This window comes from Scyliorhinus torazame, chromosome 4 (assembly GCF_047496885.1).
Source record: "Scyliorhinus torazame isolate Kashiwa2021f chromosome 4, sScyTor2.1, whole genome shotgun sequence".
Lineage (NCBI taxonomy): Eukaryota > Metazoa > Chordata > Chondrichthyes > Carcharhiniformes > Scyliorhinidae > Scyliorhinus > Scyliorhinus torazame.
Genome location: NC_092710.1, coordinates 191,583,002 through 191,653,501, shown reverse-complemented (window position 1 = coordinate 191,653,501; position 70,500 = coordinate 191,583,002). Strand labels below are relative to the sequence as shown.

General features: G+C 54.7%; 2 protein-coding genes, 1 non-coding gene and 1 pseudogene across 3 annotated transcripts; 1 reads left to right on the top strand and 3 right to left on the bottom strand.

Annotated features, from left to right (window-relative positions):
* Nucleotides 1-207: 207 nt before the first annotated feature.
* trnaa-agc (transfer RNA alanine (anticodon AGC)) lies at nucleotides 208-280 on the bottom strand. The gene has a single exon. It is a non-coding gene; the product is annotated as a tRNA-Ala (tRNA).
* A 38,725-nt stretch (nucleotides 281-39,005) lies between these two features.
* LOC140411687 (zona pellucida sperm-binding protein 3-like) lies at nucleotides 39,006-41,971 on the bottom strand. Its single transcript, XM_072500706.1, has 9 exons — nucleotides 41,651-41,971; nucleotides 40,518-40,633; nucleotides 40,333-40,436; nucleotides 40,066-40,243; nucleotides 39,840-39,966; nucleotides 39,674-39,762; nucleotides 39,443-39,561; nucleotides 39,242-39,370; nucleotides 39,006-39,163 (listed from the first exon to the last, which is right to left on the bottom strand). The coding sequence occupies exons 1-9, from the start codon at nucleotides 41,834-41,836 to the stop codon at nucleotides 39,033-39,035; spliced, it is 1,179 nt and encodes a 392-aa protein (XP_072356807.1). The 5' UTR covers nucleotides 41,837-41,971; the 3' UTR covers nucleotides 39,006-39,032.
* Nucleotides 41,972-43,748: 1,777 nt separating this feature from the next.
* On the top strand, nucleotides 43,749-46,437 carry LOC140411445 (uncharacterized; annotated as a pseudogene).
* A 17,613-nt stretch (nucleotides 46,438-64,050) lies between these two features.
* LOC140411686 (zona pellucida sperm-binding protein 3-like) lies at nucleotides 64,051-67,086 on the bottom strand. Its single transcript, XM_072500705.1, has 9 exons — nucleotides 66,833-67,086; nucleotides 65,723-65,838; nucleotides 65,342-65,445; nucleotides 65,075-65,252; nucleotides 64,860-64,986; nucleotides 64,699-64,787; nucleotides 64,494-64,612; nucleotides 64,292-64,420; nucleotides 64,051-64,215 (listed from the first exon to the last, which is right to left on the bottom strand). The coding sequence occupies exons 1-9, from the start codon at nucleotides 67,016-67,018 to the stop codon at nucleotides 64,085-64,087; spliced, it is 1,179 nt and encodes a 392-aa protein (XP_072356806.1). The 5' UTR covers nucleotides 67,019-67,086; the 3' UTR covers nucleotides 64,051-64,084.
* Between the last annotated feature and the right edge of the window lie 3,414 nt (nucleotides 67,087-70,500).

Here is a 70,500-nt window from a genome sequence, read left to right as displayed (position 1 = left end):
GTAATTTTAATCTGCGGTGTGACCAACTCACTGAATGTGCTATCCACAACTTCCTCAGCATCGCGGATGCTCCAAAGTGAGTCCATCCGCAGCTCCAGAGCCATCAAGCGGCCTAACAGGAGCTGCAGTTGGACACACCTCTTGCAGATGAAGGAGTCAGGGACACCAGAAGGGTCCCTGACTTGCCACATCTCACAAGAAAAAAGCTGGAGGATGCGGGCGTCGATCCCGCTACCTCTCGCATGCTAAGCGAGCGCTCTACCATTTGAGCTAATCCCCCGAATGAAGCTCCAGAAGAGCCGCTCCCGGAGTCCACGCCTGTGCCCGCACCGGACCCACTTCTGCTGCCAGCACGGATGAGCCCGACACCCGGACCAGCAGCAACACCAGTGCTTCGGCGATCACAGCGCACCCTCTGAACCTATGAGCCCATCACCCCCGCCGGACTTCATTTTTTAACAGGGGGTGAATGTGGTGAATGTATAGTGCTAATAATTCACCAGTGCATTTGTATCATGTTCCGCTGTTGTGTTATGTTGTTGACTTTGCGGTCTCCACCTATGGGCCATTGTGTGGCTTCACCCACAGGGGGATATGTTGGGGTATGTACGGGTGCCACCCATGGCTCCTCCCCTTAAGAGGAAGTATAAAGAGCAGCTGACCTGCAGGCAGTTCCCAGCATTGTACCAGTCGCAGGCAGGCACTGTTCTAAGCTGATTAAAACCACGGTTGACTTCTCCTCGTGTCTTTGAGTGAATTGATGGTCACATCCACCACTGACCCTTTTATCATTTGTCACTTCTGCCTTCTAACCTATCAGAGACTTTGTTCTGTTCTCCCCTCCTCTCCCCACCACCTTAAAACTTGTTATATTCCTAACGTCTTCCAATTCCCAACAAAAGGTTACCAACCTGAAACATCTACTACGGGAGCAATTCTCCCAAAACATTTCTCAGTGTGGTCTCTGGTGGGAACCCAGGTCAATTCCTGCCGGATGATTTGGTGCAATGCAGATCGCGATCTCCCGACACTTAGAATTTTGTTTGGAGCTGCATCCTGATTGGGGGGCGCAGGGCTGAACAAGCCGGCAGGTCCGTCTCCTCCGAGATCGGGGCACCATTCTTAAAGGAAGATCTGGGGTGAGATTCTCCGACCCCCCGCCGGGTCAGAGAATCGCCGGGGGCTGGCGTGAATCCCGCCCCCGCCGGTTGCCGAAGTCTCCGGCACCGGATAGTCGTCGGCGGCGGGAATCGCGGCGCGCCAGTTGGCGGGCCCCCCCCGCTCGATTCTCCGGGCCGGATGGGCCGAAGTCCCGCCGCTAAAATGCCTGTCCCGCCGGCGTAAATTAAACCACCTACCTTACCGGCGGGACAAGGCGGCGCGGGCGGGCTCCGGGGTCCTGGGGGGGGGGCCCACACGGTGGCCTGGCCCGCGATCGGGGCCCACCGATTCGCGGGCGGAGGCAGAAGAGACTCCCTCCAATGCGCATGCACGGGAATGCCGTCAGCGGCATGTCATTTCCGCGCCAGCTGACGGGGCACCAAAGGCCTTTCCCGCCAGCTGGCGGGGTGGAAATTCGTCCGGCGCCGACCTAGCCCCTCAAGGTTGGGGCTCGGCCCCCAATGATGCGGAGGATTCCGCACCTTTGGGGCGGCGCGATGCCCGTCTGATTTGCGCCGTTTTGTGCGCCAGTCGGCGGACATCGTGCCATTTCCGGAGAATTTCGTCCCTGATCTCAGGCAAATGCTCAGCCCCCACCCCGCCCCATTGCCAGTACCAGCACCCCCAGGTGTACGACAGCTCGCTGTGGGGATGGCCAAATGGTCCGCTCCATGTTAGAAGTGCCAATGTACCAGGACACTGCACTGCCATGTTTCCGACCACCTGAGGGCTATAATGGTCTCTGAACCCACCCCATCTGCCTGGCCATCACTTTTATAAAAATTACTTTTTCTGAGTTATAAAGCGAGGGCTCAGAGTGTGGACAGGGGAGAACTCCTAATCCAGCTCCTTGCCTGCTCCAAAAACCAATTCAAATTTAAATTGAATCCAATTCATGGTCCCCACAAAAGAGACAAACCAGATCTGAGCCAAAAGGCAGAGCAGATACTACACTTGATCTTGGCCAAAAGGCTTCTGGGCGTCATTCTCCGACCCCCCGCCGGGTCGGAGAATGGCCGTTGGCCGCCGTGAATCCCGCCCCCGCCCCCGCCGAAGTCTCTGAAGGGAGAAACGTCGGCGGGGCGTTAATGGCGCCGCTGCCGCGGAGAATGTCACGGGTCTGCGCAAGGCAGCCGATTTTCGGCCTTCCGATATTCTCCCTTCCGGATGGGCCGAAGTCCCAGGTGAATCAAACCACCTTTTCACCGGCGTGACCCGGTGCTCCAGGGTCACGCCGACCAGCGAGGAGGTGAGTGACGGCCTGGGGGGTTGGCTCTGGGCAGGAAATGTCGTGGCAGCAGACTGATTGCGTGAGGAGAGGTGTGTCTCGGCTTGTGTCTGTGTGTGTGCGGCGGGGGGCGGGGGTTAGAGTAGGCTGGGCTCCGGGGGAGTGCCGGGAGGGGGTCCGTGCTGGGGTGGAGGTTGGGGAGGGGGTCCGTGCCGGGGTGGAGGTTGGGGGTTGGGGGGGGTCCGTGCTGGGGTGGAGGTTGGGGAGGGGGTCCGTGCCGGGGTGGAGGTTGGGGGTTGGGGGGGGTCCGTGCTGGGGTGGAGGTTGGGGAGGGGGTCCGTGCCGGGGTGGAGGTTGGGGGTTGGTGGGGGTCCGTGCTGGAGTGGAGGTTGGGGGTTGGGGAGGGGGTCCGTGCCGGGCTGGAGGTTGGGGGGGGGTCCGTGCTGGGGTGGAGGTTGGGGGTTGGGGGGGGGTCCGTGCTGGGGTGGAGGTTGGGGAGGGGGTCCGTGCCGGGGTGGAGGTTGGGGGTTGGGGGGGGTCCGTGCTGGGGTGGAGGTTGGGGAGGGGGTCCGTGCCGGGGTGGAGGTTGGGGGTTGGGGGGGGGTCCGTGCTGGGGTGGAGGTTCGGGGTTGGGGGGGGGTCCGTGCTGGGGTGGAGGTTGGGGAGGGGGTCCGTGCTGGGGTGGAGGTGGGGGGTTGGGGGGGGTCCGTGCTGGGGTGGAGGTTGGGGGTTGGGGAGGGGGTCCGTGCCGGGGTGGGTGATGGGAGGGCAAATGAGTTGGTCCACCTGGCCAGGTGCCAGCCTCCAACAGTTGGACCCATGCGCTCCATGCCACCAGGCTGGGGGGAGGAGGGGATATGGGCAATGATGACATGTCGTCGTTCCCCTCCCCCCCACCAGGCCGTCATGTTTTCAGACCATCCAGCGATGTTGGCCGCCATGGTGGCAGCCGCTCATGTCTATGTTGCCCTGGATGAGGAGGAGGAGGAGGAGGAGGAGCGTGCCAGAGAGGCGGCGCAGGCTGCCGTAGAGGGGCAGGCGGGAGCCGCCCAGGCTGGAGGGACACCTGACCGACAGGACGAGGAGGGGGAGGAGGACGTCGCGGCCCCACGGCAACGGAGGCACCCGAGGGCGCCCCGTGTGTACCGGCCCCGGCAGTCATACCAGGACCTCACGGACCGGGAATGCAGGAGGAGACTCCGGATGAGACCGGAAACCGTGGCACACATCTGCCACCTGCTGGCACACCTGTCCTGTCACCGCGTGGCACTGGCGGGGGACACCCTCTCCCCGTGTCCGTCAAGGTTACGGTGGCCCTGAACTTTTATGCAACGGGGTCATTCCAGGCACCGAGTGGGGACCTGTCCGGCATATCGCAGACATCGATGCATCGGTGCATCTGGGCAGTGACAGATGCCCTTTATGCCATGGCGCACCGCTACATCCGCTTCCCCGTGGACCGGGCCAGCCAAGATGCCCGGGCCGTGGGCTTCTCTGCCGTTGCCGGGTTCCCCATGGTCCAGGGCGCGATCGATGGGATGCACGTCGCCGTGCGGCCACCTGCAGATAACAGGGCCGTGTTCACTAATAGGAAGGGGACCTATTCGATGAACGTACAGGTGGTCTGCGACCACCGCATGATGATCCTGCACGTCTGCGCCCGTCACCCAGGCAGTGTACACGACTCATTCGTGTTGTCGCGGTCATCCATCCCCGGCATGTAAGAGGGACGCCATCCCCGGCTGAGGGGCTGGTTGCTGGGCGACAGGGGCTACCCATTGCGATCGTGGCTGATGACGCCTATACGGAGGCCACGCAATGAGGCGGAGAACCGCTACAATGATGCCCATGTAGCGACTAGGGGAGTGATCGAGAGGTGCTTTGGCGTGCTGAAGATGCGTTTCAGGTGCCTGGACCTCTCTGGGGGCGCCCTCCAGTATCGGTCAGATAGGGTTGGCCGCATCATTGTGGTGTGCTGCGTCCTGCACAACATAGCCCAGCAGAGGGGCGATGTGCCGCAGGCAGAGGAGGGTGGAGTGGAGGAGCAGCAGGAAGAGGCGCAGTCCTCCCCAGATGAGGGGGATGGGGGCAATGGTCAGGGCAGACGGGGTAGACACAGGCGAGTGGCTGTCCACCGTTACCGGCTGGCCCAGCGGGCACGGGACAGACTGATAGACGCCCGCTTCACTGACTAGATGGGCGTGGGAATCGGGTAGTATGGCCACAGACCGCACACCATGGCAACAGCCGACCACCCACACCCCCCACCCACCCACCCACCCAGCACCCTCATCCCCTCCCCAACCCCACGCACCCCACCCACATGCACACCAACCCCCCCCCTCCCAATTGCCGATCCACCGGCGGCACAACGGGCCGGGCTCACCCAGTTGCGGGTGGACGCGTGTCTATCGCAGGCCATGGAGGATGATGACAACCCGCCCTCCGATGAGCTCCTGGCTCTACATCGTTGGACTATGTCTGACCCATGGCCACAGTACCACCATCCACCCGGACCATCCCTGCATGCGGCTGTGACACTGCAGCGCACGGTCCCGTCCTCTGCCCAGGGGATGTTGATGGCGGCCCAGGGGGAAGGGGGCAGACTCACCTGGGGCTGAGGTAAGACCACCCGTCACACACACACTTGCGCTCAACGTACATGACACGCCCGCACACTTTGGACAGAGCACAAAGGCAGCTTCGGTAGGTGTAACATTGACTTTAATAACCAAAGGAGTTCATGCACGTGCCCTAGCCCCTAAAACTCATCTGTGCCCTGCACCCGTGCCAACTTACTCAGTGTCTAATTGTTTGGCCTTACGGGCCCTTTGACTACGTCTATGTGGTTCCCCAGACGGTACAGCAGAACTGGAGGTGGACTCCTGTGATTCCTGCCCTCTGACACTGGATCCCTTTGGCGGCCGTTTCCTGGGGCGTCCTGGCCTAGATGGGCCAGGCTGCGGCCCGGGCGACTGGGATGGCGAGCTGCCAGCCTGTCCTGCCCGTTGCCCACCCGATGCACCTGGGACGGAAGGGGGGGAGTCCGAGGTGTCGCGGTGTACCGGGACCTCCCCTACAGAGGGAGCCGGGACGGACCACACCACCTCCTGCTCCCTCGGGGTGCCCGATGGCCCCCAGGCCTCTACATGGGTGGGGGATGCGAATGGACTGGCCATCCGACGCGCCCCCGACATCTGGCGCTGCCAGTCCTGGAGGCCCGTGCTGGTATCGACAGGGGTCTGCAGGTTTGCAGCCATGGAGCCCAGGGGGTTGTCAAACCCTGTCTGTGACAGTGCGACGCCGGTTCGCACATGGCCACTGGCGCCGATGCCCTCAGCGATGGCCTGCTGAGACTGGGCCATGGCCTGCAGAGACTGGGCCATGGCCTGCAGAGACTGGGCTATGGCCTGCTGAGACTGGGCTATGGCGTTGAGCGCCTCTGCCATCTGGCGCTGGCACTGGCTCATGGCCTCCTGTGAGAGGGCAGCCATTTCCTGGGCCACAGACGCCGCCTGCACGGAAGGCCCCTGGCCTCGCAAACCGTTCCCCATGTCTGACACCGTCGCACCCATTGCCTCCACCGCGGACGCCACCCGTGCGGTGTCAGCCTGGGTGGCACGCATGACCGGGACCACTCCCAGCTCCTGGACGCGGGTGGACTCCTCCACCTGTGACCGCAGCCGCCGCAAGCCACCCGTCACCCTATTCGCTCGTCTCCGTGTCGGTGGTTGCATCGGATCTATGTGTGGGTGTGGTAACTGCAGGAACCCGGGATCCATCTGGGCGGCAGATGTTCGCTTGGCCTGGGCTGCCCTCCGACCGCCCGGTCCCTCTGCTGCTCCTACCTCCACCTGCTGTACCGGGACGGCTGTGTTGTGCGCACCAGTGAGTGTACCAGACGCCTCATCACTAAAGTGCCCAACCGTGGTGAGTGTTTCTGCGATGGTGGAGGGTGTTGGTGACAGCAGTGGCGTTGTGTCGTGCTCTTCGTCCCACTCTGACTCCATGGCACTTTGGGGTGGGGGTTCGTCTCCACCCATCCACTCTGAGTCACTGTCCGGTATTTCGTCTTCCCGGGTAGGGGTGTCCTGGGTAGTGCTGTCCAGGGTAGTGCTGTCCCGGGTAAAGGTGTCCTGGGTAGTGGTGTCCCGGGTAGGGGTGTCCTGGGTAGTGGTGTCCCGGGTAGGGGTGTCCTGGATAGTGGTGTCCTGGGTAGTGGTGTCCTGGCTCGGATGTGACGGGGGCCTGTGGCTGCCCCCCTCATCGCTGAGTGGTCGCTCCCGCACGTGACGGGGGTGTCGTCTCCCTGTTGCTCGAGGTCTCCCGTGGTGTGCGAGGGGCATCCTGCGGGCGTCGCATGCTGGAGGGTCCGGGTCTCTCCGTCTCCCGTGGTCTCCGAGGGGCATCCTGCGGGCGTCGCATGCTGGAGGGTCCGGGTCTCTCTGTCTCCCGTGGTCTCCGAGGGGCATCCTGCGGGTGTCGCATGCTGGAGGGTGCGGGTCTCTCTATCTCCTGTGGTCTCCGAGGGGCATCCTGCGGGCGGTGTGCATCTGCGGGGATGGGTGCCTGGACGTTTGGTCCTGCGATACACAATGAAGCATGCATGGTTAGACATCAGGCAGTGATCAGGTGATACGGGGGAGGGGGATATAGGGGAGGGGGGGATATGGGGACAGGCTGTTGGTGGCTCACTTGCTCGTGGGCCCCCGACCTCTGCATCAGCAACCTCCCGGTCCTCAGGTCCGCCAGCCAGTTCCAGGGCCCTTTCCTCGTGTACGGTCAGTGGCCTCTCATCAGCGGGCCCTCTTCCAGTCCTCACATGCTCCCTATTGTTGTGTGCGCGCTTCTCCTGTGGGGGGGGGGGCTGGTGGCAGGGGTAAATGGCAACACTGTTAGGCAGGTATATGAATGCACGCCATCGGTTGCGCGTGCATTGCAGAGGTTAAGGTTTGGGCTGGATTCACTTGGGGATATGGGGGATATGGGGGAGGGGGGGATATGGGGGAGGGGGGATATGGGGGAGGGGGGATATGGGGGAGGGGGGATATGGGGGAGGGGGATATGGGGAGGGGGGATATGGGGGAGGGAGGATATGGGGGAGGGGGGATATGGGGGATATGGGGGAGGGGGGATATGGGGGAGGGGGGATATGGGGGAGGGGGGATATGGGGGATATGGGGGAGGGGGGATATGGGGGAGGGGGGATATGGGGGAGGGGGGATATGGGGAGGGGGGATATGGGGAGGGGTGATATGGGGGAGGGGGGATATGGGGAGGGGGGATATGGGGAGGGGGGATATGGGGGAGGGGGGAAATGGGGGAGGGGGGATATGGGGGAGGGAGGATATGGGGGAGGGGGGATATGGGAGGATATGGGGGAGGGGGGATATGGGGGAGGGGGGATATGGGGGAGGGGGAATATGGGGGATATGGGGGAGGAGGATATGGGGGAGGGGGATATGGGGGAGGGGGGATATGGGGGAGGGGGGATATGGGGGGGATATGGGGGAGGGGGGATATGGGGGAGGGGGGATATGGGGGAGGGGGGGATATGGGGATATGGGGGATATGGGGGAGGGGGGGATATGGGGGGGATATGGGGGAGGGGGGATATGGGGGAGGGGGATATGGGGGATATGGGGGAGGGGGGATATGGGGATATGGGGGAGGGGGGATATGTGGGAGGGGGATATGGGGGAGGGGGGATATGGGGGATATGGGGGGAGGGGGGATATGGGGGATATGGGGAGGGGATATGGGGGATATGGGGAGGTGGGATATGGGGGATATGGGGGATGGGGTATATGGGGGATATGGGGGAGGGGGGATATGGGGGATATGGGGGAGGGGGATATGGGGGATATGGGGGAGGGGGATATGGGGGATATGGGGGAGGGGGGATATGGGGGATATGGGGGAGGGGGGATATGGGGGATATGGGGGAGGGGGATATGGGGGATATGGGGGAATGGGGCATATGGGGGTATGGGGGAGGGGGGATATGGGGGATATGGGGGAGGGGAGATATGGGGGATATGGGGGATATGGGGGATATGGGGAGGGGGATATGGGGGATATGGGGGATATGTGGGAGGGGGGATATGGGGAGGCTCACCCTGCCTGCTCTGACGAGGTCGTTCACCTTCTTGTGGCACTGGGTGCCTGTCCGTGGTGTCAGGAGCGCCTCCACATCGCGTGACTCGAACCTCGGGGCTGAGCGACGGCCAGCCATCCAGTCGGGTGTTACGTCGGGTGTTCCGGTCGGGTGGGGGGGAGCTGCGCAGCCTTATGAGCCGTCAGCTCATATGGGATATGGGGGAGGGGGGATATGGGGGAGGGGGGGATATGGGGGATATGGGGGAGGGGGATATGGGGGAGGGGGGATATGGGGGATGGGGGATATGGGGGAGGGGGGATATGGGGGAGGTGGGATATGGGGGAGGGGGGATATGGGTGAGGGGGGATATGGGGGAGGGGGGGATATGGGGGATATGGGGGAGGGGGGATATGGGGGAGGGGGGATATGGGGGGGATATGGGGGAGGGGGGATATGGGGGAGGGGGATATGGGGGATATGGGGGAGGGGGGATATGGGGGATATGGGGGAGGGGGGGATATGTGGGAGGGGGGATATGGGGGATATGGGGGAGGGGGGATATGGGGGATATGGGGGGAGGAGGGATATGGGGGATATGGGGAGTGGGATATGGGGGATATGGGGGATATGGGGAGGTGGGATATGGGGGATATGGGGGATGGGGTATATGGGGGATATGGGGGAGGGGGGATATGGGGGATATGGGGGAGGGGGATATGGGGGATATGGGGGAGGGGGATATGGGGGATATGGGGGAGGGGGGATATGGGGGATATGGGGGAGGGGGGATATGGGGGATATGGGGGAGGGGGATATGGGGGATAAGGGGGAATGGGGGATATGGGGGAGGAGGGATATGGGGGAGGGGGGATATGGGGGAGGGGGGATATGGGGGATAGGGGGAGGGGGGATATGGGGTATATGGGGGATATGGGGGATATGTGGGAGGGGGGATATGGGGAGGCTCACCCTGCCTGCTCTGACGAGGTCGTTCACCTTCTTGTGGCACTGGGTGCCTGTCCGTGGTGTCAGGGCCACAGCGGTGACGGCCTCTGCCACTTGCCTCCACAGACGCCGGCTGTGGCGTGGGGCAACTCTGCGGCCGTGCCCGGGATACAGGGCGTCCCTCCTCTGCTCCACCGCGTCCAGGAGCGCCTCCACATCGCGTGACTCGAACCTCGGGGCTGAGCGACGGCCAGCCATCCAGTCGGGTGTTACGTCGGGTGTTCGGTCGGGTGGGGGGGAGCTGCGCGGCCTTATGAGCCGTCACGCCGTGCAGCGCGTATGACGCTGCACGGCGTGAACCACTGCGCAAGCGCGGATCCCGTTACGTCGCTGCTAGCCCATTTCGGGCCGGAGACTATCGGCCCATTTTTATGACGTGACGCAAGTGGGATTTGTGCCGTTTTCTGCGCCGATCGGCGGAGTTTCCGCCAATAACGGAGAATTTCGCCCCCGATCTCCATCACTCTGGCTTCACACTGCGCCGGCGGGTGGGAGAATTCCAGGAGCCAGGAGAATCCGGATTAAAACAGAACCTGCAGATTTAAATGAGGGTGTTGGGCACGAACCTGGAGCGGGATTCTCCGACCCCCCTGCCAGGTGGGAGAATCACCGCGGCGCCGCTCGAATCACGCCACGCTGCCCCGACACCGGGACGCCATTCTTCCACCCCAGTGAAAACGGCCGCGCACGAATGGTGCCGGGCCGCACGGAGAATCGCCGCAAACAGCCGTAGCGGCGATTCTCCGGTGGGCCAGCGATTCTCCGGGCCGGATGGGCCACAGTCCCGCCGGCGTCATTCCAACATGCTATAAAACAGCATCAGCCAGTTGTGCTGGCTGACGCTGCGGGAGGAGGTGGGTGACGGCATGGGGAGGCTCCCCCAGGGGGGGCGGGTGGTGCGCGACGGCGTTGGGGGTGGAGGGCCCGGGATGGGGAGCGGGACGGCCGTGTGTGCGTGCGGTGTGGGGGAGGCCCGGGGCGGGGGTAGGCCCACACATTCGCTGCCGATGGTGGGGGTGGGGGTAGGCCCACACATTCGCTGCCGGGGGTGGGGGTTGGGGTGGGGGTGTGGGTGAGGGGAGGTTGGTGTAGCGGTGAGGGCGGTGGTGGCGTGGAAGGTTGCGGGGGTGCCCACGGCCCACCATGACGGCGGACACGCGGTGGTCCACCCAGCCCGTCCGCCATCATGGCCCACGGGGCCCGGCCGTCCTGACATGTGCCAGACACCCCCCCACCCCCCCACCAGACCGGCAGCACCGATCAGCGGGTGGCTCCAGAGCGGCACACACGGCAGCCCCCCTGTGAGGGCAGTGCCAGCGGACGGTGGCCTTGGCAGGGGGGACGGCCGACAGGTGCCAGGGCACCAAAGAGTTCCAGTGGGAGCTGGAGCACGGGCGTGAGAGGGAGGTGCTGGAGCCAGCAGTACAGCAGTGGGCCGCAGTGGGGCACGTGCAAGGCGCGAGGGGCGCAGGAGGGGCACCACGCATTGCGGGAGCCACAGCACGGGGATGCTGAGAGGAAGGAGGAAGAGGAGGAGGAGCGTGTGCCATGGCCACGGAGGCGTCCCATGCAATACCGTGTACCGGCCCCGCATGTCCTTCGAGGACCTCCCGGACAGGGCGTGCAAGAGGAGACTACGGATGAGCCGCGAGACCATCGCCCACACCTGCCACCTGACATGCCATCCCGGTGGCCGTCAAGGTGAAGGTCGCCCTCAACTTCTTTGCGACGGGGTCGTTCCAGTCACCGAGTGGGGACATTTCTGGCATCTCCCAGCCATCGGTGCACAGGTGCATCCGGGCCGTCACCGACGCCCTGTACGACATCGCGGACCGGTACATTCAGTTCCCTGCGGACCGCGCCCACCAGGATGCCCGCGCAGCAGGGTTCGTCGCTGTTGCCCAGGTTCCCATGGTGCAGGGGACGATCGATGGAATGCACATCGCCAAAATTCCCACCTCGGAGGAAAGGACCATGTGCCTGAACAGGAAGGGTACACATTCAATGAACGTGCAGGTGGTCTGCGACCACAGGATGACGATCCTGCACGTCTGCGCCAGGTACCCTGGCAGTGTGCATGACTCCTTTATACTGGCCCAATCGTTCACCCCTGCCATGTTCGAGGGGACCCCCCCCCCCCCCACCCGGCTTAGGGGCCGGTTGCTGGGCAACAGGGGTTACCCGTTGCGGTGGTGCAGATGACGCCATGGAGCCCAGGGGGTTGTCAAACCCTGTCTGTGACAGTGCGACGCCAGCTCGCACATGGCCACTGGCGCCGATGCCCTCAGCGATGGCCTGCTGAGACTGGGCCATGGCCTGCAGAGACTGGGCCATGGCCTGCAGAGACTGGGCTATGGCCTGCTGAGACTGGGCTATGGCGTTGAGCGCCTCTGCCATCTGGCGCTGGCACTGGCTCATGGCCTCCTGTGAGAGGGCAGCCATTTCCTGGGCCACAGACGCCGCCTGCACGGAAAGCCCCAGGCCTCGCAAACCGTTCCCCATGTCTGACACCGTCGCACCCATTGCCTCCACCGCGGACGCCACCCGTGCGGTGTCAGCCTGGGTGGCACGCATGACCGGGACCACTCCCAGCTCCTGGACGCGGGTGGACTCCTCCACCTGCGACCGCAGCCGCCGCAAGCCACCCATCACCCTATTCGCTTGTCTCCGTGTCGGTGGTTGCATCGGATCTATGTGTGGGTGTGGTAACTGCAGGAACCCGGGATCCATCTGGGCGGCAGATGTTCGCTTGGCCTGGGCTGCCCTCCGACCGCCCGGTCCCTCTGCTGCTCCTACCTCCACCTGCTGTACACGGACGGCTGTGTTGTGCGCACCAGTGAGTGTACCAGACGCCTCATCACTAAAGTGCCCAACCGAGTTGAGTGTTTCTGCGATGGTGGAGGGTGTTGGTGACAGCAGTGGCGTTGTGTCGTGCTCTTCGTCCCACTCTGACTCCATGGCACTTTGGGGTGGGGGTTCGTCTCCACCCATCCACTCTGAGTCACTGTCCGGTATTTCGTCTTCCTGGGTAGGGGTGTCCTGGGTAGTGCTGTCCCGGGTAGTGCTGTCCCGGGTAGTGCTGTCCCGGGTAGGGGTGTCCTGCGTAGTGGTGTCCCGGGTAGTGCTGTCCCGGGTAGGGGTGTCCTGGGTAGTGGTGTCCCGGGTAGGGGTGTCCTGGGTAGTGGTGTCCCGGGTAGGGGTGTCCTGGATAGTGGTGTCCTGGGTAGTGGTGTCCTGGCTCGGATGTGACGGGGGCCTGTGGCTGCCCCCCTCATCGCTGGGTGGTCGCTCCCGCACGTGACGGGGGTGTCGTTTCCCTGTTGCTCCAGGTCTCTCCGTCTCCCGTGGTGTGCGAGGGGCATCCTGCGGGCGTCGCATGCTGAAGGATCCGGGTCTCTCCGTCTCCCGTGGTCTCCGAGGGGCATCCTGCGGGCGTCGCATGCTGGAGGGTCCGGGTCTCTCCATCTCCCGTGGTCTCCGAGGGGCATCCTGCGGGCGGTGTGCATCTGCGGGGATGGGTGCCTGGACGTTTGGTCCTGCGATACACAATGAAGCATGCATGGTTAGACATCAGGCAGTGATCAGGTGATACGGGGGAGGGGGATATAGGGGAGGGGGGATATGGGGACGGGCTGTTGGTGGCTCACTTGCTCGTGGGCCCCCGACCTCTGCATCAGCAACCTCCCGGTCCTCAGGTCCGCCAGCCAGTTCCAGGGCCCTTTCCTCGTGTACGGTCAGTGGCCTCTCATCAGCGGGCCCTCCTCCAGTCCTCACATGCTCCCTATTGTTGTGTGCGCGCTTCTCCTGTGGGGGAGGGGGGATATGGGGGAGGGGGGATATGGGGGATATGGGGGAGGGGGGATATGGGGGATATGGGGAGGGGGGATATGTGGGAGGGGGGATTTGGGGGATATGTGGGATATGGGGGGAGGGGGGATATGGGGGATATGGGGAGGGGGATATGGGGGATATGGGGGAGGGGTGATATGGGGGATATGGGGGATGGGGCTCTGGGGGTGGGGGAATATGGGGGATATGGGGGAGGGGGGATATGGGGGAGGGGGGATATGGGGGATATGGGGGAGGGGGGATATGGGGGATATGGGGGATATGGGGGAGGGGGGATATGGGGACTATGGGGAGGGGGGATATGGGGGATATGGGGAGGGGGGATATGGGGGATGTGGGGGAGGGGGGATATGGGGGAGGGGGGATATGGGGGATATGGGGGAGGGGGGATATGGGGGATATGGGGGATGGGGGATATGGGGGATATGGGGAGGGGGGATATGGGGGATATGGGGGATATGGGGGAGGGGGGGATATGGGTGAGGGGGGATATGTGGGAGGGGGGATATGGGGAGGCTCACCCTGCCTGCTCTGACGAGGTCGTTCACCTTCTTGTGGCACTGGGTGCCTGTAGTGGTGTCAGGGGCACAGCGGTGACGGCCTCTGCCACTTGCCTCCACAGACGCCGGTTGTGGCGTGGGGCAACTCTGCGGCCGTGCCCGGGATACAGGGCATCCCTCCTCTGCTCCACCGCGTCCAGGACCACCTCCACATCCCGTGACTCGAACCTCGGGGCTGAGCGACGGCCAGCCATCCAGTCGGGTGTTACGTCGGGTGTTCCGGTCGGGTGGGGGGGAGCTGCGCGGCCTTATGAGCCGTTACGCCGTGCAGCGCGTATGACGCTGCACGGCGTGAACCACTGCGCAAGCGCGGATCCCGTTACGTCGCTGCTAGCCCATTTCGGGCCGGAGACTATTGGCCCATTTTTATGACGTGACGCAAGTGGGATTTGCGCCGTTTTTTGCGCCGATCGGCGGACTTTCCGCCAATAACGGAGAATTTCGCCCCCGATCTCCATCACTCTGGCTTCACACTGCGCCGGCGGGTGGGAGAATTCCAGGAGCCAGGAGAATCCGGATTAAAACAGAACCTGCAGATTTAAATGAGGGTGTTGGGCACGAACCTGGAGCGGGATTCTCCGACACCCCCGCCAGGTGGGAAAATCACCGCGGCGCCGCTCGAATCACGCCACGCTGCCCCGACACCGGGACGCGATTCTTCCACCCCAGTAAAAACGGCCGCGCACGAATGGTGCCGGGCCGCACGGAGAATCGCCGTTTGTGGAGCCAGCGATTCTCCGGGCCGGATGGGCCACAGTCCCGCCGGCGTCATTCCAACATGCTATAAAACAGCATCAGCCAGTTGTGCTGGCTGACGCTGCGGGAGGAGGTGGGTGACGGCATGGGGAGGCTCCCCCAGGGGGGGCGGGTGGTGCGCGACGGCGTTGGGGGTGGAGGGCCCGGGATGGGGAGCGGGACGGCCGTGTGTGCGTGCGGTGTGGGGGAGGCCCGGGGCGGGGGTAGGCCCACACATTCGCTGCCGGTGGTGGGGGTGGGGGTAGGCCCACACATTCGCTGCCGGGGGTGGGGGTTGGGGTGGGGGTGTGGGTGAGGGGAGGTTGGTGTAGCGGTGAGGGCGGTGGTGGCGTGGAAGGTTGCGGGGGTGCCCACGGCCCACCATGACGGCGGACACGCGGTGGTCCACCCAGCCCGTCCGCCATCATGGCCCACGGGGCCCGGCCGTCCTGACATGTGCCAGACACCCCCCCACTCCCCCACCAGACCGGCAGCACCGATCAGCGGGTGGCTCCAGAGCGGCACACACGGCAGCCCCCCTGTGAGGGCAGTGCCAGCGGACGGTGGCCTTGGCAGGGGGGACGGCCGACAGGTGCCAGGGCACCAAAGAGTTCCAGTGGGAGCTGGAGCACGGGCGTGAGAGGGAGGTGCTGGAGCCAGCAGTACAGCAGTGGGCCGCAGTGGGGCACGTGCAAGGCGCGAGGGGCGCAGGAGGGGCACCACGCATTGCGGGAGCCACAGCACGGGGATGCTGAGAGGGAGGAGGAAGAGGAGGAGGAGCGTGTGCCATGGCCACGGAGGCGTCCCATGCAATACCGTGTACCGGCCCCGCATGTCCTTCGAGGACCTCCCGGACAGGGCGTGCAAGAGGAGACTACGGATGAGCCGCGAGACCATCGCCCACACCTGCCACCTGACATGCCATCCCGGTGGCCGTCAAGGTGAAGGTCGCCCTCAACTTCTTTGCGACGGGGTCGTTCCAGTCACCGAGTGGGGACATTTCTGGCATCTCCCAGCCATCGGTGCACAGGTGCATCCGGGCCGTCACCGACGCCCTGTACGACATCGCGGACCGGTACATTCAGTTCCCTGCGGACCGCGCCCACCAGGATGCCCGCGCAGCAGGGTTCGTCGCTGTTGCCCAGGTTCCCATGGTGCAGGGGACGATCGATGGAATGCACATCGCCAAAATTCCCACCTCGGAGGAAAGGACCATGTGCCTGAACAGGAAGGGTACACATTCAATGAACGTGCAGGTGGTCTGCGACCACAGGATGACGATCACGTCTGCGCCAGGTACCCTGGCAGTGTGCATGACTCCTTTATACTGGCCCAATCGTTCACCCCTGCCATGTTCGAGGGGACCCCCCCCCCCCCGCACCCGGCTTAGGGGCCGGTTGCTGGGCAACAGGGGTTACCCGTTGCGGTGGTGCAGATGACGCCATGGAGCCCAGGGGGTTGTCAAACCCTGTCTGTGACAGTGCGACGCCAGCTCGCACATGGCCACTGGCGCCGATGCCCTCAGCGATGGCCTGCTGAGACTGGGCCATGGCCTGCAGAGACTGGGCCATGGCCTGCAGAGACTGGGCTATGGCCTGCTGAGACTGGGCTATGGCGTTGAGCGCCTCTGCCATCTGGCGCTGGCACTGGCTCATGGCCTCCTGTGAGAGGGCAGCCATTTCCTGGGCCACAGACGCCGCCTGCACGGAAAGCCCCAGGCCTCGCAAACCGTTCCCCATGTCTGACACCGTCGCACCCATTGCCTCCACCGCGGACGCCACCCGTGCGGTGTCAGCCTGGGTGGCACGCATGACCGGGACCACTCCCAGCTCCTGGACGCGGGTGGACTCCTCCACCTGCGACCGCAGCCGCCGCAAGCCACCCATCACCCTATTCGCTTGTCTCCGTGTCGGTGGTTGCATCGGATCTATGTGTGGGTGTGGTAACTGCAGGAACCCGGGATCCATCTGGGCGGCAGATGTTCGCTTGGCCTGGGCTGCCCTCCGACCGCCCGGTCCCTCTGCTGCTCCTACCTCCACCTGCTGTACACGGACGGCTGTGTTGTGCGCACCAGTGAGTGTACCAGACGCCTCATCACTAAAGTGCCCAACCGTGGTGAGTGTTTCTGCGATGGTGGAGGGTGTTGGTGACAGCAGTGGCGTTGTGTCGTGCTCTTCGTCCCACTCTGACTCCATGGCACTTTGGGGTGGGGGTTCGTCTCCACCCATCCACTCTGAGTCACTGTCCGGTATTTCGTCTTCCTGGGTAGGGGTGTCCTGGGTAGTGCTGTCCCGGGTAGTGCTGTCCCGGGTAGTGCTGTCCCGGGTAGGGGTGTCCTGCGTAGTGGTGTCCCGGGTAGTGCTGTCCCGGGTAGGGGTGTCCTGGGTAGTGGTGTCCCGGGTAGGGGTGTCCTGGGTAGTGGTGTCCCGGGTAGGGGTGTCCTGGATAGTGGTGTCCTGGGTAGTGGTGTCCTGGCTCGGATGTGACGGGGGCCTGTGGCTGCCCCCCTCATCGCTGGGTGGTCGCTCCCGCACGTGACGGGGGTGTCGTTTCCCTGTTGCTCCAGGTCTCTCCGTCTCCCGTGGTGTGCGAGGGGCATCCTGCGGGCGTCGCATGCTGAAGGATCCGGGTCTCTCCGTCTCCCGTGGTCTCCGAGGGGCATCCTGCGGGCGTCGCATGCTGGAGGGTCCGGGTCTCTCCATCTCCCGTGGTCTCCGAGGGGCATCCTGCGGGCGGTGTGCATCTGCGGGGATGGGTGCCTGGACGTTTGGTCCTGCGATACACAATGAAGCATGCATGGTTAGACATCAGGCAGTGATCAGGTGATACGGGGGAGGGGGATATAGGGGAGGGGGGATATGGGGACGGGCTGTTGGTGGCTCACTTGCTCGTGGGCCCCCGACCTCTGCATCAGCAACCTCCCGGTCCTCAGGTCCGCCAGCCAGTTCCAGGGCCCTTTCCTCGTGTACGGTCAGTGGCCTCTCATCAGCGGGCCCTCCTCCAGTCCTCACATGCTCCCTATTGTTGTGTGCGCGCTTCTCCTGTGGGGGAGGGGGGATATGGGGGAGGGGGGATATGGGGGATATGGGGGAGGGGGGATATGGGGGATATGGGGGAGGGGGGATATGTGGGAGGGGGGATTTGGGGGATATGGGGGATATGGGGGGAGGGGGGATATGGGGGATATGGGGAGGGGGATATGGGGGATATGGGGGAGGGGTGATATGGGGGATATGGGGGATGGGGCTCTGGGGGAGGGGGGATATGGGGGATATGGGGGAGGGGGGATATGGGGGAGGGGGGATATGGGGGATATGGGGGAGGGGGGATATGGGGGATATGGGGGATATGGGGGAGGGGGGATATGGGGACTATGGGGAGGGGGGATATGGGGAGGGGGGATATGGGGGATGTGGGGGAGGGGGGATATGGGGGAGGGGGGATATGGGGGATATGGGGGAGGGGGGATATGGGGGATATGGGGGATGGGGGATATGGGGGATATGGGGAGGGGGGATATGGGGGATATGGGGGATATGGGGGAGGGGGGGATATGGGTGAGGGGGGGATATGTGGGAGGGGGGATATGGGGAGGCTCACCCTGCCTGCTCTGACGAGGTCGTTCACCTTCTTGTGGCACTGGGTGCCTGTAGTGGTGTCAGGGGCACAGCGGTGACGGCCTCTGCCACTTGCCTCCACAGACGCCGGTTGTGGCGTGGGGCAACTCTGCGGCCGTGCCCGGGATACAGGGCATCCCTCCTCTGCTCCACCGCGTCCAGGACCACCTCCACATCCCGTGACTCGAACCTCGGGGCTGAGCGACGGCCAGCCATCCAGTCGGGTGTTACGTCGGGTGTTCCGGTCGGGTGGGGGGGAGCTGCGCGGCCTTATGAGCCGTCACGCCGTGCAGCGCGTATGACGCTGCACGGCGTGAACCACTGCGCAAGCGCGGATCCCGTTACGTCGCTGCTAGCCCATTTCGGGCCGGAGACTATTGGCCCATTTTTATGACGTGACGCAAGTGGGATTTGCGCCGTTTTTTGCGCCGATCGGCGGACTTTCCGCCAATAACGGAGAATTTCGCCCCCGATCTCCATCACTCTGGCTTCACACTGCGCCGGCGGGTGGGAGAATTCCAGGAGCCAGGAGAATCCGGATTAAAACAGAACCTGCAGTTTTAAATGAGGGTGTTGGGCACGAACCTGGAGCGGGATTCTCCGACACCCCCGCCAGGTGGGAAAATCACCGCGGCGCCGCTCGAATCACGACACGCTGCCCCGACACCGGGACGCGATTCTTCCACCCCAGTAAAAACGGCCGCGCACGAATGGTGCCGGGCCGCACGGAGAATCGCCGCAAACAGCCGTAGCGGCGATTCTCCGGTGGGCCAGCGATTCTCTGGGCCGGATGGGCCACAGTCCCGCCGGCGTCATTCCAACATGCTATAAAACAGCATCAGCCAGTTGTGCTGGCTGACGCTGCGGGAGGAGGTGGGTGACGGCATGGGGAGGCTCCCCCCGGGGGGGCGGGTGGTGCGCGACGGCGTTGGGGGTGGAGGGCCCGGGATGGGGAGCGGGACGGCCGTGTGTGCGTGCGGTGTGGGGGAGGCCCGGGGCGGGGGTAGGCCCACACATTCGCTGCCGGTGGTGGGGGTGGGGGTAGGCCCACACATTCGCTGCCGGGGGTGGGGGTTGGGGTGGGGGTGTGGGTGAGGGGAGGTTGGTGTAGCGGTGAGGGCGGTGGTGGCGTGGAAGGTTGCGGGGGTGCCCACGGCCCACCATGACGGCGGACACGCGGTGGTCCACCCAGCCCGTCCGCCATCATGGCCCACGGGGCCCGGCCGTCCTGACATGTGCCAGACACCCCCCCACTCCCCCACCAGACCGGCAGCACCGATCAGCGGGTGGCTCCAGAGCGGCACACACGGCAGCCCCCCTGTGAGGGCAGTGCCAGCGGACGGTGGCCTTGGCAGGGGGGACGGCCGACAGGTGCCAGGGCACCAAAGAGTTCCAGTGGGAGCTGGAGCACGGGCGTGAGAGGGAGGTGCTGGAGCCAGCAGTACAGCAGTGGGCCGCAGTGGGGCACGTGCAAGGCGCGAGGGGCGCAGGAGGGGCACCACGCATTGCGGGAGCCACAGCACGGGGATGCTGAGAGGGAGGAGGAAGAGGAGGAGGAGCGTGTGCCATGGCCACGGAGGCGTCCCATGCAATACCGTGTACCGGCCCCGCATGTCCTTCGAGGACCTCCCGGACAGGGCGTGCAAGAGGAGACTACGGATGAGCCGCGAGACCATCGCCCACACCTGCCACCTGACATGCCATCCCGGTGGCCGTCAAGGTGAAGGTCGCCCTCAACTTCTTTGCGACGGGGTCGTTCCAGCCACCGAGTGGGGACATTTCTGGCATCTCCCAGCCATCGGTGCACAGGTGCATCCGGGCCGTCACCGACGCCCTGTACGACATCGCGGACCGGTACATTCAGTTCCCTGCGGACCGCGCCCACCAGGATGCCCGCGCAGCAGGGTTCGTCGCTGTTGCCCAGGTTCCCATGGTGCAGGGGACGATCGATGGAATGCACATCGCCAAAATTCCCACCTCGGAGGAAAGGACCATGTGCCTGAACAGGAAGGGTACACATTCAATGAACGTGCAGGTGGTCTGCGACCACAGGATGACGATCCTGCACGTCTGCGCCAGGTACCCTGGCAGTGTGCATGACTCCTTTATACTGGCCCAATCGTTCACCCCTGCCATGTTCGAGGGGACCCCCCCCCCCCCCCCCACCCGGCTTAGGGGCCGGTTGCTGGGCAACAGGGGTTACCCGTTGCGGTGGTGCAGATGACGCCATGGAGCCCAGGGGGTTGTCAAACCCTGTCTGTGACAGTGCGACGCCAGCTCGCACATGGCCACTGGCGCCGATGCCCTCAGCGATGGCCTGCTGAGACTGGGTCATGGCCTGCAGAGACTGGGCCATGGCCTGCAGAGACTGGGCTATGGCCTGCTGAGACTGGGCTATGGCGTTGAGCGCCTCTGCCATCTGGCGCTGGCACTGGCTCATGGCCTCCTGTGAGAGGGCAGCCATTTCCTGGGCCACAGACGCCGCCTGCACGGAAAGCCCCAGGCCTCGCAAACCGTTCCCCATGTCTGACACCGTCGCACCCATTGCCTCCACCGCGGACGCCACCCGTGCGGTGTCAGCCTGGGTGGCACGCATGACCGGGACCACTCCCAGCTCCTGGACGCGGGTGGACTCCTCCACCTGCGACCGCAGCCGCCGCAAGCCACCCATCACCCTATTCGCTTGTCTCCGTGTCGGTGGTTGCATCGGATCTATGTGTGGGTGTGGTAACTGCAGGAACCCGGGATCCATCTGGGCGGCAGATGTTCGCTTGGCCTGGGCTGCCCTCCGACCGCCCGGTCCCTCTGCTGCTCCTACCTCCACCTGCTGTACACGGACGGCTGTGTTGTGCGCACCAGTGAGTGTACCAGACGCCTCATCACTAAAGTGCCCAACCGTGGTGAGTGTTTCTGCGATGGTGGAGGGTGTTGGTGACAGCAGTGGCGTTGTGTCGTGCTCTTCGTCCCACTCTGACTCCATGGCACTTTGGGGTGGGGGTTCGTCTCCACCCATCCACTCTGAGTCACTGTCCGGTATTTCGTCTTCCTGGGTAGGGGTGTCCTGGGTAGTGCTGTCCCGGGTAGTGCTGTCCCGGGTAGTGCTGTCCCGGGTAGGGGTGTCCTGCGTAGTGGTGTCCCGGGTAGTGCTGTCCCGGGTAGGGGTGTCCTGGGTAGTGGTGTCCCGGGTAGGGGTGTCCTGGGTAGTGGTGTCCCGGGTAGGGGTGTCCTGGATAGTGGTGTCCTGGATAGTGGTGTCCTGGCTCGGATGTGACGGGGGCCTGTGGCTGCCCCCCTCATCGCTGGGTGGTCGCTCCCGCACGTGACGGGGGTGTCGTTTCCCTGTTGCTCCAGGTCTCTCCGTCTCCCGTGGTGTGCGAGGGGCATCCTGCGGGCGTCGCATGCTGAAGGATCCGGGTCTCTCCGTCTCCCGTGGTCTCCGAGGGGCATCCTGCGGGCGTCGCATGCTGGAGGGTCCGGGTCTCTCCATCTCCCGTGGTCTCCGAGGGGCATCCTGCGGGCGGTGTGCATCTGCGGGGATGGGTGCCTGGACGTTTGGTCCTGCGATACACAATGAAGCATGCATGGTTAGACATCAGGCAGTGATCAGGTGATACGGGGGAGGGGGATATAGGGGAGGGGGGATATGGGGACGGGCTGTTGGTGGCTCACTTGCTCGTGGGCCCCCGACCTCTGCATCAGCAACCTCCCGGTCCTCAGGTCCGCCAGCCAGTTCCAGGGCCCTTTCCTCGTGTACGGTCAGTGGCCTCTCATCAGCGGGCCCTCCTCCAGTCCTCACATGCTCCCTATTGTTGTGTGCGCGCTTCTCCTGTGGGGGAGGGGGGATATGGGGGAGGGGGGATATGGGGGATATGGGGGAGGGGGGATATGGGGGATATGGGGGAGGGGGGATATGTGGGAGGGGGGATTTGGGGGATATGGGGGGAGGGGGGATATGGGGGATATGGGGAGGGGGATATGGGGGATATGGGGGAGGGGTGATATGGGGGATATGGGGGATGGGGTTATGGGGAGGGGGGATATGGGGGATATGGGGGAGGTGGGATATGGGGGAGGGGGGATATGGGGGATATGGGGGAGGGGGGATATGGGGGATATGGGGGATATGGGGGAGGGGGGATATGGGGACTATGGGGAGGGGGGATATGGGGGATATGGGGAGGGGGGATATGGGGGATGTGGGGGAGGGGGATTATGGGGGAGGGGGGATATGGGGGATATGGGGGAGGGGGGATATGGGGGATATGGGGGATGGGGGATATGGGGGATATGGGGAGGGGGGATATGGGGGATATGGGGGATATGGGGGAGGGGGGGATATGGGTGAGGGGGGATATGTGGGAGGGGGGATATGGGGAGGCTCACCCTGCCTGCTCTGACGAGGTCGTTCACCTTCTTGTGGCACTGGGTGCCTGTCCGTGGTGTCAGGGCCACAGCGGTGACGGCCTCTGCCACTTGCCTCCACAGACGCCGGCTGTGGCGTGGGGCAACTCTGCGGCCGTGCCCGGGATACAGGGCATCCCTCCTCTGCTCCACCGCGTCCAGGAGCACCTCCACATCCCGTGACTCGAACCTCGGGGCTGAGCGACGGCCAGCCATCCAGTCGGGTGTTACGTCGGGTGTTCCGGTCGGGTGGGGGGGAGCTGCGCGGCCTTATGAGCCGTCACGCCGTGCAGCGCGTATGACGCTGCACGGCGTGAACCACTGCGCAAGCGCGGATCCCGTTACGTCGCTGCTAGCCCATTTCGGGCCGGAGACTATTGGCCCATTTTTATGACGTGACGCAAGTGGGATTTGCGCCGTTTTTTGCGCCGATCGGCGGACTTTCCGCCGATAACGGAGAATTTCGCCCCCGATCTCCATCACTCTGGCTTCACACTGCGCCGGCGGGTGGGAGAATTCCAGGAGCCAGGAGAATCCGGATTAAAACAGAACCTGCAGATTTAAATGAGGGTGTTGGGCACGAACCTGGAGCGGGATTCTCCGACACCCCCGCCAGGTGGGAAAATCACCGCGGCGCCGCTCGAATCACGCCACGCTGCCCCGACACCGGGACGCCATTCTTCCACCCCAGTGAAAACGGTCGCGCACGAATGGTGCCGGGCCGCACGGAGAATCGCCGTTTGTGGAGCCAGCGATTCTCCGGGCCGGATGGGCCACAATCCCGCCGGCGTCATTCCAACATGCTATAAAACAGCATCAGCCAGTTGTGCTGGCTGACGCTGCGGGAGGAGGTGGGTGACGGCGTGGGGAGGCTCCCCCAGGGGGGGCGGGTGGTGCGCGACGGCGTTGGGGGTGGAGGGCCCGGGATGGGGAGCGGGACGGCCGTGTGTGCGTGCGGTGTGGAGGAGGCCCGGGGCGGGGGGTGGCCCCACACATTCGCTGCCGGTGGTGGGGGTGGGGGTAGGCCCACACATTCGCTGCCGGGGGTGGGGGTTGGGGTGGGGGTGTGGGTGAGGGGAGGTTGGTGTAGCGGTGAGGGCGGTGGTGGCGTGGAAGGTTGCGTGGGGGCCCACGGCCCACCATGACGGCGGACACGCGGTGGTCCACCCAGCCCGTCCGCCGTCGTGGCCCACGGGGCCCGGCCGTCCTGACATGTGCCAGACACCCCCCCACCCCCCCACCAGATCGGCAGCACCGATCAGCGGGTGGCTCCAGAGCGGCACACACGGCAGCCCCCCTGTGAGGGCAGTGCCAGCGGACGGTGGCCTTGGCAGGGGGGACGGCCGACAGGTGCCAGGGCACCAAAGAGTTCCAGTGGGAGCTGGAGCACGGGCGTGAGAGGGAGGTGCTGGAGCCAGCAGTACAGCAGTGGGCCGCAGTGGGGCACGTGCAAGGCGCGAGGGGCGCAGGAGGGGCACCACGCATTGCGGGAGCCACAGCACGGGGATGCTGAGAGGGAGGAGGAAGAGGAGGAGGAGCGTGTGCCATGGCCACGGAGGCGTCCCATGCAATACCATGTACCGGCCCCGCATGTCCTTCGAGGACCTCCCGGACAGGGCGTGCAGGAGGAGACTACGGATGAGCCGCGAGACCATCGCCCACACCTGCCACCTGACGGCACACCTGGCACCACGCGGGACCGGGGGTGGACATGCCATCCCGGTGGCCGTCAAGGTGAAGGTCGCCCTCAACTTCTTTGCGATGGGGTCGTTCCAGTCACCGAGTGGGGACCTTTCTGGCATCTCCCAGCCATCGGTGCACAGGTGCATCTGGGCCGTCACCGACGCCCTGTACGACATCACGGACCGGTACATTCAGTTCCCTGCGGACCGCGCCCACCAGGATGCCTGCGCAGCAGGGTTCGTCGCTGTTGCCCAGGTTCCCATGGTGCAGGGGGCGATCGATGGAATGCACATCGCCAAAATTCCCACCTCGGAGGAAAGGACCATGTGCCTGAACAGGAAGGGTACACATTCAATGAACGTGCAGGTGGTCTGCGACCACAGGATGACGATCCTGCACGTCTGCGCCAGGTACCCTGGCAGTGTGCATGACTCCTTTATACTGGCCCAATCGTTCACCCCTGCCATGTTCGAGGGGACCCCCCACCCGGCTTAGGGGCAACAGGGGTTACCCGTTGCGGTGGTGCAGATGACGCCTATACGGAATCGACAGACCGACGCGGAGCAATGCTACAACGATGCCCATGCAGCGACCAGGGGTGTGGTCGAGAGGTACTTTGGGCTGCTCAGGATGCGCTTCAGATGCTTGGACCGCTCTGGAGGGACCCTCCAGTCCCCATCGGAGAGGTTTGGCTGCATCGTCGTGGTCTGCTGCGTCCTGCACAACAAAACACAGCATGCTCTGCGATGGGCTCTGAGCCATACATCATTCGACAATGTCTGACTCATGGCCTCATCATGACCCGCCACCTGGGTGGACTCTGCACGCAGCCCTGACACTGCATCTCATGGCCCTGTCGTATGGCCGGGCTGGCGTTCGGGAACCGTGGGGGGGTAGGCTGCAGATGGCCGCAGGTCACACGCAACGGAGCCCAACCTCTATCGCAGCACCCCTCACACACACTGGCACACAGTCTCCGTCCCACCTCGGCACGCACGGACAGAGTACAGAGGCAGCTCACATAGGTGTGGAATGTGTTTAATAACACACAGCCTGTACATGTGCTCTAGCCCATCTAACTAATCTGTGCCCTGCACACGTGACAACTCACTGATCTGTGTCTACCTTTCTGGCCTTACAGGTCCTATGACTACATCTAGGTGTTCCCTCAGACGGTGCAGCAGAATTGGAGGTGGACTCCTGTGATTCCTGCCCTGGGACTGGGGTCCCCGTCGGCGGCCGCTTCCTGGGGCAGCCCGGCCTGGATGGGCCAGGCTGCACCTCGGGCAATTGGGTTGGCATGGCGCCACCCTGTTCTGCCCGCTGCCCACCAGGTGCACCAGGTACGGTACAGGGGGGGGGATGGAAGTGGCGCGGGGTTCTGGGACCCCCGCTGCAGGGGGACCCGGGACGGGCCCCAGCACTTCTTCCCCCCCCTGGGGTGCCCGGTGGCCCCCGGGGCTCTCCATGGGATGGGGGTACGGGCGGTTCCAGCACCAGGGGCACCGGCATCACCTGGCGCTGCCAGTCCCGGAGACCCGCGCTGGTATCATAGATTTCATAGAATTTACAGTGCAGAAGGAGGTCATTTGGCCCATCGTGTCTGCACCGGCTCTTGGAAAGAGCACCCTACCCAAGGTCCACACCTCCACCCTATCCCCATAACCCAGCAACCCCACCCAACACTATGGGCAATTTTGGACACTAAGGGCAATTTAGCATGGCCAATCCACCTAACCTGCACATCTTTGGACTGTGGGAGGAAACCGGAGCACCCGGAGGAAACCCACGCACACACGGGGAGGATGTGCAGACTCAGCACAGACAGTGACCCAAGCCGGAATCGAACCTGGGACCCTGGAGCTGTGAAGCAATTGTGCTATCCACAATGCTACCATGCTGCCCCAATCGATCAGGGTCTGGACATTCACGGCCATGGAGCTCAGGGAGTGCGCCATCGAGTCTGGCTCTGTCCAACGCCGTCCATCGCCCGGCCAATGGCGCTGATGCTGTCACCGATGGCTGCAGAGACTGGGCCATGGCCTGCTGGGACTGGGCCGTGGCCTGCTGGGACTGGGCCGTGGCCTGCTGGGACAGAGCAAGGTTGTTGAGCGCCTCTGCGATGTTCAGCTGGCTCTGCCCCATGGCTTACTGTGCGACGGCAGCCCTGTCCTGGGCCACGGATGCCGCGTGCCCGGATAGCCCCAGGCCTTGCAGGCTCAGACCCATGCCCGACACCGTCGCCACCATTGTCTCCACCGCGGACGCCATCCGTGCGCTGTTGGCCTGTCCGGCACCATTTCCTGCTCCTGGATGCGGATGCACTCCTGTTCTTGCGTCTGCAGGTGCTGGAAGCCGGCCGTCACCTTCTCACGCCCTTGGGTCCCCGACTGTATCGGGCCTATGGGTGGGTGAGGGAACTCCAGGGACCCGGGACCCATCCGGGAGACAGGTGTTTGCCGGGGCTGACCTGCCCTCCCACCGTCCGGCCCTTCAGCTGCTCCTACCTCCGCCTGCTGTACCGGAGCGGCTGTGTGGTGCGCACCAGTTAGTGTCCCAGAAGCCTCACCACTAACATGGCCAACCGAGGTGAGTGTCTCTGCGATGGCGGGGGCTGGAGGAGATAGCTGTGATGCAACCTTAGTGTCTTCATCGGACCTGCACGTCGGGGGTCCCCTGGGGTGCCGTGTCCTGTCTGTCTGTCCCCTCCGTGTTGGTGTTGTGTTGTGTCCTTTCATGTCCATCTGTCCCCTGTGTGCTGGTGTCCTGTGTGGTCGTGTCGTGTCCGTCTGTCCCCTGTGTGCTAGTGTCCTGTGTCGTTGTGTCATGTCCGTCTGTCCCCTGTGTGCTGGTGTCCTGTGTGGAAGTGTCATGTCCGCCTGTCCCCTGTGTGCTAGTCTCATGTGTCGTCGTGTCATGTGTCATCGGGTCGTGTCTGTCTTGTGGTAAACCACTGTTGCACCTCTATTAGGTGATGTATGGTAAGACCTGTACTACAGGTATGTTGGTAGTCGCAGCCTGCTGGCTCCGCCCAGTAGGCGGAGTATAAATATGTGTGTCCTCCATGCTGCAGCCATTTCACCAGCTGCTGTGGGAGGCCACACATCTTCGGGCAATAAAGCCTCAGTTGTACCAACTCAAGTCTTTGTGCAATTGATCGTGCATCAATTTATCGCTCTAAGATTTACAAAAGATGGACCTCTGTAACAAACCAGATCGCCTGCAGCTGGATCCGCATTCAAGCGACGCCAAAAAGGACTTTCAACACTGGCTAGCTATTGTAGCACCATCGATCACACACGAGGCGAGACGAAGAGAACTTCAATCGAGGCTTTATTGAGCAGACTTGTTCCCCAGCAGCTCAGTTACAGAATGCAGCTGCTGGGAGAAACCGGGTTCTTATACCCCGCCTATCTGGGTGGAGCCCAGTAGGCGGCAGATCCAATCAGGACCCAGCATCTGTCCTCCAATAGCTCCTCGGCATCATGGTGTACCGTATTACCCCTAATACATACCACCACATTCACCCCTTGTTAAAAAAGAACCCGGCGGGGTGGTGGGTGGTATGGTGGTAGGGGTTTACAGGGTTGGTGCCTTAACCATTTAACTATATACAACAATGCCGCTTTTACTGGGCCACTGAATTATTTACATCTTAAGCCGATTCGATGAGTTGAGATGGTACCCTGGTCGCCCTTTCCGATCGTCTCAGCCCGGGTGGTGGTGCTGGCTCTGTTCCGGTCGACTCTGGGAGCATCGCGCTGTCCGTCCCTGTTTCCTTACTCCTGGGCGGGCCTGGGAGGAGAACCGATCTCCCCGGGAAGGGGGTGGCTGTGGGGTGCACCGGCGGGAGTGAGGGGTTGGTGATTGATGTTGGGGGGGGGGGTGTGGGGAGCTCCAGGTCCCGCAGAGAGACTGTGCCCTGTCGGCCATCTGGGTACGCCACGCAGGCGTACTGCGGGTTTGCGTGGAGGAGATGTACCTTTTCCACCAGTGGGTCTGATTTATGCGCCCGCACATGTTTCCGGAGCAGGATGGGTCCCGGGGCTGCCAGCCAGGTCGGAAGTGACGTTCCAGAGGCGGACTTTCTAGGGAAGACAAGGAGGCGCTCGTGAGGCGTTTGGTTAGTGGTGGTGCACAGCAGGGACCGGATAGAATGAAGGGCATCCGGGAGGACTTCCTGCCAGCGGGAAGTTGGGAGACTCCTAGACCGTAGGGCCAGTAGGGCGGTCTTCCAGACCGTTTCGTTCTCCCTCTCTACCTGCCCGTTCCCCCGGGGGTTGTAGCTGGTCGTCCTGCTCGAGGCTATGCCCTTGCTGAGCAGGAATTGACGCAGTTCGTCACTCATGAAGGGATATGGATGTAGCTATAGCTATAGCTATAGCTATGGATGTAGGCGGGGAACCCGAACAGGGTAAAGATGGTGCAGAGGGCTTTAATGACCTTGGCCGCAGGGGATGGCGACGGGGAAACGGGAGTATTCATCAACGACGTTAAGAAAGTACGTGTTGCGATCGGTGGAGGGAGGGGGCCTTTGAAATCCAAACTGAGGCATTCAAAGGGACGGGAAGCCTTTATCAGGTGCGCTCTATCTGGCCTGAAAAAATGCGGTTTGCATTCTGCGCAGATTTGGCAGTTCCTGGTGACTGTTCGGACCTCCTCGACGGAGTACGGGAGGTTGCGGGCCTTTATGAAGTGGTAGAAACGAGTGACCCCTGGGTGGCAGAGGTCCTAGTGGAGGGCTTGGAGACGGTCCACTTGTGCGTTGGCACATGTGCCGCGAGATAGGGCATCAGACGGCTCGTTCAGCTTTCCGGGACGGTACAAGATCTCATAGTTGTAGGTGGAGAGTTCGATCCTCCACCACAGATTCTTGTCGTTTGTTATCTTGCCCCGCTGTGCATTATCGAACATGAAGGCTACCGACCGTTGGTCAGTGAGGAGAGTGAATCTCCTACCGGCCAGGTAATGCCTCCAATGTCGCACAGCTTCCACTATGGCTTGGGCCTCCTTTTCTACTGAGGAGTGGCGAATTTCTGAAGCGTGGAGGGTCCGGGAGAAAAAGGCCACGGGTCTGCCCGCTTGGTTGAGAGTGGCCGCCAGAGCTACGTCGGATGCGTAGCTCTCGACTTGGAAGGGGAGGGATTCGTCGATGGCGCGCATCGTGGCCTTTGCGATATCCGCTTTGATGCGGCTGAAGGCTTGGCGGGCCTCTGTCGACAGGGGAAAAGTAGTGGACTGGATTAGTGGGCGAGCCTTGTCTGCGTATTGAGGAACCCACTGGGCGTAATAAGAAAAGAAGCCCAGGCAGCGTTTCAGGGCTTTGGCACAGTGGGGGAGAGGGAACTCCATGAGGGGGCGCATACGTTCAGGGTCGGGGCCAATCACTCCATTACGCACTACGTAGCCCAAGATGGCTAGACGGTCGGTGCTAAACACGCATTTTTCCTCGTTGTAGGTGAGGTTGAGGGCATTAGCGGTCTGGAGGAATTTTCGGAGGTTGGCGTCGTGGTCCTTCTGGCCGTGACCGCAGATGGTGACGTTGTCGAGGTATGGGAACGTGGCCCGTAAACCGTGCTGGTCAACCATTTGGTCCATCTCCCGTTGGAAGACCGAGACTCCGTTCGTGACGCCGAATGGAACCCTTAAAAAGTGGTATAGCTGCCCGTCTGTTTCGAAGGCAGTGAACTTGCGGTCACCGGGGCGAATGGGGAGCTGGTGGTAGGCGGACTTAAGGTCCACGGTGGAGAAGACCTTGTACTGTGCAATCCGATTGACCATGTCGGATATGCGGGGAAGAGGGTACGCATCTAGCTGCGTGTACCTGTTGATGGTCTGACTGTAGTCTAGTACCATCCTTTGCTTCTCCCCGGTCTTCACAACTACCACCTGGGCTCTCCAGGGACTATTGCTGGCCTGGATTATGCCTTCCTTCAGCAGCCGCTGGACTTCGGACCTGATAAACGTCCTGTCCTGGGTGCTGTATTGTCTGCTCCTAGTGGCGACGGGTTTGCAATCCGGGGTGAGGTTGGCAAACAAGGAGGGCGGTTCGACCTTGAGGGTCGCGAGGCCGCAGATAGTCAGTGGGGGTATAGGGCCGCCAAATTTGAATGTTAAGCTCTGGAGGTTGCATTGGAAGTCCAACCTCAGGAGGGTGGGAGCGCAGAGGTGGGGGGGACATACAGCCGGTAATTTTTGAACTCTCTCCCCTGCACCGTTCGGTTTGCGATGCAGAACCCTTTGATTGCAATGGAGTGGGACCCCGCCGCCAGGAACAGTTTTTGGGTGCTTGGACGAATTACAAGGGAACAGCGTCTTACCGTGTCCGGATGAATAAAACTCTCCGTGCTCCCCGAGTCGATCAAACACGGCGTCTCGTGCCCGTTCACCAGCACCTTCGTCGTTGTTGTCTGGAGCGTCCAAGGCCGCGACTGGTCCAGGGTCACCGATGCCAAACGTGGTTGGTGCGTCTGGTCGTTGTCTTCAGGCAGCGTAGAGCCGTCCACGCTGGGGTCCTTGCCTGTCAGCCAAGATGGCAGCGTCCATGGATCGCACGCGGTCGGGGGTGGACAAAATGGGCGCTCCCATGGGTCGCACGCGGCCGGGGGTGGACAAAATGGGCGCTCCCATAGATCGCAAGCGGCCCGCGGGTAGGAATATGGCGGCGGCCGTCCCCCCCTCGTGGTGTCCAGTGTCCAAAATGGCGGCGCCCGTTGGCCGCACGTGGGTCGCTGGGGGGGTTTGAGTCCGTGGTCCTGTTTCTTCCCCGGAGATAGCGGCGACCCCACGGGACTGGCACACCGCTGCGTAGTGCCCGTTTTTGCCGCAGCTTTTACAGGTGGCTGAGCGGACCGGGCAGCGCTGGCGGGGGTGTTTCGGCTGCCCGCAAAAATAGCAGCGGGGCCCCCCGGGTGGTCTGGGGTTTTGGCCGCGCACGCTTGCAGGGGGGTGGGGGGTGCCGGGGGGTCGGTCGCGGCGGGGGTCCACGGAGCCCAAGGGGTTGCAGCTCGGTCGGGGGCATAGGCGCGGGCGTTTTGGGAGGCCACGTCGAGGGAGGCTGCAAGGGCCCGTGCCTCTGTGAGTCCGAGAGAGTCTTTCTCTAAAAGTCTCTGTCGAATTTGCGATGATGCCAAACCTGCTACGTAAGCGTCTCTGATCAGGAGGTCCGTGTGTTCATTCGCCGTTACCGCTGGGCAGCTGCAGTTTCTTCCCAGGATCATTAGAGCATTGTAGAATTCGTCTAGCGATTCCCCGGGGATTTGTCGTCTCGTCGCGAGCTGGTAGTGTGCATAGACCTGGTTGACGGGCCGAATGTAGGTCTCTTTCAGCAAGGTGATCGCCGTTGGGATTTCTTCCGCGTCCTCGATGAGTGAGTAGATTTCGGGACTCACCCTGGAATTAAGGACCTGCATCTTCTGGTCTTCCGTTGGTCTGCCGGGGGCCGTTCGGAGGTATCCCTCAAAGCACGCCAGCCAGTGCTTAAACGCCGATGTTGCGTTAGCTGCTTGGGGGCCGATTCGCAGGCACTCCGGGGCGATCCGGAGCTCCATATTCCTTTTTAAGTCCGCTCAATAAATTGTAGCACCATCGATCACACACGAGGCGAGGCGTAGAGAACTTCAATCGAGGCTTTATTGAGCAGACTTGTTCCCCAGCAGCTCAGTTACAGAATGCAGCTGCTGGGAGAAACCGGGTTCTTATACCCCGCCTATCTGGGTGGAGCCTAGTAGGCGGCAGATCCAATCAGGGCCCAGCATCTGTCCTCCAATAGTTCCTCGGCATCATGGTGTACCATATTACCCCTAATACATGCCACCACAGCTTGTTTCGAGGCGTACATCAACTCGGCGTCCACCCCTGTCTCGGAGGCTCAGAAGATACAGATCCTGTACTCAAGGTTGAGCTCCAGCGTCTTTCCGCTAATCCAGGACGCGCCGAACTACGCAGAAGCCAGGGTGCTTCTCAAGGAGAATTACACTCAGAAGACAAACATGCTCTTCGCCAGGCCTACTCGCCACTCGCTCTCAACTCCCTGGTGAGTCCATAGAAGACTTCTGGCGGGCCCTAATCCCCCTCGTCCGGGTCTGTGACTGTCAGGCCGTTACGGCCACTGAACATTCAAACCTCCTCATGCGGGATGTGCTTGTTATGGGGATTGGGTCGGACATCATACACCAGCGACTGTTAGAAGGGGCTATGCTTGACCAAGCAGAGACAAAGAAACTAGCGCTCTCTATGACGGTCGCCTCACGCAACATTCAGGTCCACACCCCCAGCCGCGCAGCCCACCCCTCCTACGCATCGTGGACCCCATTGACGGCTGCCCCAGCGGGGGCCTTACCCAGTCAATACGCCTGCACCATGCGCCAGCCAGCGAACACTGGGGGTCCCCGATGTTACTTTTGTGGCCGGCAGAAACAAGCCTGCCAACGCTGCTCGGCCCGCGCAGCCCTTTGTAAAACTTGCGGCAAGAAGGGGCACTTCGCCACGGTGTGTCTGGCCCGCGCAGTCGCCGCTATCGCCCCACCCCCCTTGTTCATGGACAATGGGCGCCGCCATCTTCACCTCCCCGGACCACGCGCGGCCAGTGGGCACCGCCATCTTCTCTCCCTCAGACCAAGCGCGGCCGGTGGGCGCCGCCATCTGCCCCTCCGAGCAACACGTGCGGCCCATGGGTGCCACCATCTTGTTCAACCCCCGCCACGAGCGGCCCATGGAGCTGCCATTTTGTCCTCCTCAAGATCTTCAGGCGCCGCCATCTTGTCTCCCCAACGGCACATGGGCACCGCCAGCGTTCCAGGACCTGTGCCCCCCGGGCTCTCCATCATCCGACACCAGCGACGACCGACCACGACTCGGCTCAGTGACCATCGACCAGCCTCGTCCGCACAAACTGGCCACCGCACTGTCCAGCATTAAAATCAACGGACACGTGACCTGTTGCCTGCTGGACTCCGGGAGCACGGAAAGCTTCATCCATCCAGATATGGTAAGGTGCTGCTCCCTCGCGGTACACCCTGCCAACCAAAAAATCTCCCTTATCCTATTCCGTGGCGATCCAGGTGTACTGTACGGTCACACTTATGGTCCAGGGCATAGAATTCAGTGGCTTCCGCCTTTACGTCCTACCTAACCTCTGCGCTGCCCTACTACTCGGCCTGGACTTCCAGTGCAACCTCCAGAGCCCAACCCTGAAATGTCTGTCCCCTGTGTGCTGGCGTCCTGTGTCGTTGTGTCGTGTCTGTCCCGTGTGTTGGTGTCCTGTATCATCGTGTCATGTCTGTCTGTCCCCTGTGTACTAGTGTCCTGTGTCGTTGTGTCTGATTTGTTATGCTCTGGTGTAGCATAAACGGCTTCCTTGCGGTGCACTTGACAAAGCAAGTTTCAGACGTGGAGATAACTTCAACACGTTTATTAAACTATTAACACTTCTATTACTCGGGTTCGACACTACTGCTAATCCGACTATAGCTACGCAGACAGTTGCTGCAATCCACGTGGTGGGTGTAATATTGAATCAACCCTGTGTCTCTACTCACTGACTGTCTCCACTGGAAAGAGACAGATCATGTGTGTGGTATATACATATATGGGTTGGTGTAATGCCCTCCTGTGGTCGTGTCACCTCCTTGTATATTGTGAATGTCTATTGATCGTGTCCTATCTACTTGATCTATTGGTTGAGTGTGTATGTGATGTCTCTTGTGCTCCCTCTAGTGTCTAGCTCGCTTACATGCATTTACATTGATGCACATCACCATAGACATCTCTTTTAAGCAGATGTGCTGTCTCATCTCGTTCCAGGTTTTAACGCAGCTACCACCACTGGGCTAGATGTGTACTTTGCCAGGACAGTTGGGAGCACTGCCTTGGCTAGGGCTCGGAGGGTTGTTTCTGTACAGGAGGACTCCTCCATTTTCACCCATTCCTTACTCGGCTCCCTTACTCATCCCCTCACTCTCTCGGCTGAGGCTTCCCAGTGGTTCGGAAGGACTAGGCCTCCCATGTATTTTTAGGGATTGTTCCCCACACAAACACCATAATCATTGTGTATAGATCGATAAAGATCGGTATGGATCTTTTCAATTGTATTGAAATTTCAGAGTTAGTTCCTGACCCGTGATGCTCCTAATTGAGAGTACTATGTTACATTTATTCAACTTTTTTCCCCTACCAGCTTAATCTAGATCATACTATTTATTTCAACTTTTTAAACTACTAGTTGTCATTTTTCAAAACATTTTGGTATCAGTCCCCCTTCATAATGATAAACCTGGGACAGCAAACCCTGTGGAGAATCAGGGAATCATTCTGAACTTCCACATTTAACTACAGCTGTAGATACTGGAAGTTGTGCTATCAGTCTTGCATTGTAGTGGTGCAAATACTGACATTTTCGCTGTTACAACTACAAATTCCAGGTCAATATCGATAAAAATATCTAGGAAAGGTAAGGCCATGGCTGTCAATGGATCAGGTACAGTTTACATTCCGCCACTAACTGATACCAACTGCGATAGATGATTTAACCATTGACAAAACCAGTGAAAGAGTTTCTATTCTGGTGGGCTGCTCCTCTCAGACAATTTGATGATCAAATCCTCAGCCCAGTCTGGTATTGATCGAGCCAAGAGCTGGTTCATTCATATTCAATCACTGGCTTGTGCCCAGATAGCTGATCTCAACTCAGAAGATTTATCCAAGAACTCAAGCAACAGAATCCACATCAAAGGCAGCACGGCAACATAGTGGTTAGCACTGTTGCTTCACAGCACCAGCGTCCCAGGTTCAATTCCCACTTTGGGTTACTATTTGTGTCAAGTCTCCAGGTCCTCCGGTTTCCTCTCACAGTCCAAAGAGGTGCAGGTTAGCTGGATTGGCCATTTTAGTCCTGAAATGCCCAAAATGGTAAGGTAGGGGGATATAGAATTTACAGTGCAGAAGGAGGCCATTCAGCCCATTGAGTCTGCACCAGCTCTTCGAAAAAAGCACCCAGCCCAAGCCCACACCGCCACCCTATCCCAATCACCCAGTAACCCCACCCAACACTCAGGGCAATTTTGGATACTCAGGGCAATTTAGCATAGCCAATCCACCTAACCTGCACCTCTTTGGACTGTGGGAGGAAACCAGAACACCCGGCAGAAACCCACACACACACTGGGAGAACGTGCAGACTCTGCCCAGACAGTGACCCAAGCTGGGAATTGAACCTGGGACACTGGAGCTGTGTGCTCTGCCGTATGCTACCGTGCTGGTGGAGGCATGGGTTTAAGTAGAGTGCTCTTTCCAATGGCTGGTACAGACACAATAGGCTGAATGGCCTCCTTCTGCACTGTAAATTTATGACATTTAATCCTATCTGTCCACCTTTCACTCCTATAACTTGTGCCCTCTAAAGAGATTTGAATTATATAAAATGAACTACAAACTACTAAGACAATATTTTCTCACCTCAAGCTTGCTGCAGACTTCTGGGTTTTGTACTATTGCTTGCATCTGCACATGAAGTTTAAGTATTAACTTTGGCATTTCTATTTGCTTATCTATAGTTTTGTGCCATTGCTTACTAAACATGAAAATGGGATTGCCATACCAGAGAATAGTTAAATCTATTGAGTCACCAGTTTTCAGGGATTAAATTAAATATGGGGAAAAGATGTTTGGGGTCCAGGCATGGGGGCAAGAGAGGCGACTGGGGGAACTGCCATTAGGGTGGCAGGGGGAAGCTTTCAGTACCTAGGCATCCAGGTGGCGCAGGAATGGGAACAGCTACACAAGTTAAATCTGGCCCGACTAGTAGACCAAATGAAGGACTATTTTCAGAGGTGGGACGCGCTCCCATTGTCACGAGCTGGCAGGGTGCAGACAGCAGAAAAGATGGTCCTCCCGAGATTCCTGTTTGTGTTTCAGTGTCTCCCCATCTTTATTTCATGGTCCTTTTAGGTAATCACTGGCTTTGTATGGGCGGGTAAGACCCCGCGAGTAAAAAAGGGTATGCTTGAGCGGAGCCAGGGGGAAGGCGGGCTGGCACTGCCAAACTTCAGCAATTCCTATTGGGCAGCGAATATAGCTCATGATCAGGAAGTGCGTGGTTGGGTGGGGGGGGGCCCGGTATCAGAGCGTGTGGAGGCGAATTCATGCAAGGGCACAAGCTTGGGGATGTTGATAACAGTGCCATTCCTGCCAGCACAGTACTCCACCAGCCCGTGGTGGTGGCACCCCCAAGGGTCTGGGGGCAATGGAGGCAGCATCAGTACGGTCCCCAATCTGTAATAATTACTGGTTTGCCCCAGGAAGGATGGATGGTTTCAGAGATGGCAGAGAGCAGGGATTGAGATGATGGGGGATATGTTTATCGAGGTGAGCTGTCCCAGCCTGAGGGAGCTGGAGGAGAAATTTGGATTGGCGAGGGATAGTGAATTGAGGTAGGGGATTTCCTATGCAGGCAGGTTTCAACCATCCCACTCCTACCACCAAGGGGGATACAGGACAGGGTAGTTTCTAGCGTGTGGGTGGGAGAAGGGGGGGTCTCTGACATTTATGTAGGAACTCATTGTGTCAGAGGAGACGCAGACTGAGGAGCTGAAGCGCAAGTGGGAAGAGAAGTTGGGAGAAAAGGAAGAGGATGGTCTCGGGGCGAGTGGGGGGGGGGGGGGGGGGGAGGAAAAGAGACAGTGGACGTGTTGAGTAGAATCAATGTGTCCACAACATGTGCCAGGCTCAGCCTGATACAATTCAAGGTAATCCACCATGCTCACATGATAAGTGGCCCAGATGAGCAGGTTCTTTTGGGTAGAAGACAATGTGCAAAGGTGCGCAGGAGGGCCAGCGAACCATGTCCTCATGTTCCAGACATGGCCAAAGCTTCAGGGAGTCTGGCACAGGTCTGCAGATATCATGTCCACAGTTAAAAACAAGGGTGGCACCCAGTCCAGATGTGGAGATTGTGTTGAAAGACCCTAGAATCCAGGAGAAAAAAAAGGGGCAGACGTTCTGGCCTTTGCGCCCCTGGTAGCCCAGAGACAGATATTATTAGCTTGGAGGGACTCAAAGCCCCTGAAAATCAGAGACCTGGCTATCTGACATGGCTAGCTTCCTCTGGTTGGAGAAAATCAAGTTCGCCTTGAGGGGGTCAATGGTAGGGTTCGTCCGGAGGTGGCAGCCGTTCATAGATTTCTTTGCGGAAAATTAACTGTCTGCAGAGGGGCAGCTTAGTTTAGAGTAAGGGGTTAGTAATGGTGGGACCTGTAAGGGAGGAAGATGGATTTTGCACTGTGTTTGTAAATTCATGTACATTATAAAATCATAAATACTCAATAAAATGTTTTATAAAAATCTATTGGGTCAATCAAAAAATGACTTAGGATTCAATTATTGATTAGTATATCTTATTGTGTAGAGACCATTCTGCTCGTCCTGGCTGTGCTGCCACAGAGTTCCCAGATTGTCCCACTCCCGATTTGCACCTTAAGTACATATCCAGTTGCTCTTTGAAAGTTACTGATTCCACAAGACCGTGAGTTTCAGATTTTACCAACAATTACGCGTGAAGAAATTTCTCGTTTCCCCAACAGTTATTTTGCCAACTATTCTAAACTCTCAATTTTAAATACATGTACTAGGTCCTGGTTAAGTTCCCTCTTTTCCAAGAACAATCGCCAGTCTCTCCTATTACGACACTGCACCAGACCCCAACAGTGGCTAGGATACTGGACAGAAAGTTTTGTATGACTGAGGGGAAAAGATGCCTCGTTCCAGGAGTGATTTCACACAAAATAGGGATTATGGTATAGTATTAAAATTTCTTTAAAATCAGTCATAGAATTTACAGTGCTGAAGGAGGCCATTCAGCCCATTGAGTCCCCAAGCAGGGAATTGAACCTGGTCACAACAAATCCCTCTTGGATTCTCCCTGTTCCTCCATCTCTTCTTAGGGTCACTCCAAGCTCATCTTGGCCTTGATGCCTCACCTCTTTCTCTTATCCAGAAGGTTCAGTTTGTGGTCAGGTGCCCTTGTTCTTAATTCCCTGGAGGGGATTATTTCTGCAGACCCAGCCGACTAACTCCTTCAACACCTCAGATCAGCCTCAATCTTTAACACAGGAAGATTCAAACTCAGCCCCAGTCTTCATTCTGGCCAATCAGCATCAAGCCTGCTCAGAACAAGATGTCTCCTTTGACGTTTGATTCCCAAATCCTGATGAGGTCCAAAGCAGAATAATAAGATTGGAGGGGCCGTTAGCCCCGATTAAAAACCAGATTCCATCTGTATCATTTACCTGCAAACATTTTGCTAACCGAGATCAGAATGAAGTTCAGGCACCAGATCAGGTCTCTGGGGATCAACACTGTCAGTTCTCGACAGTCACACAATGTTCCCCTCTCAGGGGGAAAGGTCCAGGTATCAGCCAGGCTCAGCTCTACAAGGAGGTCCCAGAGCTGCTCACACCCCCTACCCCACACTGGGTAGCCAAACAAGGGGGTGGGGGGGGGGGGGGGGGTACTGAACATACAGAAAATTAATCAGTCCCCATAAAAACTAAACTCAATTAGAGGAACCATTCAAGGAGATGAGTCAGAGCTTTCAGTGCACAAACCCCAGCCATTATTTCAATGGACTCAGACTAATGAGATGCAGAGACCAATCAGCTCCCAGACACAAGGACAAGGAATCACTGCTTTATTGATAATTAATTTGATGACTGGGTGAACAGAGTTTGATTGCGTTTCCTGTACAGGAACAAGGTGATCAATGAAGCAGAGATCAGAGAGACAGCCATCACAGTCAGGGTCACGATCAGGACCACCTCAGACTCCACACCTACAAACCAATGAGAAGCTAATGGTTAGTGAAGGAAACACAGACGGGAAAATGGAAACCAGCTGTCAGCCAACTCACCACCTGGAGACCTCTCCTGCATCCTGCCCTCATTCAGGGAGTCCGTTGCCAGGTTGGTCACATCAGTATCCAGAATGATCAGGGGTCCAAGTGAGGCCTCAGCTTCCCACTTCAATCCAACTTCACTCTCTGCAATATCAAACATTCCAGTTAGAGAGGAAAGGGGAAACCTCCCAACATCTAGGAGGATCAATGTCCTACCAGCTTCAGCTACAAGATCTCTCCTTCCTCTGGATCCAAATCGCAGCTCCCTTGTGGCACAGTTACCCACACGGCAACAGGCACAAATGTCAATGCTCGATCCCTCCAATGGGCTCCAGCTAAACAAGACAAAGCCGTCAACCAACTGGGTTATGCATCACTTCGCCACAAAAAACCAGGAGGGAGAGAGAGAGAGAGAGAGAGAGAGAGAGAGAGAGAGAGGAAACTTACACATTCTGCTTCTTCTGGAAAGTACAAGCTTTGTTCCTGGAATCTCTCCGATCCACAGGAGTTACTTTCAGGTGACAGGTGATGAAAATCTGAGGGAAACATCAACACGTCGTTATTTAATGTCTCCCTCCCAACACAGAGACCCCAATGACCAGTTTCCTCTTACCAAGGAACGGTCATCTCCAAAGAAACGGAATGCATCCAGGTCAAACCGGAGCTTGTCCATCTCCTGCTCACCACTTGGCAACACAAAGGTTGAAAAGGAGTCCTCAGCTTTGCTGTCCAGGAGGCAACTGAAGATAAGATCCAAACAAAAAAAAAAAAGGGACATTAAGTGAATCAAGTGAAGCCAGTGAGATGGGAGCAGCTGGAGAAAGCAGAGAGCTCCTTACCCATTGTAGTCAATAATGCTGTATCTCGGGGTGGAGTCCTTGTCTGGGCTCAATGTAGCTACACAGCGGTCAATGTAGAGCTTCAGGGGCATGTGGCTACTCATTGAAACAGAGGCCTCAATGTGAATGAGGTCACCCAGGTAGTAGACAGTGGAAGTGCGCTCTGTGAGCCAGTCACCTGAAGAGCAAGAGGACAAGGGTTGGAGACAGTGGGTGTCACTCCCAGTGAGTGAAGGCAGGAAATCACTCCATCCACCCATCACATACCATTCATTAGGCGCAGGGAGAATGAAAGATGTCCTTCTCCAGACCTAGTGGAGCTGAATGGGATCCAAGTAGGCCTGATGGGGTTACTGCTCACATTGCCCTTCCTGGAAAGACAGCAGAGTCATTTTAGGACAACTTCAAAGAACACCAGTGGATCTTATTGGGCATTGAATAAAGATTCTCACCTAAAGTACCGACACTCAATGGGAACGACAGCTCCATTCGTTCTCACAATGACAGATCCATGATACTCTGGGCTGTGGGTCAGGTGGGTGGTGTAGATCAGGAAATCTCCAGACATCTGAAAGACACCATGTTAAGGAATGAAGAACTGATCTGAATTGAGAAAGTTCTACACAGAGGTTAACGATGAACTGCTCATCCAATTAAAACAAGTCTCAAGGGGATTGACAGGGTCAGTGCAAAGAGGGTGCTGGGCCCCAGCTGAAGAGTCAGGGACACATGGGGAGGGAGGGTCATCTCAGGTCAGGGGTCAATCATTGAGGATAAACATGACAATGAATTTCTTCATTTAGCAGCTCATGAATCCTCTATCCCAGAGAGCTGGGAATGCTCAGTCACAAGAGGGAATTCAGGACAGATGGATTTATTTTTGGACATTAAAGGGAATCATGTTGAGGAGAGGGACATGAGGGGTTGTGGGAAGTCCATCCCTGACATTAATGAATGGGGTCCAGCCCTGATCTGAATGATCAGGGAACAGGCTGAAGGAGCTGTATGACCCCCCCATCTTATTATTAATGTTGCTCAGCAATCCCCAGCCATTTATACAAAGAGAAATCATTAGCACAAGACCAGGATCAATTAACAGGGAATTGATTCAATAAAAGGACAGCTCCAGCTAACATGAAGAGAAGCCACAAGTTGACAATAGTACAGAGCCAGGAAATAGAACAGTTTTAAGCAAGGGCTCCATTAACTGGGAAAGTGGAAAGTTGCTCTTTCATCCAATCCATCTGAATTCCCATTTCATTCTGTTCATTAGCACCCAAACCAATTGGATTAAACTGGATTGAAACCAAACCCTCAGTTCAATTGATCTGAATGAGGGGGAAATAGAGAAAATCAACAAGAGGAAAGGCTTGGAGGAACCAAAGAGAAGCTTCCAGACCAATGGGGTTGAAGAGACTCAGACCAGTGGAAGCAAAGTACAATCCAGAATTAGAAAGCTAGTTTGGGGGTTTAAGACGCAGGAGACCGGTATCTTCTCAATATCAATGACATCTCACCAATGGAATGAAGAGTGTGGAACAATCTCCAGCCCAAGATTAGAGCCAGAGTGGAGGTTTGACATTACCTGCAATTTGCTGCCACATTCATGGAGCCCGTAGTCAAAGAGGAGAGTGTGGTTCTGAGAGTAGATCCTGGTTGGCCGACAGCCTGCTGCCCCCAGGGTCAGGTCAGCAGCTTTAATCAGGTGCCTGGTTCCAAATAAATCCAGCTGGACCCTAACCAGCAGCTTGTCCTCAGCACACTGCACCATCACAGTCCGCAGTGGAGACACTCTTTGACCCTCAGACACACGGAAATGGGAACCAAAGGGAGGAGGAGGGAGTCTCTGAGGCACAGAGGTGGCTTTGACTCTGCTCCATGGAAACCTCTGGCCTAGAAACTGTTGCCAAGTATCAGAGGAACAAACAGCTCCAACTAACACCAGCATTGGGACCAAAGCCCTCACTCCAAACTCCCCCATGACACCAAACAGCTGAACCATCCTGTCCACCAGGGAGCAGCACCTTTTATACTCACAACCTGTACTCACCTGAACTCGTTTGAGATCAATCAGCTAATTATACTAAAAGAAACAAGCTCAGGGACAAATTAAAAGGGGCCGCTCCTGATGTGGGAACTGCCCAAATAATAATATTAATCTTTCTTATTGTCACAAGTAGAAAGATTATATTAACCTATTTAATGTAAGTTAATGAAGTCACTGTGAAAATCCCCTAGTCTCCACACTCTGGCGCCTGTTCGGGTACACGGAGAGGGAATTCAGAATGTCCAAATTACCGAAGCGCACGACATTCAATGGCACCATCGTCTACAAGGCACAAGTCAAGAATGTGATGGAATACTTTCCCCTTACCTGGATGAGTGCAGTTCCAACGACACTCAAGAAGCTTGACACCATCCAGGACAAAGCAGCCTGCATGATTGGCATCCCTTCCACAAATATTCACTCCTTCTACCACCGACGCACAGTAACAGTCGTGTATACCATCTATAAGATGAACTGCAGGAACTCACCATGGCACCTTAGATTGCAGCTTCCAAACCCAAGACCACTACCATCTAAAAGGACAAGGGCAGCAATCACCTGGCAACATCACCACCTGGAAGTTCCCCGTCCAAGTCACTGACCGTTCGGACTTGGAAAGATATCGTCGTTCCTTCACTGTTACTGGGTCAAAATCCTGGAACTCCCTCCCTAATAGCAGAGTGGGTGTACCTACTCCTTATGGGCTGCAGCAGTTCAAGAAGACAGCTCACCACTACCCTTTCAAGGACAATTAGGGATGGCAATAATTGCTGGCCAGCGATGCCCATATCCTATGAATTAATTATTTTAAAATTGGTTATTTTGGTTTTTGTTTCCCCCACAGGGATTGTAACAATGGACAACCAGGAGTTCCCTGCGTGCCAGTGTTGTTTGTGAAAGCATTGATGGAAATTCGGACTGAAACTGCAAATTAATGAATTAATCTCTACTTCTGTGGGGTGCCCTTTACTGTACATGTATGAACTTTTCACTTTCCTACACTTGCCAGCCAGTGTTTAGTGCTGCTTGATCATGGCTACTGGTGAATATGCTGGGCTCATATTACGTGGGCAAAGATGTCCCTGTAGATGATGCCAGAATGAAGCTGACTTTGTGATAAGTGATATCGACGTGCAACATTATTTCTGTGTTCAATTCCCATTCTGGCTCTGTTCTCAGCCTCCTGTGCTCTCCCAATGAAGCTCCAAAGAAAGCTGAGAATCGCGCCCCATGAGCACGAACCATCTGGACTCAATAAGGAGTTAACATTTCGAGATCGGAATTATTGCTCCTACGTTTTGGACAGCAGGAGCTGGTAATAATAGTGCTGTTGCAATTTACAGCTCCTCTAGACCCATCTTTTGTTTCTTATCCAATTCCGGTCCCCTTTCAACTTGCACCATTGACCCTTTTATCATTTTAGTCACTTCTGCCTTCTAACCTATCAGAGACTTTTGTTCTGTTCTCCCCTCCTCGCCCCACCACCTTAAAACTTGTTATATTCCTAACGTCTTCCAATTCCCAACAAAAGGTTACCAACCTGAAACACTGACTACGGGAGCAATTCTCCCAAAACGTTTCTCAGTGTGGTCTCTGGTGGGAACCCAGGTCAATTCCTGCCGGATGATTTGGCGCAATGCAGATCGCAATCTACTTACACTTAGAATTTTGTTTGGAGGTTGGGGTGAGCTGCACCCTGATTGGGGGGCGCAGGGCTGAACACGCCGGCAGGTCCGTCTCCTCCGAGATCGGGGCACCATTCTTAAAGGAAGATCTGGGGCGACATTCTCTGACCCCCCGCCGGGTCGGAGAATCGCCGGGGGCTGGCGTGAATTCCGCCCCCGCCGGTTGCCGAAGTCTCCGGTACCAGATATTCGGCGAGGGCGGGAATCGCGCCGCGCCGGTTGGCGGGCCCCCCCGCTCGATTCTCTGGCGCGGATGGGCCGAAGTCCCGCCGATAAATTGCCTGTCCCGCCGAAGTAAATTAAATCACCTACCTTACCAGCGGGACAAGGCGGCGTGGGCGGGCTCCGGGGTCCTGCGGGGGGTGCGGGGCGATCTGGCCCTGGGGGGTGCCCCCACGGTGGCCTGGCCCGCGATCGGGGCCCACCGATCCGTGGGCGGGCCTGTGCCGTGCGGGCACTCTTTCCCTTCCGCCTCCGCCACGGTCTCCACCATGGCGGAGGTGGAAGAGACTTCCTCCACTGCGCATGCGCGGGAAACTGTCAGCGGCCACTGACGCTCCCGCGCATGCGCCGCCCGGACATGTCATTTCCGCGCCAGCTGGCAGGGCAACAAAGGCCGTTTCCGCCAGCTGGCGGGGCGGAAATTCCTCCGGCGTCGGCCTAGCCCCTCAATGTTGGGGCTCGGCCCCCAAAGATGTGGAGCATTCCGTACCTTTGGGGCGGCGCGATGCCCGTCTGATTGGTGCCGTTTTGGCCGCCAGTCGGCGGACATCGCGCGTTTCCGGTGAATTTCGTCCCAAAACGGCGCAAATCAGATAGGCATCGCGCCACCCCAAAGGTGCGGAATGCTCCGCATCTTTGGGGGCCGAGCCCCAACATTGAGGGGCTAGGCCGGCGCCGGAGGAATTTCCGCCTCGCCAGCTGGCGGAAACGGCCTTTGTTTCCCCGCCAGCTGGCGCGGAAATGACATCCCCGGGCGGCGCATGCGCAGGAGCGTCAGCGGCCGCTGACAGTTTCTCACACATGCGCAGTAGAGAGTGTCTCTTCCGCCTCCGCCATGCTGGAGACCGTGGCAGAGGCAGAAGGGAAAGAGTGCCCCCACGGCACTGACCCGCCCGCGGATCAGTGGGCCCCGATCGCGGACCAGGCCACCGTGGGGCACCCCCCCGGGGCCAGATCGCCCCGCGCCCCACCCAGGAACCCGGAGCCCGCCCACGTCGCCTTGTCCCGCCATTCAAAATGTGGTTTAATCCACGCCGGCGGGACAGGCAATTTATCGGCGGGACTTCGGCCCATTCGGGCCGGAGAATATAGCGGGGGGGCCCGCCAACCGGCGCGGCGCGATTCCCGCCCCCGCCTAATCTCCGGTGCCGGAGACTTCGCCAACCTGTGGGGGCGGGATTCTCGCCAGCCCCCGGCGATTCTCCGACCCAGTGGGGGGTCGGAGAATGACGCCCCTGATCTCCATCACTCTGGCTTCACACTGCGCCGGCGGGTGCGAGAATTCCAGGAGCCAGGAGAATCCGGCTTAAAACAGAACCTGCAGATTTAAATAAGGGTGGTGGGCATGAACCAGATCACGGCAGCTGGAGCAGTCAAGGAGCATCGGATATCGTATGACACCCGGCGCAAATCCCTCTTCGGGCCTGTCCCGGGATTCTCCCGACGTCGCAGAATTTGCACTGGGCGCAATGCGGCTGGAGAATTGCCCACTGTTTCTCTACCGGTGCTGCTTAATATTTCCAGAAATTTCTGTTCATGTTGTATATTTAATAACTGAGGTTGTTCATCATCACTGATTTAACTAAATACAAATAACAGACTGATGCTTGAGCAAGATTTCTTTACATGTGCCAGGCATAGGTTGCTGTAAGCACATTGAATCTTGTGGAAGTTATAATTTGCCTTCTGTAATCTTTTCACAACATGGTCATGCAGAAACTTAAACAGCATTTTGTCTCCAGCACAAGTATGTTTAATGCTATATGTTTATGTTTTTCAGAGCGATGCCTGTTTAGTGCCTGTTGATGACCCAAAGGCCACCAGTGCCACAGAGGAAATAAACACTGTGACTAGTTCTATTACGGTGCAGGAGTACTTTGCCAACAGGATGGCTCAACTGAAAAAATCAAAAACAGGGCATGAGATCGATCGAAGCAGTGCTGTTCAGGAACTCGAAGGAGATGATTTGATTCATTCGAAGAAGTAAAAATTAAATCCAAAAAGAAGAAAAAACGCTGCAGAGGAGATGCTGACGGGATTTGTAACTTCAACCAACTGTCTCTACCCACAAAGCAAGTCGAGGGTGAAGGTGATGTGGAACTAAATAGTGGTCTGATAGAAGACAGCCCAGTTAAGGCAAATTACCAGACTAAAAGGAACTTCAGAAAAAGCAGAGCGAAACATTCGGTGTCGCTCAACCAGAATATTTGTCCTTTAGGAGAAGTTGAATCGGAAGAGGTTCAGGTTGAACAGTACCCCGCAGTAAATGAGTCATCGGAGAAGCAAAATGAGCAGGATTGGGAAGAGAATCAGAAGAAACGAAAGAAGACTAAGAAGAAAGCAACAGCCACGGGTGAAGATGAGGTTTCTCAATCCTCACATTCAAGAGAAAGGAGGAGGAAACAGAAAGAAAAGTAATAGAAGATTTGGGACATGCCGAAATTGTTGGCCCATTTTTAATTGAAAACTATCCAAATGACTTATTTTATTACTAATTTCAGAGTATTTAAATTGTTCCTCTACATTAAGGGCATTGTAGTCTTACAGCGACTGTTGGAATTAAATTTAAGCAGTAAGCTTGGTAATGGAGGATGGAATACTTGAAGTAAGGAAAGCGATTAAAAGCATGGTAAAACAATTTTCTTATAAATGCACAAAATAAAATGAGTATGTTTATTTGTGGGTATTGACAATAGAGGGCACGATCAAACGGCCTCATCGCACCCGAGTCGGTGACGCGACAAGGCCATTAAATCTGATCGGAGGCCTCTCGCTAGATTTGCAACGCTCGGAACGCCTCGCGAGATCTCGTGAGACGTTACAATCTGGATCTCGCTCTCAGTGGGCGGTATCCGGATATACATCTCAAATGAGCCATTCGGCTCATTTAAATATGTCGCCGTCCAATTCCCCAGCGGTCTGGGAACTAGCAGCCTCACCTGGGAGACCTCGCCATGGTGCCGTTTAACACTGGTCCACAGAAACGGGGGCCAGGCGTAAAGACACCTGGGGGGGGGGGTTCCCCAGGCCATTGGAGACTCATGGGTGGTCGGGGACAGGCAGGGTGGCACCGTGTCTCTCCCTCTGGCACCCAGACAACTTGGCAGTGCTGGGACACTCAGGTGCCAGGGTGGCACTGCCAAGGGTCGGCGCCTGAGGGGGGGCATGCCCATGAAAGGATGAGTGTATGAAGGGCGGGTATGAATAGATCGCCTAATGGTTGGGAGGGGGGGTAAGGGGTGGGTGTTCTGAAATGGAGGGGAGGGGCTCGAAAGAGGCACGAAGAGGAGGGTCCCTCAGTGACCCCATAGCCGAGTGACCTCATTTGGTTGGGGTGGGGATGGGGAGAGTGACATTTCTTGTGGGTGGGGGGTGTGGGGCCCACAAATGGGGACCAGGTGGATCAGCACTTCAGGGGGGTGGGGAGGGGTGGGGGGGGGGGGGGGGGAAGGTTCACCCAGGCGATCGATGACCCATCCCAGGTAACTGGACAAGGTGGCACCCTGGCACTGATGCCACCAGGACACCTTTGCACTACCAGCCTTGCACCCTGACAGTGCCACTTGGCTACCCTGGCACTGCCACCTGGGCATCAGCCTGGCACTGCCAGGGTACCCAGGTGGTGCTGGCAGGGATACTACCAGGCCGGAAGTGCCAAGGTGCCCAGAACTAACACTTTGTTTTTGCTCAGATCGTGCTCTAAGTGTGGGTAAATACCATTGCGGAACTCACTGAAAAAAACGGCGAGAAATATTCTGCCAAACTCACCCAAAATAACACTTAGAATTTTTAATTTTAAAAAAAAATGTTTATATTCAGGTTTTTCATTTTATACAATACAAAATAAACACGTCTGTGTAGACCAATTACAATTTACAAAGGCCAGACATTGGAGGTTACCCCAAGTCCCTCCCCCCCCACCAATCACCAACTCCCCTGTCCCTTTTATATTACTTTATTCAATATTTACATCTGTACATTGTACAATAGGTGAGCGAGACCGTTCGATGTATAGTTCTGTTACTGTTGGCCATATTATGGGTAGCACAGTGGTTAGCACTGTTTCCTCACAGCGCCAGGGACCTGGGCTCGATTCCCAGATTGGGTCACTGTCTATGCAGAGTCTGCACGTTCTCCCCGTGTCTGCGTGGGTTTCCTCCGGGTGCTCGGTTTCCTCCCACAAGTCCCGAAAGACGTGCTTGTTAGGTGAATTAGACATCCTGAATTCTCCCTCAGTGTAGCGAACTGGCCCGCGGAGTGTGGTGACTAGGGGATTTTCACAGTAATTTCATTACAGTATTAATGTAAGCCTCCTTGTGACACTAATAAAGATTATTTATTTTAAGGCTTTGTTGGGGGGGGGGGGGGGGGGGGTGCCTCTGGCGCCCTCTTCAGGCACTTCCCGTGTCCCTTCCTGATTTTTCCCTGGGCACCTCCCTTGCTGCTCCCCTTCCTCCCACATGTGGGTGTGGTTGGCCGGGCCTCCCTGGCACCGTTCACACTGGTCTTCCACCTCCGGGAAGAACCTGTTCATGTGGGTTCTGGTTAGGTGCGCTCTGTGCACCACTTTGTGCTGCATGAGACTTAGCCTTGCGCAGGAGGTAGTGGAGTTCGCCCTGCTCAGTGCTTCACTCCAGAGTCCCCAACCTATGTCTGTCCCTTGTTCGTCCTCCCACGTCTGTCTTGCTCCATGCAATGGTGTTCTCGCCTTCCTAACAGTTGTCCCTAAATGTCCCCACAATTCCCCTTCTCAATACAGTCCACGTCCAGCAGTTCCTTCAGCAATGTGGCTCTCAGGACCCGAGGGTACCTCGTCGTCTCCTTGCGGAAAAAGGTTTCAACTTGCAAGTTTTGGATCTCCTGTCCGTTCGGTAGCTCCAGTCTTCCCGTCAGCTGGTCCAAGGTTGTGAGTCTGTCCCCCATGTAAAAGTCCCTAATCGCTCGCGTCCCCCTGGCCTGTCTCCACTTCTTCACACTGGTGTCAAGCATGGCTGATGGGAATTTGTGGTTACCACATATGTGGGCCAGGGTGGACATCTCTGTTAAGCCGATGTGCTGTTTCATCTCGTTTCAGATTTTAACGTAGCTACCACCACTGGGCTGGATGTGTACTTAGCCAGCATGGTTGGGAGCGCTGTCGTGGCTCGGAGGGTTGTTCCTGTACAGGACACCTCCATTTTCACCCATTCCTTGCTCGGCTCCTTACTCATCCCCTCACTCTCTGCTGTGGCTTCCCAGTGGTGGTATTGCAGGTTCAGAAGGGCGAGGCTTCCCATATTTCTCCTCTGCAGTGTATTTTTAGGGATTCTTGGATTCTTCCCTACATAAATGCTACAATCATTTTGTCTTTTCCTTGGAAAAAGGCCTTGGGGATGAAGATCGGTATGGATCTTCTCAATGGTATTGAAATTTCAGAGTTAAGTTTCTGACCAGTGAGGCTCCTAATTGTACTATGTCACATTTATTCTATTATTTTCTGTGACCCTCCCTGGTAACTTAATCTGGATCGTACTATTTATTTCAACTTTTTAAACTATTTTTGTCCTTTTTGAAAAAGTTTTGGTATTTGACGATTTTCAGTCCCCTTCATAATGATAAAACTGGGACAGCAAATCCTGTGGAGAAGCAGGGAATCATTCTGAACTTCCACATTTAACTACGGATGTGCACATACTGGAAGTTGTGCTATCAGTCTTGCACTGTAGTGGTGCACTGTAGTTTGTTTTCAGAGCTGGATAGCTGCAGTCACAGCCAGAAGGTGTATTAGAGTCTCTCTCTGTAATCTAAAGACTGTAAATCGATCCTCGTGATTTAAAACTAATAACAGTAGTGACTTTAACCTGATGTGCTTCTGTTTTAAGTCTTATGAATGTTAAAAGGAAAGCTTAAAGGATTACTCAGTGTTGTATTTTTTGGGGGTTGTATTTGAATTACTAAGATGTGAACTGTATTTTTTTTAAAAAAGGTTAACTTGAGTTCATAGAATACATATTGTTTTGCTTTAAAAAATACTTCTCAATTTCTGCTGTACCACACCTGTAGAGTTGGCCGTGTGCTCCCCATACCACAATCTATTAAAAGTTTGTGGGTCTAAACCCTGGCCCATAACAAATTAGGAGCTCGTCCGGGATAAAAGTCTATCTATTGGATTGGCTTAGTGAACTTAAAGACAGGTGAGCATATTGTGGTTGCTTTTCAGGTGTGGTATTTTAGTTTAAGTAAGGAGTGTGTTGTGGACAATGGCTCTTTCAGAGGCTCTGAAGTTTTTCGGGGTTGAGACGGTCACACGCAGTACCTTATGGACAGAGACTAAAAGCAGACTGTTAGATTTGGCAAAAACATTGTTGTTAACATTACCTGACAAAATGCGAAAAGATGAGGTAATTACCTGACAAAATGCGAAAAGATGAGGTAATTATGCCGGTGGCTAAGCGTTTAAAGTTGCCTGAGATACAGTTTGACTCATTGGAAATGGCAAAAATTCAGTTACAACTTAAACAAATGGAACATGTGAAAGAATTAAAGCAGTTTGAATACGAAAGAGATAGAGAGGAAAAAGAAAGAGAGAGAGAGGAAAAAGAGGAGAGAGAAGAACGGAGAAAAGAAAGAATAGCCCTAGCAGAACAATAAGAAAGAGAAAGGGAGATACAGATGAGGGAAAAAGATAAAGCAAGACAGTTTGAACTTCAGAAAATGGCCATGAAACATGACAGTCAGTTAAAATTGGCAGACATAAAGGGAAACGTACAGTTGGATGATAGTGATGAGGATAGTGAGAAAGAGCGTCATAGTCGAAGGCTTGGTGGGGATCTATTGCCAAGGTTTGATGAGAAGGAGGTAGAAGCCTTTTTCATTTCATTTGAGAACAAAGAACAAAGCACAAAGAAATGTACAGCACAGGAACAGGCCCTATGGCCCTCCAAGCCCGTGCCGACCATGCTGCCCGACTAAACTACAATCTTCTGCACTTCCTGGGTCCGTATCACTCTATTCCCATCCTATTCATGTATTTGTCAAGATGCCCCTTAAATGTCACTATCGTCCCTCCTTCCACCACCTCCTCCGGTAGAGAGTTCCAGGCACCCACTACCCTCTGTGTAAAAAACTTGCCTCGTACATCTAAACTTTGCCCCTCTCACCTTAAACCTATGCCTCCTAGTAATTGACCCCTCTACCCTGGGGAAGAGCCTCTGGCTATCCACTCTGTCTATGCCCCTCATAATTTTGTAGACCTCTATCAGGTCGCCCCTCAACCTCCGTCGTTCCAGTGAGAACAAACCGAGTTTATTCAACCGGTCCTCATAGTTAATGCCCTCCATACCAGGCAACATTCTGGTAAATCTCTTCTGCACCCTCGCTAAAGCCTCCACATCCTTCTGGTAGTGTGGCAACCAGAATTAAACACTATACTCCAAGTGTGGCCTAACTAAGGTTCTATACAGCTGCAACATGACTTGCCAATTCTTATACTCAATGCCCCGGCCAATGAAGGCAAGCATGCCGTATGCCTTCTTGACTACCTTCTCCACCTGTGTTGCCCCTTTAGTGACCTGTGGACCTGTACTCCTAGATCTCTCTGACTTTCAATACTCTTGAGGGTTCTACCATTCACTGTATATTCCCTACCTACATTAGACCTTCCAAAATGCATTACCTCACATTTGTCTGGATTAAACTCCATCTGCCATCTCTCCGCCCATGTCTCCAAACAATCTAAATCCTGCTGTATCCTCTGACAGTCCTCATCACTATCCGCAATTCTACTAACCTTTGTGTCATCTGCAAACTTACTAATCAGACCAGTTACATTTTCCTCCAAATCATTTCTATAGACTACAAACAGCAACGGTCTCAGCACTGATCCCTGCGGAACACCACTGGTCACCGCCCTCCAATTAGAAAAGCATCCCTCCATTGCTACTCTCTGCCTTCTATGATCTAGCCAGTTCTGTATCCACCTTGCCAGCTCACCCCTGATCCCGTGTGACTTCACCTTTTGTACTAGTCTACCATGAGGGACCTTGTCAAAGGCCTTACTGAAGTCCATATAGACAACATCCACTGCCCTACCTGCATCAATCATCTTTGTGACGTCCTCGAAAAACTCTATCAAGTTGGTGAAAGTAGCTAAACAAATGAAATGGCCACAGGACATGTGGGTATTACTGAATGAAACAAAGCTGGTAGGTAGGGCTAGTGACGTGTTTGCATCACTACCGGAGGAGGTATATGGGATGTATGAGGAGATGAAAAAATCCATCTTAGGTGCATATGGGCTAGTGCCTGAAGCTTACTGACAAAGGTTCAGAAATTTAAGGAAAGAATTTGGTTAAACTTACATTGAGTTTGAAAGGCTCAAACAGAGTAATTTTGATAGGTGGATCAGGGCTTTGAAAATAGACCAAACGTATGAAGCTCTCAGAGAAATTATACTTTTGGAGGAGTTTAAAAATTCAATTCCTGATGTAGTGAGAACTCATGTGGAAGAGTAGAGGGTTAAAACTGCGAGATTAGCAGCAGAAATGGCAGATGATTATGTATTAGTTCATAAATCAAAGCTTGGTTTCCGACATCAGTTTCAGCCTGTGAGTGATAGAAACTGGGGACATGAGAAATACTCAAGTGGAAAAGGTAAAGGTGATCTGATGGGAGATAATAAGGAGAGTGTACCTCAGATTAAAAAAGAAATCCAGGAGGGTGGAAAAGAAATGAAAAGTTTCAAATGTTTTCACTGTAATAAACTAGTCCATGTAAAGTCACAGTGTTGGTGGTTGAAGAAAAGCACTGGGAAGGCTGATGTGGTAAAACCGGATGAGGTTTGTTAAAGTGGTAAAGGAAAGCCCAGGTGAAGCGAAGGAGGTGCAAAAGATTGTACAGCCTAGTCAAGGGGTGATTGATCAGAAGGGGTCAGATCTCTTTAAAGAATTTACTCTGTGGGTAAAGTTTACTCATGTGTATCAAGAGGAGCAGGTAAAGAAGTCACAATCTTAAGAGATACGGGAGCTAGTCAATCTTTAATGGTCGGCGATGAGGAGTTATGTAGTTTGGGAAGAATGTTGCCAGAAAAGGTGGTAATATGTGGAATTCAGGGTGAGAAGTGTAGTGTTCAATTATATAATGTAAGGTTGGAAAGTCCCGTGAAGCGTGGTGAAGTGGTAGTAGGAGTAATAGAGAAACTATCTTGTCCAGGAATACAGTTTGTCTTGGGTAATGATATAGCTGGATCGCAGGTGGGAGTGATGCCTACTGTGGTTGATAAGCCAGTGGAAAATCAGACAACTCAAGTGTTGAAGGACGAATATCCTGGGATTTTTCTGGATTGTGTAGTAACAAGGTCGCAAAGTTACAGGTTAAGACAAAGGGAGAAATCAAAGAGTAAAGATGAAGTTGAACTGCAATTATCAGAAATGATTTTTGGCCAGATGGTTGAAAAAGAACAGGTGGAGGATGAGGCGGATATTTTTAGTTCAGGAAAATTGGCGGTGTTACAACAAAAGGATATAGAAATAAAACGGATGTATCAGAAAGCATAGATGGAAGAGGAATCTGAGTGTTATTACCGTAAAAGTGAACTCTTGATGAGAAAATGGAGACCTGTACAAATGCACGCAGATGAAAAGTGGGCAGAAGTTCATCAAGTAGTATTGCCGGTAGGGTATAGAAAGGAGGTGTTGAGAGTTGCACATGAGGTACCAGTGGGAGGTCATTTGGGAATAAGGAAAACTCAAGCTGAAATACAAAAACATTTTTATTGGCCTGGACTGCATAACAATGTAGTTAGATTTTGTCAATCATGTCACACATGTCAAGTGATAGAGAAACCTCAAGCAGTGATAAAACCTGCGCCCTTAATATCCATTCTAGCATTTGAGGAACCTTTTACAAGGGTCCTAATTGATTGCGTAGGACAGCTTCCTTAAACAAAAAGTGGGAATCAATATCTGTTGACTATAATGGATGTGTCTACTAGGTTTCAAGAGGCCATTCCAGTACGTAATATTACTGCTAAAAAGATTGTGGAGGAGTTACTTAAATTCTTTACTAGATATGGACTACCCACAGAAATACAATCGGATCAAGGATCAAATTTTATCTCAAAGTTTATTGAATCATAGAATTTACAGTACAGGAGGAGGCCATTCGGCCCATCGGGTCTGCACCGGCTCTTGGAAAGAGCACCCTACCCAAGGTCCACACCTCCACCCTATCCCCATGACCCAGTAACCCCATCCAACACGAAGGGCAATTTTGGACACTAAGGGCAGTTTATCATGGCCAATCCACCTAACCTGCACGTCTTTGGCCTGTGGGAGGAAACCGGAGCACCCGGAGGAAACCCACACAGACACAGGGAGAACGTGCAGACTCCGCACATCAGTGACCCAAGCCGGGAATTGAACCTGGGACCCTGGAGCTGTAAATCAGTTGTGCTAACCACTATGCTACCGTGCTGCCCCTGTATTCAAAGAAGTTATGGATAGCTTAAGAATAAAACAATTTAAATCAACTGTGTACCATCCAGAATCACAGGGAGCATTAAAAAGGTGGCATCAGACATTAAAGACAATGTTGAGGGCTTATTGTCAAGATTATTCAGAGGATTGGGATAAAGGAATTCCATTCGCACTGTTTGCAATTAGGGATGCATCTAATGAGTCAAACAAATTCAGTCCTTTTGAACTAATTTTTGGCCATGAGGTAAGAGGACCGCTTAAATTGATTAAGGAAAAATTGGTGACGGAGAAATCAGAAATTACATTATTGGATTACGTGTCAAATTTTAGGGAACGATTAAATAGAGCAGGTGAATTGGCTAGACAACATTTAAAATTTGCACAAAATGTGATGAAACGGGTAATGGACAAGAAATCCAAAGTTCGTAGTTTTGACAGTGGAGATAAAGTTTTAGTGTTGTTACCAGTGGTAGGTGAACCTTTAAAAGCAAGGTTTTGTGGACCTTATCAGATTGAAAGGAAATTAAGTGAGGTGAATTATGTGGTTAAAAACACCAGATAGAAGGAAGACTCACCGAGTGTGTCATGTGAATATGCTTAAAACGTACTTTGAAAGGGAAGGAGAGAAATAGGAGGAGGTTTTAATGATTCTAACTCAAAGTGACAAACCAAATCCAGATGACTGTGAATTTGACATACCTCAAATTAAATTGGAAAACGAGTATGTTCTTGAACATTGGGATAAATTGTTCCAGAGGAAAACGGACTGACCTGAAGGAGTTATTGATATCACATGGGCAAGTTTGTGGAGATAAATTGGGAAGTACTAAAATGGCTATACATGATGTAGGTGTGGGAAATGCTGTTCCAATCAAACAACATCCATACAGACTTAACCCTTTAAAATTGGCACAGGTTAACAAAGAGATTGAGGGTATGCTTAAAAATGGCATAATTGAAGTGAGTCGCAGCCAATGGAGCTCACCCATAGTGATGGTACCTAAACCAGATGGTACCCAATGGTTGTGTGTGGACTATAGAAAGGTTAATGCAGTAACAAGAACGGACTCTTATCCTACCCCACATTTGGAGGATTGCATTGAGAAAGTGGGACAATCAGCTTTTATTTCCAAACTGGATTTACTTAAAGGTTACTGGCAGGTACCTTTATCCGAAAGGGCAAAGGAGATTTCAGCTTTTGTGACTCCAGATGGTGTATACCAATTCAAAGTTATGCCATTTGGCATGAAAAACGCCCCAGCCACATTTCAACTGTTAACTAAAAAAGTTGTTTCAGGTTTACCCAACTGTGCTGTATACATCGACGATCTGCTAATTTTCAGCCAGACATGGACAGAACATTTGAAACATCTGATGGAGTTATTCGATCGACTTCAGGAGGCGGGTTTGGTGATAAACCTAGCCAAAATTGAATTTGGAAAGGACCTAGTCGCTTTCCTTGGCCATACAATCAGACAGGGTAGAATGGTCCCACGGGATGTGAAAACAAAAGTTATTGGGGAGTTTCCGATACCCTCGGCACGACGAGAAATAATGCGATTTCTTGGTATGAGTGGATTTTACCGGAAATTTGTACTCAATTTTAGCAGTGTGGTCGCTCCACTGACGGACTTGCTCAAGAAGCGTAACAAATTCCAGTGGACGGTGAAGTGTCAACAGGCATTTGACGGCCTGAAGGTTGTGTTAACCACTGCTTCTGTGTTAGCCATGCCAAATTATACGAAACAAATCAAATTGGCGGTTGGTGCGAGTGATGTGGGTGTAGGTGCGGTGCTTCTACAAGACAACGACGAAGGTCTAGAGTGGCCTATTTGTTATTTTTCTAAGAAATTGAATTCTCACCAGAAGAAGTATTCTACGATTGAGAAGGAGACTTTGAGCTTGGTGCTGGCTTTGCAACATTTTCAAATTTATGTGACCAACAATCCGTCTGACACCGTTATATATATACTGATCATATTCCGTTGACGTTTTTGGAGCGATTTCGGAATAACAATGCAAGGCTGTTTCTCTGGAGTTTATATTGCAGCCATTTCATTTAAAAATAGTTCATGTGGCAGGACGAGAAAACGTGATAGCCAATGCTTTGTCATGAATGTGATGAACGGAAGCAGTTACAGTTGGAGGAGGAAGAACGAAAAAGGAAATGGACTATATTATACCAGTTTGCGTCTGTTGTTTATTTGAAACGAGAAAGTATATTTACTGCCTGCATTTCTTAAAGAATAATAAAAAGGTGAAAAATGAAACCATCTTGAAGTTGCTGGTTTAGTTTTTTTCCTTGGGTGGGGGGGGGGGGGGGGGGAAGGTGTCATGTGAGAGTGCCTTTAAGAAATGGGTGTTTATAAATGGGTATGTATATAAATATCTGTAGTGGGAGTACCTTAAGAAATGGATGTTTACCACTGCAGTGGTGTCAGCGAGTGGGTGGAACTGGGCTGTCTGTCGGCTTTTTACTTTTGTTTTAGGCTGTTTGCTGCAGGGTGTGTTTTAGTTTCATTTTCAGAGCTGGATAGCTGCAGTCACAGCCAGAAGGTGTATGAATCTCTCTCTGTAATCTAAAGACTGTAAATCAATCCTCGTGATTTAAAACTAATAACAGTAGTGACTTTAACCTGATGTGCTTCTGGTAAATGGTGTTTTAAGTCTTAGCGATGTTAAAAGGAAAGCTTAAAGGATTACTTAGTGTTGTATGGTTGCTAAGATGTTCACTGTATGTTTTAAAAAGGTTAACTTGAGTTCATAGAATAAACATGGTTTTGCTTTAAAAAATACTTTTCATTGCTGCTCTACCACACCTGTAGAGTGGGCCGAGTGCTCCCCATACCGCAATCTATTAAAAGTTGTGGGTCAGGTGAACTCCATGATACACTTTGGGGTTCTCTAAACCCTGGCCCATAACACAATGACATTTACATTGCTTTGCCAGTCATTAATTTATACCAACGGCAATAGATGATTAACCATTGCCAAAACCAGTGAAAGGGGCAAGTTTCTATTCTGGTGGGCTGCTCCTCTCAGACAATTTGATGATCAAATCCTCAGCCCAGTCTGGTATCCAGCCCGCCCAGAGCTGGTTCATTTGTATTCAATCCCTGGCATGTGCCCAGATAGCTGATCTCATCTCCGAAGATTTATCCAAGGACTCAGGTGTACAGAATCCATATCAAGGGCAGCCCGGTAGCATAGTGGTTAGCACTGTTGCTTCACAGCACCAGGGTCCCGGGTTCAATTCCCGCCTTGGGTCACTATCTGTGCAGAGTCTCCAGGTCCTCCGGTTTCCTCGCACAGTCCAAAGACTGGGTTTTGTACTATTGCTTGCATCTGAACATGGAAGTCAAGAATTAACTTGGGCATGTCTATTTGCTAATCTATCGTTGGCATTTCTATTTGCTAATATCGTTTTGTGGCATTGCTTACTAAACATGAAAATGGGATTGCCATGCCGGAGAATAGTTAAATCTAATGACTTTAAGATATAGCAGTAGATAAGCAACAATACAGATGCCAGTGAAAATAAAATATTTCAATCAAAGTAAATCGAATCCTATTGCGCAGAAAGAGGCCAATCTGCTCGTCCTGCCTCTTTGAGCGACCCACATTGTCCCACTCTAGATAGATAGGTTTTCCCCTTAATCCCTTCAATTACCCCCTTGGAAGTACAGATCCAGTTGCTCTTTTGAACGTTCAGATCATGTGTTTCAGATTTTACCAACCATACGCGTGAAGAAATTTGTCGTTTCCCCGACAGTTGTTTTGCTAACAACTTTTACCTCAATTTTGAATAGGTGAACTAGGTCTCTGTTAAGCTTCCTCATTTCCAAGAACAATCACAGCATCTCCAGTCTCTCCTATGACGATGCCAGACCAGACCCCAACAGTGGCTAGGATATTGGACAGAAACCAATATTATATTTTAATTTTGTACGATTGAGGGGAAAGGATACCTCACTCCAAGAGTGATTTCACACAAAATAGGGATATGGTATAGTATTAAAATTTCTATAAAATCAGAGTCAAAGAATTTACAGTGCAAAAGGAGGCCATTCAGCCCATAGAGTCTACACCGGCTCCTGAAAGAGCATCCTACCCAAGCGAGCACCTGGAGGAAACCCACGCAGACAGGGGGAGAATGTGCAGACTCCCGCACAGACAGCAACCCAAGCTGCGAATCTAACCTGGTCACAACAACTCCGTTCCTCAATTTCTTCAGGCTCACTCCAAGCTCATCTTGACCCCGATGCAATGGACTGGTTCAGTTGCCCTGGTTCTTAATTCCCTACGAGGACATTATTTCTGCAGACCCACCCTACCAAATCCTTCAATGCCTCAGATCAGCCTCAATCTTTAACACAGGAAGATTCAAACTCAGCCCCAGTCTCCATTCTGGCCAATCAGCATCAAGCCTGCTCAGAACAAGATGTCTCCTTTGATGTTGGAATGTTCGATTCCCAAATCCTGTTCTGGGAGCTCAAAAGCAGAATAATAAGATTGGAGGGTCATTAAAAACTATACAGTTAGCAGATTCCATCTGTATGTCATAATATACACATCAGTATATGATGGTGCAGAGACACATACTGACTGACACACTGCAAGACCAATCAACACACACAACACAGCAGCCAATCACCAGTTAGGGCACGGTCACTATAAGGACAGAGGGCACTAGTTTTCCCGCTCATTCGGGATGCAGCCTCTGGGACAGACAGAGCCCGCAATCAGTAGCACAAACATCCACCATGTGCTGGCAGTACAGGCTGATCAGGTTAGGCATGGGTCTTCAGTCAATCTAACATACTGTCGACCCACAGTGCAAGTATGTTTAACAGCTCTTAGTTAAATAAAATAGAGTTGTACTATTACAAGTGTTGGTAGCCTGTCTATGAAACTGCTAAGGTAAACACAGTCTCCACAGATCCAGAGTACCCAGAGTATCACTTACCTGCAACAGTTAGATATCCTGTTCCCCGTCTCGGGGGGGGGGTGAACACCCTGGGAATACAGAGAGTGTTCCCCCTCTCCAGTGGGGGTGAACACTCTGGGGAGAGAAGACAGCCCCAGTAAACAGCCCCACCAGCCAGGCTCAGCTCCACTAGGAGGTCCCAGACCTGCTCACATCCTCTCCCCCACACTGGGTGGCCAAACAGGGGTGCGGGGACTGAAACAGACAAAATTAATAGCCCCCATAAAAACTACCCTCTCAAGTACAAGAACCGTTCAAGGAGATGTGGTTCTTGGAGCTTTTGAGTGCAGTACCTCCCTTGCTGCTCCCCTTCCTCCCACATGTGGGTGTGGTTGGCCGGGCCTCCCTGGCACCGTTCACACTGGTCTTCCACCTCCGGGAAGAACCTGTTCATGTGGGTTCTGGTTAGGTGCGCTCTGTGCACCACTTTGTGCTGCATGCGGCTTAGGCTTGTGCAGGAGGTAGTGGAGTTCGCCCTGCTCAGTGCTTCGCTCCAGAGTCTCCACCCTATGTCTGTCCCTAGTTCGTCCTCCCACGTCGGTCTTGCTCCATGTAAGGGTGTCCTCACCTTCCTAACAGTTGTCCCTAAATGTCCCCACAGTTCCCCTTCTCAATACGGTCCACGTCCAGCAGTTCCTCCAGCAATGTGGCTCTCAGGACCCGAGGGTACCTCGCCGTCTCCTTGCGGAAAAAGTTTGTGACTTGCAAGCGTTGGAGCCCCAGTTTGTTCAGTAGCTCCAGTCTTCCCGTCAGCTGGTCCAGGGTTGTGAGTCTGTCCTCTATGTAAAAGTCCCAAATCGCCCCCAGCCTGTCTCCACTTCTTAACAGTGACGTCAAGCATGGCTGGTGGGAATTCGTGGTTACTGCATATGTGGGCCATGGTGGACATCTCAGTTAAGCCGATGTGCTGTCTCATATCATTCCAGATTTTAACGTAGCTACCACCACTGGGCTGGATGTGCACTTAGCCAGCATGGTTGGGAGTGCTGTCATGGCTAGAGCTCGGAGGGTTGTTCCTGTACAGGAGGTCTCCTCCATTTTCACCCATTCCTTGCTCGGCTCCCTTACTCATCCCGTCGCTGTCTCGGCTGTGGCTTCCCAGTGGTAGTATTGCAGGTTCGGAAAGGGCTAGGCCTCCCATATTTCTTCTCTGCAGTGTATTCTTACGGATTCTTGTCCCCACAAATGCCATAATCATTTTGTCTATTGCTTGGCAAAAGGCCTTGGGGATGAAGATCGATATGGATCTTCTCAATGGTATTGAAATTTCAGAGTTGGGCAGCACGGTAGCATTGTGGATAGCGCAATTGCTTCACAGCTCCAGGGTCCCAGGTTCGATTCCGGCTTGGGTCACTGTCTGTGCGGAGTCTGCACATCCTCCCAGTGTGTGCGTGGGTTTCCTCCGGGTGCTCAGTTTTCCTCCCACAGTCCAAAGATGTGCAGGTTAGGTGGACTGGCCATGATAAATTGCCCTTAGTGTCCAAAATTGCCCTTAGTGTTGGGTGGAGTTACTGGGTTATGGCGATAGGGTGTGGAGGTGTTGACCTTGGGTAGGGTGCTCTTTCCAAGAGCCGGTGCAGACTCGATGGGCAGAAAGGCCTTCTTCTGCACTGTAAATTCTAATTTTAAAAAAAAATTCTATGAATTGAGAGCGCTGTGTTACATTTATTCTATTATTTTCTGTGACCCTCCTTGGTAGCTTAATCTAGATCATACTATTTATTTCAATGTTTTAACAAGTTTTGTCCTTTTTAAAAATGTTTTGGTATTTGATAGATGTTCAGTCCCCTTCATAATGATAAAACTGGGACAGCAAACCCTATGGAGAAGCAGGGAATCATTCTGAACTTCCACATTTAACTACAGATGTGCAGATACTGGAAGTTGTGCTATCAGCCTTGCACTGTAGTGGTGCAAATACTGACATTGTCGCTGTTACAACTACAAATTCCAGGCCAATATAGGTAAATATATCTAAGAAAGGTAAGGCCATTGCTTTCAACGGATAGTGTACAATTTACATTGCTTTGCCTGCCTGCCACTAATTCATACCAACGGCGATAGATGATTAACCAATGCAAAAACCAGTGAAAGAGTTTCTGTTCTGGTGGGCTGCTCCTCTCAGACAATTTGATGATCAAATCCTCAGCCAAGTCTGGTGTTGATCTAGCCCAGAGCAGGTTCATTTGCATTCAATCCCTGGCATGTGCCCAAATAAGGACGTGATTGTAACTTTGGCATTTGTATTTGCTAATCTTATCATTTTGTGGCATTGCTTACTAACCATGAAAAGGGGATTGCCATACCCGATAGGTTAGATCTATTGAGTCAGGTTAGATCTATTGAGCCAGCTACAGATGCCAGTGAAAATTAAATATTCAAAATAATCTATTGCTATTGCATAGAAAGAGACCATTCTGCTAGTTATGCCTGTGCTGCTTCTTTGAAAGTACAACCCAGATTGTCTCACTCCAGATTTTCCCCTTAATCCTTCAATTACCCCCGTGAAGTACATATCCAGTTGCTCTTTGAAAGTTCAGTTCATGGATTTCAGATTTTACCAACCATGTGAAGAAATTTGTTGTTTTCCTGAAAGTTGTTGCGCTAACTATTTTAACCTCAATTTTGAATATGTGTACTAAGTCTCTGTTCCCAGCATCTCTAGTCTCCTATTACAATGCCGGACCAGACTCCCAACAGTGGCTAGGATACTGGACAGAAACTAACATTGTATTTTTAAAATTTTGCCCGACAGAGAGTAGAAGGATACCTCACTCCAGGAGTGATTTCACACAAAATAGGGATATGGTATAGTATTAAAATCTCGTCAAAGTCAGAATCATAGCACTGTAAATTCTGAAGGAGGCCATTCAGCCCATCAAGTCAACACCAGCTCCTGAAAGAGCACCCTACCCAAGCCCACATCTCCACCCTATCCCCGTAAGCCAGCAAACCCACCTAACTCTTGGACACTAGGGGCAATTCAGCATGACAAATCCACCCAACCTGCACATCTTTGGACTGTGGGAGTAAACTGGAGCACCCGGATGAATCCCACAGACAGGAGAATGTACAGACTCTGTACAGGAAGCATGCAGACTCCACACAAAGCAACCCAAGTTGGGAATCTAACCTGGTCACAACAACTCCGTCCCTCTATCTGTTCAGGCTCACTCCAAGCTCATCTTGACCCCGATGCCTCACATCATGTTCCCTTAACCTCAATGGACTGGATCAGTTGCCCTGGTTCTTAATTCCCTTTGGAGGGGATTATTTCTGCAGACCCAGCCTACCAAATCCTTCAACACCTCAGATCAGCCTCAATCTTTAACACAGGAAGAATCAAACTCAGCCCCAGTCTTCATTCTGGCCAATCAGCATCAAGCCTGCTCAGAACAAGATGTCTCCTTTGATGTTTCACGGTTTGTTTCCCAAAACCTGATGTAGGAGCTCAAAAGCAGAGTGGAGGGGCCACCGTTCCATTATCACCAATTAAAAACCATGCAGTTATCAGATTCCAGCTGTATCACTTATCTGCAAACAGTTAGATATCAGAGACCAACTGAAGTTCAGGCACCAGATCAGGGACAGGATCCTCCCCTGCCCGACTATCGGCTCCAGGGAGTGGCGTGAATCACTCCGGCGTCGGGCCGCTCGGAAGATGCAGAATCCTCTGCACCTTCAGGGGCTAGGCTGGCACATGCACAGGAGCGCCAGCGTGCGCAAGCATCATCCCAGCACATGCGCAGGGGGGGGGCGGGGGGTTCTTCACGCCGGCCATGTTAGAGGTTGACAGCATCTGGTGCGGAGGGAAAAAGTGGCCCCACAGCACAGGCCTGCCCTTGGAACGGTGGGCCACGATGGTGGGCCAGGCCATCGTGGGGGTACCCCCAGGGCCAGATCTTCCCCCTTCCCTCCTGAACACAAGGCCGCCTGTAGAGCCAGGTTCCACCTGTACAGACCTGGTTTGATTTATGCCAGCGGGACTGGCCAAACACTGGAAGCCACTCAGTCCATCATGGGGCAGAGAATCGCCAGGAGGGCCAGTGGCCGCTGTGGCACAATTCCTGCCCACGCCAAAACCCTGGCGCCGGAGAATCTGGCTGCCAGCATCGGGGAGGGATTCATGCTGCCCCCCGGCAGGCTGTCAGAGAATCCCACCCCAATTCTGGGGATCAGCATGCCACTTCGACAGTCACACAAGGTTTGGGGGGGGGGGGGGGGGGGGAGAAGAGGCACAGGTGACCACCCTGGGAATACAAAAAGAGTGTTCCCCCTCTCCAAGGGGGGGGGGGGGGGGGGTGATCCCCTGGGAGAGAAGGAGACAGCCCCAGTAAACAGCCCCACCATCGAGGCTGAGCTCCACAAGGAGGTCCCAGACCTGCTCACATGACCTCCCCCACACTGGGTGGCCAAACAGGATGGGGGAGCGGCAACTGAAAGACACAGAAAATTAACCAGCCCCCATAAAAACTAACTTCTCAAGTAGAAGAACCATTCAAGGAGATATGGTTCTTGGAGCTTTCAGTGCACGAACCCCAACCATTATTTCCATGGACTCAGACTAACGAAATGCAGAGACCAATCAGCTCCCAGACAATAGGAATCACTGCTTTATTGATAATTAATTTGATGACTGGGTGAACAGAGTTTGATTGTGTTTCCTGTACAGGAACAAGGTGATCAATGAAGCAGAAATCAGAGAGACAGCCGTCACAGTCAGGGTCACGATCAGGACCACCTCAGACTCCACACCTACAAACCAATGAGAAGCTAATGGTTAGTGAAGGAAACAGAGGGGAAAATGGAAACCAGCTGTCAGCCAACTCACCACCTGGAGACCTCTCCTGCATCCTTCCCTCATTCAGGGAGTCTGTTGCCAGGTTGGTCACATCAGTATCCAGAATGATCAGGGGTCCAAGAGAGGCCTCAGCTTCCCACTTGAATCCAACTTCACTCTCTGCAATATCAAACAGTCCAGTTAGAGAGGAGAAAAGGGAAACGTCCAACACCTAAGAGGATCAATATCCTACCAGCTTCAGCTCCAAGATCTCTCCTTCCTCTGGATCCAAATCGCAGCTCCCTTGTGGCACAGTTACCCACACGGCAACAGGCACAAATGTCAATGCTCGATTCCTCCAATGGGGTCCAGCTGGGCAAAACAAATCTGTCAACCAACTGCGTTGTGCATCACATCTCCACAAAAGCCCATCCCTGAGTGAGAGAGAGGAAACTTACATAATCTGCATCTTCTGGAAAGTACAAGCTTTGTTCCTGGAATCTCTCCGATCCACTGGAGCTACTTTCAGGTGACAAGTGATGAAAATCTGAGGGAAACATCAACACGTCGTTATTTAATGTCACCCTCCCAGAGACCCCAATGATCAGTTTCCTCTTACCAAGGAACGGTCATCTCCAAAGAAACGGAATGAATCCAGGTCAAACCGGAGCTTGTCCATCTCCTGCTCACCACTTGGCAACACAAAGGTTGAAAAGGAGTCCTCAGCTTTGCTGTCCAGGAGGCAACTGAAGATAAGATTAAAAAAGGGACATTAAGTGAATCAAGTGAAGCCAGTGAGATGGGAGCAGCTGGAGAAAGCAGAGAGCTCCTTACCCATTGTAGTCAATAATGCTGTATCTCGGGGTGGAGTCCTTGTCTGGGCTCAATGTAGCTACACAGCGGTCAATGTAGAGCTTCAGGGGCATGTGGTTGCTCATTGAAACAGAGGCCTCAATGTGAATGAGGTCACCCAGGTAGTAGACAGTGGAAGTGCGCTCTGTAAGCCAGTCACCTGAAGAACAAGAGGACAAGGGTTGGAGACAGTGGGTGTCACTCCCAGTGAGTGAAGACAGGAACTCACTCCATCCACCCATCACATACCATTCATTAGGCGCAGGGAGAATGAAAGATGTCCTTCTCCAGACCTAGTGGAGCTGAATGGGATCCAAGTAGGCCTGATGGGGTTACTGCTCACATTGCCCTTCCTGGAAAGACAGCAGAGTCATTTTAGGACAACTTCAGAGAACACAAGCAGCTTTGGATCTTCGAATAATGAAATTAATGAAAAATGAAAATTGCTTATTGTCACAAGTAGGCTTCAACTGAAGTTACTGTGAAAAGCCCCTAGTCACCACATTCCAGCACCTGTTCAGGGAGGCTGGTATGGGAATTGAACCATGCTGCTGGCCTGTCTTGGTCTTCTTTCACAGCCAGCGTTTAGCCCTGTGCTAAACAGCCCCTATAAAGAATAAAGATTCTCACCTAAAGTAACGGCACTCAATGGGAACGACAGCTCCATTCGTTCTCACAATGACAGATCCATGATACTCTGGGCTGTGGGTCAGGTGGGTGGTGTAGATCAGGAAATCTCCAGACATCTGAAAGACACCAGGTTAAGGAATGAAGAACTGATCTGAATTGAGAAAGTTCTACACAGGGGCAAACAATGAACTCACCCCATCCAATTAAAACAATTCAAGGGGATTGGCAGGGTCAGTGCAAAGAGGCTGCTGGGCTCCAGCTGGAGAGTTTTTTTTTTTTGGAAGGGGGGGATCTCAGGTCACAGGTCAATCATTTAGGATAAACATGACAATTAATTTCTTCATTTAGCAGCTGAATAATCTTGGGAATTCTCTATCCTAGAGAGCTGGGAATGCTCAGTCACAAGAGGATATTCAGGAGAGATAGATTTATTTTTGGACATAAGGGAATATGTTGAGGACAGGGACACAAGGGGTTGTGGGAAGTCCAGCTCTGATCTGAATGGGGTCCAGCCTGGATCTGAATGATCAGGGAACAGGCTGGAAGGGCTGGAGAGCCTCATCTTCAAAGAGAGATTAGCACAAGTCCAGGATCAATTAACAGAGAATTGATTCAATAAAAGGACAGGCTTCAGTTAACATGAAAAGGAAAAGGAGTCTCAAGTTGACAATAATATGGAGCCTGGAAATAGAACAGTTTTGATCCAGGGCCCCATTGATTGCAATTACTGGGAAAGTGGGATGTGTGGAGTTACTCTTTCATCCAATCCATCTGAATTCCCATTTCATTCTGTTCATTAGCACCCAACCTAATTGGATTAAACTGGATTGAAACTAAACCCTCAGTTCAATTCATCTGAATGAGGGGGAATAGAGAAAATCAACAAGAGGAAAGGCTTGGAGGAACCAAAGAGAAGCTTCCAGACCAATGGGGTTGAAGAGACTCAGACCAGTGGAAGCAAAGTACAATCCAGAATAGAAAGCTAGTTTGGGGGTTTAAGATGCAGGAGACCAGTATCTTCTCAATATCAATGACATCTCACCAATGGAATAAAGAGTGTGGAACAATCTCCAGCCCAAGATTAGAGCCAGAATTGAGGTTTGACATTACCTGCAATTTGCTGCCACACTCATGGAGCCCATAGACAAAGAGGACAGTGTGGTTCTGAGAGTAGATCCTGGTTGGCCGACAGCCTGCTGACCCCAGGGTCAGGTCAGCAGCTTTAATCAGGTGCCTGGTTCCAAATAAATCCAGCTGGACCCTGACCAGCAGCTTGTCCTCTGCACACTGCACCATCACAGTCTGCAGTGGAGACACACTTTGACCCTCAGACACACGGAAATGGGAACCAAAGGGCGGAGGAGGAGAGAGTCTCTGAGGCACAGAGGTGGCTTTGACTCTACTCCATGGAAACCTCTGGCCTAGAAACTGTTGCCAAGTATCAGAGGAACAAACTGCTCCAACTAACACCAGCACTGGGAACAAAGCCCTCACTCCAAAAACCCCCATGATACCAAACAACTGAAACATCCCATCCACCAGGGAGTTGCACCTTTTATACTCACAACCTGTACTCACCTGAACTCTTTTGAGGTCAATCAGCTAATTATACTAAAAGAAACAAGCTCAGGGACAAATTAAAAGGGGCCGCTCTTGATAGGTGCACTGCCCAAATAATACTAATAAACTTTCTTATTGTCACAAGTAGGCTTACATTAACCTACTTAACGTAAGTTAATAAAGTCACTGTGAAAAGCCCCTCGTCGGCACACTCTGGCGCCTGTTCGGGTACACGGAGGGGGGATTAAGAATGTCCAAATTATCTAACAGCACGTCTTTCAGGACTTGTGGGGGGGAACCTGAGCACCCGGAGGAAACCCAGACAGACACGGGGAGAACGTGCAGACTCTGCACAGACAGTGACCCAAGCCGGGAATCGAACCTGGAAACGTGGCGCTGTGAAGCAACAGTGCTAACCACTGTCCTACCGTGCCACCCCGAGACAAGACAATAGCTTACAATTACCCCTTAAACAATGCTAATTAATATAGTGACACAATAACCCTAAACTGCTAATTTTATTTCAACTCAAACAACAAAACCATCTCAGGTTTCAATTTAATTACAGTTAGCACTCAGGAATACTTGATTTCTAGAGATGTCTTGGATACTCCACTTTGTGAAAGAAAGATCTTTTGAGACTGTTTGAAAGAAAGACACCTGGCACCCTGTCAGAGTAATGCAGAATCTCTGACAGTATTTCTTCAGAAACCTTCTTGGCTCAACTTCCAGCCAAAAGCTAACACTGAAAACCTTAACAGCTGACTGCTTCAACTCCTGGCTCCCATTAACTACATCATCTCACTAAGCTGAACTCATTGGGCGGGATTCTTCGAGCCCCGCTCCGGGCCAGAGAATCGCCACAACCGCGCCATGCCACCCTGACACCGGCACGCGATTCTCCGAGGAGCGGAGAATCGGCGCCGTTTGCGCCGGCACGTTTGGCGCAGCGCAGGTCGCGGGCCGCTGTCCGCGGCCGGGCAGCCGGTTCTCTGGCCTTGATGGGCCGAGCGGCCGTGCGGAAACGGCAGAGTCCCGCCGGCGCTGGCCACACCTGCTCGCAGCTGGCGGGAACTCTGCATGCATGGTCGGGGGGTGCAGCCTGTGGTGGGGGAGGGGGGCTCCTTCACGGGGGTGAGCATGCGATGGGGTCTGGCCCGCGATCGGGGCAACCGATCAGCGGGCCGGCCTCTCCAGCCCCGGCCCTATTTTGTTACGCGAGCAGCCCCTGAACCCCCACACCATGTTGCGTCGGGGCCGGCGCATTGAGGAAGTCCACCTAACATGCGCGGGTTGGCGCGTGCCACTGCGCATGCACGGGTGGGCGCGGCGCCCAGTTGCCGCTGGGAAGTGAGGCTGGAGCATTGTGAACTGCTCTAGCGCCGTGCTGGCCCCCTGTGGGGGCCAGAATCTGTAGTGCCCGCACCTGTTTTGCGCCTTCACGGCGGCACAAACACTCTGCCTCCATTTCGGAGAATCCCACCCAATGTCTCTAATTATCTACGCTCCAGGGAACCCTCTGAATATAAAATAATAGTCCATTAACCCAAACCTTTACGATGCTTTAATTGCACCTCTGGTTCTAAAAACACCAGCTAACTTTCAAATGAGGATTCTTAAAAACATAACTGCAGCAGTCACACACTATCCCAGGTATTTAACCTTTACTGCACCAACCACATATAATATATCTGAAATTCCTATATTCTTCACACTCCACACAGCTGAGATGCCTCACCCCGGTATCATCCTCGTAAACTCACCAATGTCTTCATATCCTTCCAAACGTGTGGTCACCAGTGTGGTGACCAGAATTGCTTACAATACTCTTGAGACCTAACCGGTGAATTGTGAAGGTTCAGCATGATTGCCTTGTTTTTGTACTCAATGCCCCTGTTTACAAAGTTCAGAATGTTTTCTGAGTCTTTTTAGGCTGGGATTGTTTTTCTTAGAGCAGAGAAGACTGAGAGGGGACTTGGTTAATGCCTGCAATCCTATAGCGATCTTGATGCCTTCCTTCTGCAGCAGGTCACTGAGACATCTGCATTTGAACTACCACAACAAAGTAAGGGGTTACTGGGCAATGAGGACAACCAATGACTGGTGACTCTGCTGTGCAACCCATACATTTGTATGCAACATGCATGCAATGAAAACTATGCTCTCACAAGAAGTGTAATAAAGAAAGCCAAACATGCTGAGACATCCCGATTCTCTTGAGGAGTTTTCAAGTATTTAGTCAAGCATGTTTCAAGACTTTTGGTGGTTTGCTTTATGCTGGGCAACTCCTCATCATGAGCCATCAGCCTTCGTAGCCAGTCGTAGGGCAAGCAGCTAAGAAGCTGGAGGAAGAAGAAAGCAGGCAATCTAGAGAAACACTTTCTGGGTTGTCTGTGAAAAACCTATTCGAGTGTCATACCGATAACTGTGACCCCAAGGTCCCATACTTTACCTCCCATTTGTTACTGACAATCACCTTAGCCACAATGCAAAAATAAAAGCCATCTCAAAATAATGCCATATACAGATGTCATCATCCTTGAGCATTCCCTTAAGTGCCTGTCTTGAAATGAAAATGAAAATTGCTTATTGTCACAAGTAGGCTTCAAATGAAGTTACTGTGAAAAGCCCCTGGTCGCCACATTCCGGCACCTGTTCAGGGAGGCTGGTTCCGTTTGCATGCAGAGATGGCTGTTGGAAGGCGCTGACTTTCAGTAAGAGAAGGTCTTGGAGGACAACCTGAAGCAACTCCGGGTTCAGAAAGCTTGGCTGCAGGCTTCAGCATGGGCAGAGGCAGTCTGGACTGGTTCAATGATGGGCAAAACAAGCACAGTGGCAGGACAAATACTGACTTCCTGAGCAACCTGCTCCATGCCATTCCCTGGGGCAGAGCCTCAGCAATCCTAGTCAGCTGCTGGAGGAAAGGTTGCTGTGCGACCCTGCAGGTCCTTTTGCAAGCTGTAATCCACAGCCATGATGGCAGCAATCTGCATGTCGACGAGGCTGCCATGTGCGATTGCAGTCTGAGCTCCTACTGCAGCACTGAGACTTTGGGGGAAGCTGCCTGTGCTGCAATAGGAATCAAAGGTCAGATGCTGTGCTTAGATCCGCAAGGCTGATGGAGTTGGTCACAACTTCCATGCTAAAAAGGATGGGCTCTAAGCTCTTGTGCAAAGCTTCGTGCCAATTTGGTGCTGGACTCTTCCATTCTCCTTGAA

Coding starts and splice junctions, on each gene's coding strand:
- LOC140411686 (XM_072500705.1), bottom strand. CDS start 67,018: ATGGTGCAGTGTGCAGAGGACAAGCTGCTGGTCAGGGTCCAGCTGGAT. Junction 65,839..66,832: donor AGTGTGGCAGCAAATTGCAG/GTAATGTCAAAC, acceptor GGTGTCTTTCAG/ATGTCTGGAGATTTCCTGAT. Junction 64,421..64,493: donor AGATCTTGGAGCTGAAGCTG/GTAGGATATTGA, acceptor TTGATATTGCAG/AGAGTGAAGTTGGATTCAAG.
- LOC140411687 (XM_072500706.1), bottom strand. CDS start 41,836: ATGGTGCAGTGTGCTGAGGACAAGCTGCTGGTTAGGGTCCAGCTGGAT. Junction 39,763..39,839: donor TTGGAGATGACCGTTCCTTG/GTAAGAGGAAAC, acceptor TGTTTCCCTCAG/ATTTTCATCACCTGTCACCT. Junction 39,562..39,673: donor TTCCAGAAGAAGCAGAATGT/GTAAGTTTCCTC, acceptor TGTCTTGTTTAG/CTGGAGCCCATTGGAGGGAT.